This window comes from Platalea leucorodia (assembly GCF_965183815.1).
Source record: "Platalea leucorodia genome assembly, chromosome: 9".
Taxonomy (NCBI): Eukaryota; Metazoa; Chordata; class Aves; order Pelecaniformes; family Threskiornithidae; genus Platalea; species Platalea leucorodia.
The window spans coordinates 41,974,744-42,042,688 of NC_138831.1; the positions used below are offsets into that span (position 1 = coordinate 41,974,744).

General features: G+C 41.8%; 2 protein-coding genes across 2 annotated transcripts; one reads left to right on the forward strand and one right to left on the reverse strand.

Moving 5' to 3' along the window:
• Positions 1 to 41,306: 41,306 nt before the first annotated feature.
• TLNRD1 (talin rod domain containing 1) lies at positions 41,307 to 43,890 on the reverse strand. Its single transcript, XM_082322457.1, has one exon. It carries the CDS (start codon positions 43,159 to 43,161, stop codon positions 42,094 to 42,096), a length of 1,068 nt encoding a protein of 355 aa, XP_082178583.1. The 5' UTR covers positions 43,162 to 43,890; the 3' UTR covers positions 41,307 to 42,093.
• A 10,350-nt stretch (positions 43,891 to 54,240) lies between these two features.
• MESD (mesoderm development LRP chaperone) lies at positions 54,241 to 60,586 on the forward strand. Its single transcript, XM_082322267.1, has 3 exons — positions 54,241 to 54,438; positions 58,745 to 58,977; positions 59,715 to 60,586. Exons 1-3 carry the CDS (start codon positions 54,274 to 54,276, stop codon positions 59,977 to 59,979), a joined length of 663 nt encoding a protein of 220 aa, XP_082178393.1. The 5' UTR covers positions 54,241 to 54,273; the 3' UTR covers positions 59,980 to 60,586.
• Positions 60,587 to 67,945: the final 7,359 nt, after the last annotated feature.

A 67,945-nucleotide genomic window follows, 5' to 3' on the forward strand; every position in this document is an offset into this window, starting at 1 on the left:
GTAGTTAATCAATGGGTGCTCTGAAAATTGTGGTCCTAAGGAAGACTAGAGAACAGGAAAAAAAACCAACCTTGTATTTGAACTGTATTTACCAAGAGATCTCAACCCACTAGTAGGAGGTATATTGAGCAGATGGGTTGGCAGAGACACAAAGACAGCTGGTTTTGTCTGGCGTACAGATGTTTACCTTGGCTGCTTGCAGATTAGCTACTAGATGCCAGGTTTTTGAGGGGGTCACCTTGTTTAAGAAAAAGTGGCTCTTGTCCATTCCTATAGCAAGTTCAGTGAATGAGCCAGAGCAGCTATTTTCACTTCCTCCCTACTCACCTCTTCGACAGAGTCCAAAAACCCCACTCACCTTCTGCCAGAGTTGGATTTAGATGGGAGAGAAAACAGCTTCTGCAGTTATGGTAGTGTGTTTTTGCCTTTTCTCATGGTGGAAAGAGAAGGTGGAGCAAAACCAGACGTTGCTGGCATTCAGTATTCAAACTATTGTTAATGTTTTGTCATTCTTCAGAGAATTCTTTTTGGTTTGTTTTTGATAGGCTGACAAACATTAGCTGAGCTCTGTGTGCCTTTATTTGAAAGAATGTTTTTCAGTAGTTCCAAGATGAGCTAGTACTTGATTGTAAGTATATTGAGATTCCGTGCTGTGAAATTTTTGGGGTTGGTCCAAAAGTTAGACTGCAGAAATAGCTGTATAACATCAGCAAAGCCAGTTTGCTGTTTTCCAAGTTGTAGTGAGCCATAAAGTAAATGTACTTTATGCCCTGGTGATAAATGTCATCTGAGAATCTTCAACAATGGTGTCAGATACACCTGATTAATGAAATACTGTCTACTAGAACACTGAGTGTCAAATGCAGACTTGGTATAAGTAGGTTAAATAATTTGCCCCGAGCATAATATTGTCATTGGTGTACTTTTCTTCTGATGCTAAGTGTGATTGCAGCTAGAATGATCTGAGACTGCTGTTGAAGCCAAAGTTCTCCTGTTGCATTTTTGTCTGGTATTCCAACCTGACTGCCCTGTCAAGAGCAATCAGTTGATTCCTTTTGCAACATCTGTCTTTCCTGTATGGAATCAGATCTGTAAGAGCCTGGGCAACCTCACTTAAATTCAGACATAGATTTCTGACGATAGTAAATGGACAGCAGTCAAATGTTAATCCGGCTTTGTTATCTTTAATCAAGAAATATGAATACATGTAGAATGTAATATTTTGTTCTTGCTCCACAACAAAGGCGGGTTTTCATTACTTTAAGTTATAAACACTCAAAATGCTATTAAAAAGCTCTTTCTAATACTGTGCTTTATGAATGCAAGTTGTGCAGTCAACCTCCTGAACAGTGCATTGAAAATGTAATTCCTACCATCAGGATGCACTTGGTCTGAAGAGCTTGTGGCAAGCATCTGTATTTTGTGTTAAAGAAACCTGTGCGAAGACTCTGAGCTTGTCAACTTAATCTTTTAGCAATAATTTTTGTTGGCATGAGATTGTAGCAGCAGCTATATTCAGTTAACAGGTAGCTCCTAATACATATGTGTGTGTTTGTGTGTGTATGATTACATAAACAAACACAGAAATGAACATTCTGTATATATATATAAAGTTAATTCTCCAGTAAAGTTGCCAGACATTAAAATTTAAAAAAAACCTACTAGACCACAGTGACAGCCACTCTTAAGTACTCTATTTCTATGTGTATGCTTGTTTTTTAAAGGAATTCTTTTTTTTTTTTTTTTTTAGAAAGGAGGAGGTGTCCAATAACTGTAGAAAAAGGAATGGGTTTGTATTTGGGATGAGCAATCCTGTTACACTATTTCCAAGTCTGCTTTAATGCAGCATGTTTTCATTACATTTCAGAGAGATGGCAGAAAAGGAGAAAAAAAAAAAATCAGTGAAAACGCAGACAGAGCCAAGTAAGAGTGAAATAAAAAATGAATCAAGAGAAGCCTGTGTGTAAAGAAGCAAAGTGGGGAAAATGAAAATTTTAATGCAAATAAGTATCTGTGCCAGTGCACTTTTTAGAGACTGCTCTGTTTCAATGGAAGTTCAGTTAGTAGAAAACCAGGGTTATTAAAACTAAGAAAACGGAGTCATTCTTTGAAAGTAATATGAATTTAACTGATGGAAGAAACAGGTCTATGAACTGTAGCAAGTTTTATGAACACTAAATATAGTTTGAGAAGTTTGAACTGCTCTTTTAACTCTTAAATATCTTGGTTTCTACTGTACACTTCTAAATCATGACAGTTCTCCAGTTATGAAATGTGTAACTTAGTGGATTTCTCCTAAAACTGCAATGCTGATTTTTTTTTTTTTTAAAGAGTTCTGCATATTCATATTCCTTCCCACGTGATATGATTGACTAAAACCTTACCACGTAATGATGTGTCTCAAAAACTGTTGTGGCACCTCTTAACCTATTATGCAACCGTCCAGTAGTGTTAGCATATTTAGCAATGACCCATCTGAGGTATTTCAGCATCTGCCTTTAGAACAGGCACGTAGCTGTAAATGAAATACGGTGTTTGGGTTGCATTTTAGACATCCACAATGCTTTGTCTGAATTAATCAATCTGCTTATATGACATGCTTAGTTACAGCCATGTTACTGTTTTTTGTAGGTGTGGTAGGTGTGAAGCTATTAAGCAGAGGCCTATGAATCCAGACCAGTCATTGGAATGCCATATGGAACCTGGATGGAGTGGTAAAGGTATTATTCAAATGTATTGGGTTTTTTTGTGTGGATGTATTGATTTTTGTCTAGTGGGTGACTATTAGAAATGAAATTTGGAAAGTAATACTGTGGGTCTGGACAAATGATCTCCCAAGTGAGCAGTGCTGTTATTAGGACAGTGGCCTGCCTCCAGCCTGAATCTGTACGGGTGCCAGGAGTTAGCAAACCAGGGGCTCAGAAGAATCAAAGGGTAATTGTCATTTGAAAGGCAAGTTGTAAAACGATTGGCACCTTCTTTTCATAGCTGGCACTGGAGACTTATCCCAGTGAAGCCCCTCAGAAGACCGGCACGCTGGAAAATGTACAGCTCTGGGAGAGGGTAAGGAGAACCAGCTTCTCACCACAGTCCAGCACCTTGGAGGAGTTTGCAAGAGTCTATCACAGCCAGAGCTTGTACTCTCAGCCTGAGGTAAATCATGGAAGTTTGCTCCTGAACAGTCATTTTGCTGAGTGCCTCTAAATCGGTTTTTGCAGTCATGCCAGTTAACAAATTGACAGTCAGTCAGCTTAACTTAAAACAGAGAGCGCAAGCTTCACTGTCCTCAATCCTGTGAGGCTGTTCTGGAAGAGATGGTGTCTGCTCCACCCTCCCTCCCTGGGGTGGTGCAGCTCCCCATAGACCCCTAACTGATGGCTGAATGCCACAAGTTACACTTCTGAATGTGTCATTACTGCTGTTTTACTGTAGTGACTGATTTATTATGCAAGTCTGTGGTTGCACTGTAATCAAAAATCCATATGGCTTCAGGGAGACAGGATAGGATAACCAACATTAGCGTAGGGTGGATTTGAACCCCTAGGGTGGATTTGAACCCTTAGGTGTTGAGTTGTCACCAAAAATATCTGGCTTCCCTTTAGTATACTACACGGTAGATTGCCTTCTTATTCTAAGCAAAAAACTGATATTGAATTAAAAGACCTTGTTGTATATTAAAGAAACTTAAAAGACTTAAAAGAGGGGAACAAAAGGGCAGTCATATAGAATGTGATATCTGAAACAAGAGCTAAGTTAAAAAATGATTAGCTGTTTACTAGCCAAAGAAAACAAGCCTCTGTTAGACCTAACCTGCCTACTCTTCTCCTAAGGCTCATATACCAACACATGGGAGCTCTAGGGTGGAAATTTATATTTAATTCTGTTTTACTTGGCAATTGTATTCCTCCAACCTTATTGATTTCAGCATTCAACATTTTAATGCTGCATCTCAATAAAAGATACCTAAGAGCACAGTCAATCAGTCCTGCAAAATAATACAAATATCATTTCCACTTAATGACATGTGGCATTATTCCCAGTGATTGGCCCAGAAGAAAAGGTTCCTTTGCAATATACTTGACCCATGAAGATCTAATTTCATGTCTCCACAACAGATACATGAAAAATGTACCAAATATCAGTCATTAACTGACTGCTGCAACTATAATCTCAGTTCTTGATTTGGAATCCAATCATTAATGAATTTGTGCTAATAACGCATTTTTGTTTTGGCACTTTTTTGGGTAAAGTGACACATGACTTAGTTTTCTTAGAAAATAAGAATGGCCTTACAGCCCATGGGTTCATCTAGTCCAACATCCTGTCTCCAAAAGTGGAGCATTACAGACAAATCTATCATGATTCCTGGATGTGCAAACCAGCAATATCAAAAGCTGGCATAAAATCATTTTGCCATCCAAGGTTGTGGGCCAATGTTAGGCAAATATAGTATTGAGGAAAAAAGATTGACCTTACCAAGAGAGCAGGGGAGCTGACAGAATATCAGGAGGAGCGTATTTTCACCAGTAGGCAGAACTCCCAGCAGCACAGGATCACTAGTTTGTGCCTCATCAGGCAGAAGGATGGCAAGGATGGCAGAAACCACAAGATCATGGCCAATGGGGGAGACAATAAATTGCATGAAGAGTTGAAGCAGCTGGAGAAAATCCAGGAGTGTTGAGAACATTACTACCTCAGGGGCTGTATCACTGAACATCAGTGTGTCAGGTGTTAGCAACAGAGACCTGTTGAAAAAAAGGTATCAGGGAAGAATAAGAACAGAGCAAGAATATATGATACTTCTGCCATGTGCTCTCCTGTGTTTCAGCTATTTTTAGTTCAGGGGGTTTCCTGAACCTGTGGTGGTTTTTCTGTAGAGGAACCTTAAAGGATTTATTTTCCAGGTACTTGTTCATACTTGTCACAAACTCACATAAATTTCTTGCATCCATGATATCCTTTAAAAATGAGTTTCACTATTGCCTGTTGCATGAAGAAAATGTACACTTTTGAACCTGGCTCTTTGTATCTTCATTTGTTTATGCCTGGTTTTACTGTTGAAAAAGACAGCAAACAGTCATTCTTCACCTTACTCCTTTATGTCATTAATGATTTTGCAGCCTTCTCCTCTTTATCCATTCTGAAGAGTCCCAGCCTGCCTAGTAATTTTTTATATGAAAGCTCTTATAAATCTTTAATCATCCTTGTTACCTTTTTCAGAATATTTGCCAGTTCTAACATATCTTTATTAAGATGAGGGGACCAGAACTGCATAGTATTCAGGGTGTGGATGAGTCATGTATTTATACGGGGGGGAAAAGACATTTCTTGTTATGTTCTCTATTCATTCCTGATTCCTCCTTATTAGGCTTTTCTATTTGAATTTATTCTAAGAGATATGTTATTTGAGTGTTTTCAAAAGAAAAAAGTGAGAAAACTGGTGAGTATTTTGGGCCTACTTTGAAAAGCTTGGAGCATAATAAGACTTAGATACACTTATTATCCATGTATTCTTCAGAAACCACATACTTTTCTCTCTGGAGTATATAATTTACTTGGAATCGTGGGTCCAGTTTTCAAACAGGCATCCGTACTTGAATATGTGTATTTCCAAGGTCTGTTCATTGATACATCTTTTAACAAAATGCTTTTCACTTTCAGCTTAGTTGGTTTCTCCCTTAAATAAATGTCATATACATTTTAAACTGCTGGCATTAAATAGAAATGTAATGTAGACTGTAGACATTATGCTTGGGAAATCTGTGTACTGAATATTGGCTAATGTGTGGCTTATGCAGCTCTTTTAAATCCCTCATGTAATGGGAAAAAAAAAAATGGTAAAATTTTCTTTTAACATGTTCATTACATTCCACAGCATGTTTGGGAATAGGAAAACAATATATTATTCTAATCAATTCTATAGGTTTTCTTCCACAATCTCTTCGCTGCTTCTGGGCCCTCTTGGTGAAATCATGTCTGTTACCACTTCCTATGTCTTTTTATGTTCTTTTTTCTTGTCCCTGTTTCTGTCAGACATACCTAATTTTTATCATGTTATTTGCTTAAATTAGATTGTCTTCACTGCAGTCATTTGTTCAGAGCATAAACATTCAAGCTAGGTTTACCTAGTTAGCTTATTTAAGAGTAATAATAGTTTAGAGATGGAGTAAGGAGTTTGTCAGGCTAATTTACTGAATTTCCACAGCAAATCACAGCTTTGACTAGACCTTGACCACCCCTTGGCAAGCCAGTTTAGGACTGGTTAGGGGTATGTCTAGATTATGCTATGAATGTATACTTGGATAGATTTTCTGTAGCTCTTTGAAGGTCTGTTTTACAGAGTTCACTTTTTTTCCAGTTGTGAAAATAGAAGAAAATGATCTAGTATTTACCTTGCTCCTCCACATGCCAAACATCTCAAATTGAAATAATTTCTATATTGTAGTGACTCATTCAGTCAGAGAAACTTAATGTACTTTACTCACATGAATGTTTTAACCATCATAATACTTCTCTGAATTACTTAAGTGTTATTAACCCCATTTAAGAGCTGAAAAACACAGAGATAAAAGAGACTAGAAACGACACTTTCAAAAATGACCTTTAAAAAACATAAGTGCAAATATTCAGGAGCCACTTTTTGAATTTGGATGTTAGTCATTTTGCCAGTGTCACCTAGGAAATTTAGCAATTTTGGCAACGCATCTTCTGAATCTTGCTTTTCAATTTTATTTGCACCTTAAACATATTGTTTCAAAATGAAAATAAATGTATACTTTACTTCACTAACAGTCAGATCTACGAAGAATAAATAATACAATGCTGACTTCATCGTGCTAGTAAGTGCTATGCTCCAGCCGTTTATTTAATAGTGATGTTATTTATAGAAAACTCCTTCATGTGATGTTGTTGCCAGTAACACAGATGTCCCTTGAATGCACTCTATTTTAAATAAAGGTGAAAGGCTAAGGAAAATAGAAAAGAACCCACCTTTAATATTTGAATTCAACAATAACAAGCTGGGTGTGGCCACTCTGAAACCGTGGCTTGTCGGATGCTTGGGAGAAGGGAAGGGTGGGAAAGCTCTCTGCTTACCAGTTCCACAGTCTCGTCAGTAAAAACACGTCTGACACCAGCGATTGTGGCCTGAAAGATACAGTGAGAATGGGTGGTGCTTTCAGTTATTGCAATGAATAAAGTGTCTTGCTAGTACTTGGAATGTAGCCATGGAATAAGCAGTTTTACGGGAGTTAATGTACTTAATGTTTGAGCAGTTGTGAATGAAAACTCAAGAATTGTCACCTGCATGTTTAAAGAAAAAAAGAAAAAAAAAAAAAAGATTACCTTCTCTAGACTGCTTTTTCCCCCCAAGGAGACTCTGAGGCTCTTCACATAAAGCTTATCCTGAAAGCTCCTTCTTCATGTTCAATTTGCTGTACTTAAACTGGACGCTGTGATATTTTCAGTGTTTAAAATGAGACTTAGAGACTGCTATTTACAGAAAATTCTGTCTCTCCCATTTGGCAGTGGTTTGATAGTAAATGAAATTCACACGAATGTGGGTAGGTCAGAGACAGAAAAATGCACATTTTACACATGGATAATCCTCCCTGGAATCACATGAAGTTTTTGTTGTTTGTTTTTTGTTTTTGTTGTTGTTTTGGGGTTTTGTGTTGTTTTGTTGTTTTTTTTTAATTAGAAAGTACCAATCTGAAGTTTTCGTGAACTGAAACCTTAAGGCTTATATAATATGTATTTACCTGAAATCAATTTAATGAAACTAGAGGCATCCTAGCCCTGGAAAAAAAATCACATATACTTCCACCCAGAATAGACTTCCAGTGACCCACAATCACCCAGAAGTCACTCTCCAACATATGAGGTCACCTGGAACAGGCACTTGATTTTTTGAATTCTCCTTTTATTGGGGTTTATTCATTTAGTTCTGATTCAAGAGGAGTTAGAACCTAAGAAAAAATATTAGTGCTGTATAAAATCACAGCCGATGTGCTTGGCTATTCTAGAGGACTCTAGCAAATAACTTCCACTCTGTCTTATCTAGCTATGAAGAGTTTTATTCTGAGAAAGGGGAGTATTTTTCAGAGTGTATAGCATGGTTGAGTGTCTGCCATAAAACAGACTGTTCACTCCTCCAAAAATGATACAAGCAGGTTGTAGAGAGGCTAGTATCTAGACAGATTTTGTCTGGGCTCATTCAGCACATGGAAAAAATATTTCATCTCATTTCTTCACAAGTTGACACCACAAAGCCATTTCATTTATTTTTCCTGACATGTTGTTGTGTTGTTTGATAGTGTATGTAGTCTCCCCTGACTTTGGAACAAGCTGGTAGGATTGAGCAAAACTCTTTCATTTTCAGTTACAAGGAAAAATGAGATCATAAAAGAGAAAGTTAACTACCGAATAATGATTGGGCTCCCTGTACAGCAACATCAAGCACACCTGAAGTAAATGACTTTGTTAAGGCTTGCTAGCCAGATACTATGCAGCTATTTCTGTTGCTTTCTATACCTTGCACAGGTACTACCGAAAAAAAAAAAAGGCCTCCTACAATAAATTCTCACCTAGTCTTGGGCTGTCAACTTGAGAAAGTTACCGATGCTGCTAATGGCACAAATAACACTACTTCCCCATCTGTGTCATCTTCTAATCAAAGCAGGAAAAGATCAAACTGCTTTCCAGAGATAAGCACTAAGAAACTTGCAGGGAAACTAAATATTACAATTTTTTGTTCCTGCAGCTCCCAATAGGGAGGAAAAAAAAAAAGATCTGCAGCCAGCTTAGAGAAGTTTATAGTGGTTCTGGACTGAATGGTGAATGCAGGGGTATAAAACCTATGGAGCATATTGCTATCTCAGACAGGAGCCAGGCTTGAGCAAGAAGAGACCTGTTTCAGAGTTTGATATTAGTTGACCTATGAAGGTAAAAGGAGAACAAGTGGCATTTCAAAGATGTTCAAAAGGTGCAAAAAGCTTGACTTACCACTATTTTTTTTGTCTCTGCGGTTGTCTTCAATCTGGCACCCATGTTAGCAAACCTTTTTTTATCCAGCAAATGTTTGCTTATCAGTTTGTTCAAATTGCTGCATAAGAAAGAGAAAAGAAGTAGAGATACATCTGAACAAAAAAGTAAATCAATGATAGGAGAGTTCAGGAAAAACAATAATGACAGAGGATCCTGATAAAATGAGAGCAGAAAACCTGCAAGCAGAAGCGAGTTCATCATAAATGTGGGACCACCGGGGTTCCCCCTTCCAATGGAGTCTACTCTGAAGGTGTTAGCAATAATTTAAGACTATATCTCTTATTCTTGTCAAGGACTAACTGCAAAGTGATCACAGTTCCCCTGAATTTACTGCTAGAAAATCAAAGGTCTTTTCAAATGTATCTTATCAGAACTGGGACTGCTGCTTGCCTATGACTGACTCAGATGAGTGGCATGGAATTACAGATCTTCTCTTATGTCTTTTATCATCTTTTGTGAACCAAGATGTCTGCAGGTGCCTAGGTATCTGGGCCTCAAAATTAATTTCTACAAATAAGAGTGCCAGTAAAATGTGACCAATTAAATGATCCTAGAAACTTAATGCAAAGGGGAGAGGAGATGGGTAATCTCTGATAACTGAAATCTAAACTATCGTTAATCAACAATGAGTTAGCTGTGAGTCACAGCACATCATGGGTGCAACCGTGGGCCTCAGGACATCTGAGCTTAGTTTCCTGCTCTACCACAGGTTTCACTCTCTGAAGCTGGGCAAGTAATTTAATCACTTTTGGCCGTCTCCAACATGGGGCTGATAATCTCTGACCTTTTGCCCCTGATGTCTCTCCAGACTAAAGGCTCCTAAGAGGTGGCAGTGTGTCACTACAGTGCCTAAGCTCTGTACAGCCTGATTAGACATGGAGCCCCTTGCACACTGTCATCTGGCACAGACCATAACACAGTTCATAAATAATTATGTTTTACAATAGCCCTTTTCTTCAGTTCCCAAGGAGAGAACATAACATATGTGTTAAAGGAACAACTCTCATCTAGTAATATTAAAAATGTTCTGAACTGCTCTCTAATCACCCTAGAAGTCAGATGAATTTGTAAAATCCCTTTCAGCAAGTTAGTGTGATTTTAACATGCGTTCAGGTCTGAGCTTGGAAACACTTCCCCAGAAGAGAGTTGCTTTGAACAACTACGGTGTGAAATGAACTTCTCAAAATGATTGTGGGTCTTTCAGTTTCAGGTTTTGTTCCAGCATTTATAAATGCCTTTTGGCTTGCTAGAGACTTTCTAGCTTGAATTCATAATTTAAGAGGGGAGAAAAAATTCGGCTATTGCAAGTATATTAATGCAAGGTGATTTATTGCATGTGCACTGCAAAATGACAGCAATGACTCTCTGAACTGTCCAAGCACAGGGAGCTGTTTCTGTCAAATACTTATGGTATGACTGGACACATGCTCAAACTAAGATCTTTGTTTAGTAAATATTGAATATTCCCTAGTCCTTTATATCCTGTCGTCATTTCCTTTGTACAGCTTGCAGCTGTAGTTTCAAGCCAATGTACAAAGGTTGTTGGTTAGGCAGAGTTCCATAAGTGTGTTTAACCATGTAACAGAGAGATTTTCTGATGGTTTTTCCTCTCAGCGAAGTTCTTGGAGTTCTGTAGCCTGCATCCAAACTAGCCTACACCAACATCTTCTGTGCATAAGTCGTAATCAGTAGATTCATTCATTATCCATTTAAGAAGTATGAATATCCTGTAATGCACATATACATTTATAAATATATACATATATGTATAAATATATATACAAAAGTAGGGAACTTGGCTGCCATGTAGTCAGTTTGTGGGTTTGGAAAACCACAGGCTCTAGGGTGGAGATAGCCACTGTATTACATTAGCTATTTTCTCACAGTTTGAGAAGCAGCAGCTCAAAACACTGTGGTCCAGGCAGCAAAATACCCAACAGTAAAGCAGTTCCCCCATGTAGGCCCATGTGTCTCACCAGGCCTCTGACAAGAAGCGGGTGGAAGGGGATGTTGGCTAGTTCATGAGTGGCCACAGGGCCCTGTGTGGTGGGCAGGAATGGGAAAAGGGGGAAACTGTGTAGTGGTGAAGCCTTATGATAAGGGATGTACACTGAGCTGTACAAAATGAGTGGAGGGTAGGAGGATTGTTTACCCTGGGTCTTCACAGAACTTGTTCCACAGTAATGCCTATGTATGTGTTGGTTTTCAGTGGAAAGAGGGAAACCAGCAATATTGCAGAGTGTTTTTGTCAGTTTTGCATTGTGGGCAGAGCACAGAGGTTTTGGATTTAAATTTTCCTTTTTTTTTTGGGTCCCAATTAATATTGAAATGGATTTTTTTGTGTGTGGGTTTTTTTTCTGTTATGTTGTCCTCCTCCAGTATGTTTCTGCTCTCTGAGTTGAATGTGCAAGTGATTAACACCAAGCCAGAGTTAATTAATTGAATAGTAAACATCTGTGTTAGGGCTCCTGCCTCTCTCAATTCTCACTCTCTTTTTAATCTCTGCCAGAGGGCTTTGGCTGCGTAAGGCTAGAGGGGAGAGGCGTTTGGATGTTAACATCTCTAAGTTAGGAAATGTATTGAAACTGTGAGCACCACTCAAGTATGCCACTGAACAACTCTTACGAGGTAGCATGATTCAGCTCGGTGGCCTAGAGGTGGAAGGCAAACCATTATTTTCACTTTTTCTGCCTTGTAGAATTTATATGTGCTTCAAAGTCACAGGGTGAAACCTGCAAATTTTGGAAATATTCAAACTCAGCACTTCCTGGGAGTTGTTCTATAAAAGATGCCAGAAAGACCACAGGAAAAACAAACAAACAAACAAACAATAACACCAACAAAACCCCCAAAACTTAGATGCAGTAGAATTCATGCTCAATTCTCTGGAAAGACTCCCAACCTAAGCGTAGCAGTCCTGAAGAGGTAATGTCCAGCAGGCAGCATCCTGTTTTCCACCCCTACCAACTCAGGCTGCTGTGATCCTTCCAGAGATGTTCTTTCCAGTGCTAAGACAATGGAGCAGCACAAGCTTTCACGAATATGGAAGTCTGAAATTGAAATGGTTCTTTTGACAGTGTGGCAGAAGAAAGATGATAAATAACATTATCACACTAAGGGAAGCAATACATTTGCAGCATCCAGGGTATCAAACCAATCATTAGCTCATTCAGTTTCAAATTAACCTTGTTAGATTTTGTAAATGTAAAACCTCTTTTGAAAAATGACTTCAAAACTGAACCTTAATCTAGAGAAATGGCTGGAATTTGACCTCTTTCTAATAGCTTTAATTTTTTCCCTGTTGCTTTAATTCATTATGATGTCGCCAATAAATACAATAATCTGTGTCTTCTGCCAAAATCTTCATAAAATGTTATCTGTCTTCCAGGGGGAGTGGGGAGGGGAGTTCTGTTTGTCTAAAAATGAAGTGAATTAAAAAATAAAATAAAGATTATATAGAACATGTATTTTATGATTAGCCAATCTTAAGGGCCATGTTAAGAATTAAGAATTGTTCTATTGGTCTTTCATGCAAAATGGTTCTTGCCCATTCATTTACACTGCTAATTATCTTGCAGAACTAAAACTGTTTCATGAAGGCTCGGATCCTGGATCACAGCCCGCAGCTTCACAGTCATATCTGCTCGTGGGAATTATAGCACAATATTCCCCCAGGTGCTACAATTGGGTCAGCAGCTCTCCTGGGAGCTCAAGCGTAGACGTGACTCTGTGGGAGTTGGACAGCTTTAGCACTGCTCACAGCAGATGCCATCCAGGGTACAGGAAGAGAATATCTATTTATTTTCTCCAGGCAGATTACGGAGTAGGAGCAGATCTGTATAATGGCTTTTCTGCTCCACAGTTCCCCAAGGCTGTTGCTCAGCTGGAAGCAAGGGCACGTGAGTCAGCAGTCTGTCTCTCTCCTTAAGGTGTCAGTATCCTGTACGCTATTTGGGCAATAAAACTGTAAGATTTTTGCATTCAGCTTCATGATATGTGGTGGTGAACATGCTTCACTGACATTTCCAGAATAAAATGTTGTCAGTGTAGCAAGAAGGGTAGCTCTAACAGCACAGATTTTGGGGAGTACGTTTTTCTTTCATTTAAGACCCTGTAGATTGAGCTCTTTCTGTATTATCTGGCTCTCCCACCTGTTCCAGCTGCACTAGCAAGGCTGTATTTAGTTTGCAAGGTTCAAGGTTAGCCTGAGGTTGGGCTCAGACCATGGTCAAGAAATGTAAACATGTAAAAGGCATGTGATATGAACACACTTGGGAAATGCCATATGGTGTTCTTCCTCCTCCCCATCCTTGCTAGAGAAAGCCCACTGATATTTTTGCAGTGAATCTTCTAGGAGAGAACAGATAAGCACCTAGACAAAACTGCAGCATAGCAAGGCTGAAGCTCAGATGAGAGTTTATGCCTCATCTGAAAGCCTTAATTGGGCAAAGCTTACATGGGACTGGTGTTTGCAGACGTATTGTTTCTGCCTATCTTATGTGAGTCATGAAAAGAAACATCATCTCAGTTCTCTCAGAGATGCATCCAGGCTGCTTTAACCTGTTTATAGTGGCTCTTGGGGTATGTCTGTATTGCGTAGTAGAGATACCTGTTCTGGCTCCAAGCAAGCTTCTCCAGAGCCAGAAGCAATACAGCTGTGTCAGTGGTGCTTTGCATAAGACTAATTATCATGTGCTGATATGTCTGTGTGGCCATGCTCTGGGCTGCACAGCCTTGCTGCCTTGTTCAGGCCCATGGGGGTAATGCTCAAACAGTTCTGCCTTGTGGAGCACAAAGCTTTGCTGTCCTCATGCATTCTTAAGATTTCTTCTAACTTCAGTTTCTGCAAATGCTTCAGCTAATTGTTGCCTTTCATTTCAACAGGAGACAAACTCACATCCTTCCCACCAGAGAAATCAGCCCCTACTGTTGCTGGAAGTGCTGAACTATGGTCATGCAGTGGAAGAGCTGGGGATCTCCCAGTAACTCAGTTTCCGAAAAGAGAGGCTAACATCCTAGTCAGGTATGGTGCAGTGCTCATGTTCTTGCTCTAGAGGTCCTATTCTGAAAGCCCCAAAAGCCCAGCATCACGCAGGATTGCCCTGGAAGGCCCAGCATTTACTGGGAATGGCTGCTCTCAGTCCTTTTCTCCCCAGGTACCCAACTAACCCAGAACTTTCTCCTTTCTGCCTTACCACTTTCCAGACAGCATCTGCTCTGTGTCAATAGTGTGTTGTACAGGCTTCAAAAAGGACAAGAGACAGATGTTTCAAACCTAATAGAAGCACAAATTCATGGAAGGCCTATTTTCTTGTACATTTTCCACTGAATTCAGCTAGGGTTGTATTGCAGTGCCCTATTTCCATAGCCAATTGGCTTATTTAAGTGACTCGGTTCCACAACCAGGCCTCCTGATACAGCATGTGACTGGCTGGAAGGTACCCCACACATATAAATTTTCCTTTGAAGAACTGGGCACCAATCTGTAAATTATAAAAGTTTAAATTTAGTTTGCTATTTTCGATTTGGTTTCTCTTGCCTGAAAATTCCCCTGGTAAAAACAGGGCTTGCTCTTATCTTTTTTCCTGCTTCCTCAAGTGTAGTGGGAACACACAGGCCATTCATTGCTCCCAGCTTTCCCCAGCCCATTTGTGTTGTACCTTTTGCTACCCTGGTGCATGTGGGTAAGTCACAGAGATGACCCATAGCCACCTAAGTCAAGGTTAAAATTTCTGTTTGTAGTTAGACAGTGTCTAAAGTAAAGCTCACCTACCTTTTTCCCTTCATTCCTCTCTCTGCTGCTTTTCTTTTCACACTTCCAGGTACAGCTCTATGAGAAGCCAGTTTCAGTGTTGATGTAGACTTAAACAGTCTGCATTTGGTCTCACTCCCACTCTGCATTTCTACAACTGTGTGTAGGCTTGTGTTAGAAACTGAATCACTGACATGATACAACAGCTCTACAGGTGGGGATGGGGGAAGGAAGAGGGCAGAAACTTGTTAAATTGGCTTCACCAAGTTCTTTTGGAGGATACAGCTTTCTTCTCTCTATGCATGGCTTCCTCTCCCTCTTTATCTTTGCCTACCTGAGCAGTCCCACTTGTCACTTATAGATCATGTTTCTTGTAATCAGCTCTTCACATTCTGTGTGTACAGATATATGTCATATTAACAGAGCGAAGTCTTCAGTCTTTGTCTCGTACACCTTTTCACCAGTACAGACAAAAGTGCACTTGTACTACTGGAGCATGCAGGACTCAGAAAATGAGCAGCACATCAGGTTAAACCAATTACAGTTCTGAGATGTAAGGATGATGTGTTCACGGGGCTTTTCAGGCAAGTGACTTGGCCTCTGACTGCTCATGGGGATGCTGGGTGGTATAACGATAGAATTTTCACATGGCCAGAATTTCATTACATCATTTGTTAGTATATAGAATATCACAAGGGAGTTCTACTTTATTTAACATAGTAACAATGAACAGCTGGCTGCATTACAGTCCTCTGTGTCAGTGAGGATACAGTCAAAATATATTAGTCTAGTTTAAAACATTCAAATTACATTTTTGTAGGTTGGCCAGTATGCACTGTGAATGAGCAAAACAAGGAAAAGACAATTCAATAGTGGAAATAAAATGTCAAACATAATGAGAGCCTGAGCACTACACAGAAGAAATGTTGGCATGAAAGGTGTTAGAGGGATTCAACCTATTTAAGGGGCATAGATTATAAAAGTATCTCGTTTCCAAGACTGCTCTGTTGCCTAACAGGACTTTAAGCCAAGAGTTATATATGATACAATGTTTATATCGCTATTCTGATAAAATTATGATTTTACTTGCCTGAAAATTCCAGTGTTAAAAATGTCAGCTATTAGCTCCTTTTGTGCCTCTGTGAGTTTAGTAGGGCCATTTGATCATTCCCAGCTACTGGCATTGCCTGGTCTATTAGGGTTGTTCTGTACCACCTCTCCTCCCTTCCCCTCCAGCCATATCAGAGAGCATCATTGCTGCTGCAGTGAGGACACCAGACTTCTCTGCCAATTTTGATATGTGTCATATAGAATAGAATAGAATCATAGAATCATAGAATCACAGAATCATAGAATAATGCCAGGTTGGAAGGGACCTCAAGGATCATCTGGTCCAACTGTTCTAGCACAATCTAGACAAGATGGCCCAGCACCACGTCCAGCTGAGTCTTAAACGTGTTCAGCGTAGCGGAGTCAACCACTTCCCTGGGGAGATTATTCCAATGATTGACTGTTCTCATTGTGAAAAATTTTCCTCTCATGTCCAATCGGAATCTCCCTGGGAGTAACTTGTACCCGTTACCCCTTGTCCTCACCATGTGACTCCTTGTAAAAAGGGAGTCTCCATCTTCTTTGTAGCTCCCCTTTAAATTCTGGTACCTGGTGATGGGATCACCTCTAAGCCTCCTTTTCTCAAGGCTGAACAAACCCAGCTCTCTCAGCCTATCCTCATACAGCAGACTTCCCAGACCCTTGGTCATCTTGGTGGCCCTCCTCTGGACCCCTCCAGCCTGTCCACATCTTTTTTGTGTAACGGGGACCAGAACTGTACACAGTATTCCAGGTGTGGCCTGAGAAGCGCCGAGTAGAGAGGGATAATGACTTCTTTATCTCTGCTGGTGATGCCCTTTTTGATGCAACCCAGCATCCTATTGGCCTTCTTGGCCACAGCAGCACCCTGTTCGCTCATACTGAGCTTCCTGTCCACCAGGACCCCCAGGTCCCTTTCCACGGAGCTGCTCTATATAGAGAAGTCTAGAACCATCTGCACACTAGCACTGTGTAATCTGTCACAGAAGCTGGTATGTGCAGTTACGGCCTCTGTAATGGTTAACAGACTATGCCACACTAGCCTCTTCTTTCTCATTCATTCCTGTGTGGCCTTCATCAAGTTTCCTAATTTTTCTGCATCTCAGCTCACCAACTAGAGAATTAGGTTTAAGCATGATTTACTCACATGTTTTGACAGATGGACGGAGTTCTGTGATCTATTCCATAGCAAAATATAAATACTCTGCACAAACGCCCATTCTCATGGGATTTTCAGTGAAGTTTACTGAAGCATACACAGTATTATACAAGTTAATAATAGGAAGAAGGGGACTTACATGTCACTTCTTGCCAGTTTGTGGTATTACCCACAGACCTTTTCAGAGTGCTTTACAAATGTAGTTTTACAGGCTGAAAAGGACATTGTGTTCCCACAGTTGCTGTAAAAGATCTTTCTGTGATATTAAAACATGGGATTGACAGGAAGCTTTCTCTGATGATTGGCCTGTTTTTTTTTTTTTCTTAAGTATGCATGTTTATACCTTGGCATTTGCATTTGCCTAATAGCCAGTAGAATAACACTGTCATTAGCTTTTCTTGCCATTAGGCACAACTAGACGTATTCAGCATGTCCAGTCTTACAGTAGCTGATTTCTTTGGGCATCAGTTGTTTGCATTGCTTTTCTCAGAACATCCTACAGCTCACCTGTTGTTCTGCTTTGCAGACAGATGGCCAGAATGAAGTAAGGGTTTCCAGATTTGGCCTTACAAACCATTGAATGAACAACCAGTGGGGGTTTTGTTAGGCAATTAAATGTAACTTAGTCATACGCAAATGCCTGGATGAAAGGGGGTTCAAAATCAGGAAAGGAAAAAAAGAAAAGCAAGATGCAGCAATAGCCTTGGGGTATCACCTTCAAAGAAGCTTTTCAACAAGATGTCCCAGTTTAAGGTTGAACAATTAGAAAAAGGACAGAATGATATTTTACAGATTTTTTTTTTCTTCAGAAACAGCTTTCTGATCGGCGAAAGACACCAAGAGGGACTCTCCTCAGCCCCAACTGAAGTGAAACAAAATTCATTCTTACAGTTCCTCTGAAACAAATATAAAGAGACTGACATTGTCTCACATTTTACAGTCACTGATGGGGAAAGTGAGGACCGAAGGTGGTAAGTAAGTGTGGGCGCAATCTGCGTAGTGCAGAGATTCTGCTCCTTGGGTCCATAACTGACAAATGTACACCCAGAAATGGACTGGAAAACACAAAATGCAAATGTCCTGCCGACCTTCAGCAAGAAAACCACTTTCCTGCCTTTCAAGCAAGAGATGTTGAAACACAATACTACTATTCTTAAACACAGCTCCTAGTGGAGAGGTGTTAAAATGGTTTATTTAGCTAACACAAACATGACTAGAGTCTGTGTGAAGGAAGGTGCCTACTACCTGGCGCATCCCAGCTGAGGTGGCAGACAATAGGAAATGCATGCGATGCCTGTTAAAGGAGGGAAGAAAACGCTAAGCTGACTCTGCTAGGCCTCTTGATTGGAACGAATGAATTAAGTAAGAGACATAGTATTTCATGTTGGCTTGAACATTTCAAATGACAAACACACAGAGGACGCAAATGTAATAAAAATTTTATTGTCTTCAGAATAATGGAGAGGGAGATTTATTATGGTTTTTGTGTGACAGCAAATGATGTAATTAAGACTGCGCTATAATAACAATTGTGACAAGAGCTATTTTTAAGGTGCTCAAACTCTTTGACAAATTCTCCTTTTAAGCTGTCTTGCTTCCTGCAACAGGTGATAAAAAACAAATCATATTCACAAGCCCTTATTAAGCTTGTTAAAAAAAAAACTCCAGAAAATTAAATAAAACACATACCCTGATTCCAGGTCGCATCATTTAACAAAAATAGGTTAAGAAACACCACGCTAGGGTTCAATGGAAAAAAATAGCTCATATGTAGCAATTTCTATGCCTACTTTGTTTGAATAAAGGATAGCTTAACACATTTTTTGCCTAAAATTATGCATCCTAAATATCGCTAAATGTTCCAGCACTGAAGAGCTAACATGTGCATTGCTTTCTAATTCCCCTTTTAACAATTTAGCATTGCCATTATATTAAGGCTTTGCTGCAGCATATAGCTTAAAAAAGTCAGTCACTCTTCAGTGTTTGCTTAAGTGAATGCTTTGCTATGTAGGGATGAAGTTAAGCACATGCTTAATTGATGTGTTGAGTCAGTGCCTGAGTTTATCTATCATCTGCAGTATTCCTGTAAAATGCAGTGCCACACTGGACGTTTCAGACTGGGGCATTCTGGTGCTCAGCAAGAGCTGATACCAGGAGGGGTCTCATATCTGCTGGGAGGATATGCAGTACTCAGAGCTGTAGTGCTAAATAGCCCGCAAGTAGCACGTTTAATAAACCAGACTATCTTTAGCCTTCGTGTTTTCATTGTAGTTATTTTCCAGACACCAAAAGTTTAGTTTATTTTTTTGAAAGAGACACCACAAGCATAAGCGAGAGGATAACTTTTTATTATTTGTAAATGTTACATGTTTCATTGCTGAAGAGCAGTATCAAAACTTTACACAGGATATCAAATTCAGTGCTGTTAAGGGAAAATGATCCATCTTCCCTATGCAGAAAGCATTACGTCACGAAGGGATGGAAACAAAGAGCTCTGAGGGACTGGGATAGGCAAACTTCCCCCCTTTCACAGGAAATGGGTGAAGCCTTGCTTGAAATTATTATTCAGACGTTTTGTGCTGTGAAGGAAATGTCTCCTGATAGCACAAGCTATTGGTTTCCTGTTGTGAACTAACAGCTTTGGCATAACCAAGAATGGACAGGAAGGGCAAGTGATTGGGGGTCATTTGAAGAACTTGTTTTAATGAAAAGACCAGCCCCAGTAAGCGGGAAGAAATTTGGCCTGAAAAAAATTTGAAATTAAAAGGGGGAGAGGGGAAGAAAGGGGATCAGTTGCCGATTGCTACAGTATCTTTGTGGAAATAAATAACAACAACAACAAAAAAATCCCACACCAAATTTTAGCAGGGTTAGCAGAAAGCGGGGGGACGCTGTTGCTGAGCAGGAAGCATCGCGGGGGGAGAAAGCCCTTTGTATCCTACCTAATTAAGGGCCTGATTCAACAAATATATATCCGGCTTCTACACTGAGGAAAGCAATTTTTGGAACTTTTCACAGATGCGGAATTGTTTTTTGTCAACCAGGACTTTATAACAGAGGCACTTTCAAGTGCTATTTTTCAACCACGGTGTATAAATAGCACTGCCAGCAGGTCCCTGAAACTGCCTTAGCATCGGGCCATCTGACTGCTTGTCTTCTATCCGAAGCAAAGGCAAGCAAAGGGAAAGGCACACACGGCATTTTCCTACCTCAGGCCTTCTTCCCAGCCTATTGTGAGAGCAGAAAGGAGGTGGCTTCCCCTCGTCTTTTCCTGAGGTCTCTGGGGATCTGTGCCACCTTCATGGGCTTGCTAGCGCAGTGCCAGGGCTGCCCTCGCATTTGCCTCGTTCTCTCAGTCATTTTGGCTCTCGCTCCTGAGGGCACTGTACAAAACGGGCCAGGGCCTTACGCCTGGTTGTAGCTCCAGAGGCCATTTAGACCCCTTCTCCTGAAACACAGTAACGATGGCTGCGTTGCAGGGGCCTGCGCCCTCCTTTGCTGGAGGTTGGCAAGGCACGGCAGGGAGCACTCACTGAAGCTACCTACCCTGCTGCAGTGCAGGCGCAGAGTTTCTTACGGGATTTCATTTTCAGGGGGGGAAAAAGTAAATGTAAAAATCTCTCTTTAGTGCTGCAGACTTCTTTTTAAGATGGCGGCGTAAGTTTCATTTTAAGCATTCAAAATGTTGAAACGCTATTTCTAAAATAAATGAAACCTGCTTGGATTTTTGTGTTATGTACTTTCGGCAGCAACCATTTTCACCCTTGCAAAAATTATTCTGATTGTATGGAAATTCAAGTTGTAGAAAACAGCTGCCTATTTCAGAAAACAAAACATGAAAGGAGTCATTTTGTGTTTGCCGATTCTTACACGGCCTCCCTTAAAGTGTTTTTTTATGATGCCAAACCCACAACAGTTTATAAAAATGTGCCTGAATTTGTCTTTGGATTTAATTTAGATAGAATTTTTAAAACCATGTACAACAACATTTCTGCTTTCTACTCTTAAAAAAATACAACCTTCAGTCACATTTGAATCACGCTTTTTTTTTTTAACATCTCCTTTTAAATATTTTTGTTTCCATTTAGGACTGCCAACATTACCATGGAAACCCCCAAAAATAAAGACTTTCCCAGCCTTGTGAGAGCACACCTGCAAGCGCAAGAATTGCCTGTCAAAAGCAACTCTCCTTCATTACTGGTGTCACCTAAGGATATTTTTTTGTGGTCAGTATGAATTGTTATCTTAAAATTTATTGAAAGTATATTCTTAGAATTGATAGAATTTGGAATCTTGCCATGGACCAGTAACAAATGCCTGTTGCTGTCCAATAGTCCTCTCTTTAATATACTATCTCAGTTTCAAAAAAAAAAACCCAACTCTTTACAGACAGTAAAGTTGAGACTGGAAGCCCTGAAATAACACGATGAAATAAGCACTCATCTCAGTGAGACAAAGACATGTAAAATGAAGTCCTAATAAGCTGATTTAATTGAAATCTTTCCACTGCCTTCAGAAGGACTTGGATCAGAATTACAAAGAGAATTGCAAGAATTCATCTGCTGCTTCCTAGTAGAGAGGTGGAGCATATTTACTAGTGAACAATTGGCTACTATGAAACCTGATCTGTTTAGACTTTTCAACATTGCTGATTTTATACATAGACATTCTTTAGTTACAGAATTACATTTTAAGCAGTTTGATCTGAAAGTTTATAATTGCAACCAATTCTGTGCAGTTTTCCAATTAAAAAAAAAAAAAAAAAAGATAATTGCAATGGTTTAACATGTACTTTTTTCCAAGCAGAAGGCAGCTATTGTGGTAGAATTGAATTCAGATAATCTGGCAGTACATAAGAATAATATTTCAAGACAGTGTTCTTAAATTTCTTAAATTATATTAAAAAAACTAAAACTGACAAGATTTTTCCATTTTTTTGGTGCCTGCTCTCTGTTCCTAGCTACATGAATTGTATATTCTGCTTGCTAAATTTCTAAATTTCCAGTATACGAAGGCTTTTGATTTGTGCATCTTTCTGCAGTGTAGTGGCAATTTGACAGCAAGTCTGCATCAGTAATGAGCACCACTGGGAAAAGAGATTTCTTTGTTTGTTTGTTTGTCTTTACTAAGGAAAGACTTTCCATAGATCCCAAACTCAATGAAAAACTGGCCTTTAAATAATGTCAGAAATACACCTTTGTGTTATTAACAATAATACACGAAAATCTTCTACATTTTGTTTTGTTATGTAAGCATACTGAAAAACTTAATTTAAATGCATTCAGGTCTCACCTAGATTTGCTTTTCACCACTGTTTTAATGAGCAAACTCCTTGGCAGAATTGTTTGTCAGCACAGACAAACCTCAGAAATGCTAACTGTAACATCTGCATGGTATGTCTAATACCAAATGATCCTGTTCAAATCAAGAGGACATTTTGGGAAATTAGATGCTATTCCACATGAAGAGGAGTATCAGACCTTGCCTCTCCAGGAATATTAAGAAGAAAAGAAAAGAACAAATTCAGACCTCAAAGTGTTTGCACTACAGAGCTGAGTCTAAAGAGAGACTCATTCAGGCAGAACATAGAAACTGAATGTGACAAATTAGTGTCATGACTGTTCCACCGTCTCAGACTACAATCTCATCAGAATATATATGTTTTGCAGGACCGTAGCTTCCTGTTGTACACGTGAAAAATTTTCACAGAGAAGTCATCTGGTGTTTATGAGAAGAAATCTTCCCAAAAGTGCACAGGTACTATCAGCAGGAACAACGGCCATTCTCATGTGGCCAGCTCACTCCGGCTATTAACAAAATCGCTGTCCTTGTCACAGTGTCACAGTGTTGAAGTACTTTTTGCTGAATTCACCAGCTTTAAGTACAGCACTATCAAAGTTCTGGATGTTTGCAGTCAGTAAGGTTTCTACGTCACAAAAGAAATGTTTTCCCAACAAATGCTGATTCAAATGTTGAACATTCCCACTGCTTCAATTTTCGCTTTAGGCTAAGTAGATGATTATTTTGTGTTGCTATAAGCCATCATACACTCACCGAAGAGGTGGTTGTGTTTCAGTGTTAGGTGGGGAGTATTCCTATGCATGCCTTTGTGCTCAAAATGACCATTTCAAAAGTTTTGTTGCATATGTTCATTGATACCCTTTAAGTCAGATGGGTGTTGCAGATGGGAGTAAAAATTGAATTTCCCTGTGAAGGTGGGTAGGAGCCCTACTGGCAATCAGATTAAACTGCAGAAGGGTTATATGTGTTTTGAGTTCTTCAGTGGCAAATACTGTGGAAACTGCAGATAGATGAAATGCATGGGGGTTATCATGCGGGGTTAATTTTTCAGGAAAGAAGTAAAGAAATTAAATTAATTGTAGTGGAAGTTGTAAACTGGCATAGATTTGAGCTCAGTCATTGTGAAATTATTCCTGTTCCTTTGGCTGTATGCTCTGTGCAAGCTGCAGTTCCTCCTCCTAAAGTGTTAAAATCACTTCTTTTCATTTGTGCGTGCTTTCTGGAACTGATGAGATTAAACCAGCACAATACCGCTTCAGCTCAATAGGGAATGATTGCAACTAAAAAGCATTTATTTATTTGGTGTGATTCATTCCGTAGTATATTTCAGTTCCATAGTAAAGGGAAAGTTTGTTTGTCTTTTAAAGGTTTACTTAAATAGTAGAGGAAGTGAGAACTAGTCCCTGGCACCTTTACTTTGCTAATGCAGCTGACACACACCTCACTTGATAGTGCTGATGTATTGCAAAAGGACATCTAGGACAGTTTTGACTATTCCAGTGTTTGTTGTTACCACATCAAGTTTTTGCCATTGGTTATCAGGATGCTGGCCAGTGTGAGCTAGAAATAATATTGCAATATTAGTATCATAGAACAGGTTACAAATAAAGATAGCGGGTTTTGCTGTAATGTCACTGTCTATTGGTTCTACCTTGGCAGTAGTTTTTTAAATGAGCTAGACACTAAATAGCCACAGTTTTGTCACAAAATAAAGCAGATGCTTTATGGAAAAAGTTGTCTCTTTAAGAGGACTGGTGAATTGTGGAGAGGATAACTTAATATTACGGTAACCACCTGGATTTGACTTTTAACTGTATTAATAAGTAGTGCCACATTAATGGCAACTTTCAGAAAAAGAACTAAAAAATTGTAGCTCTTACAAAGAAGTAAAAGAAGAAATAACAGGAGCGACATTTTCACTATTTCCATCTCTGCTTTTTTGAGCTTAAGCTCTGCCTCTTAATCTCAAGCTAAAAACACATGTTGAAAAGTAGACACTTCATTTTTCTATGTTTATTGCACTACTTTCGCCTGCTTCTTACTCTGAATTTCCTCCATCAAACTGGCTGATGTCAGTGTGAACTAGTGATAACCTGCGATCCCATAACAAACAGCTGCTTCTACTGTTTTTAGTATTATGAGTCAGGACCACTTTCAACCTCCTTGAGTTCTACGTGGAAAGTTGGTTGTTTCCATGCCAGCTGGGAAGAGTCTCCTCACCCAGGTTTGCTTCCGCACCGCAGGAGTCAGGCACTGTTCCTAATGCTGGTCTGAGGAGCAGAGCTGGTCACAAAAAGCTGCAAATTCCATCACAATTATAGCCATAGATTGACTTATGATAAAGGACTTGTGCTCTGTGTGCTCCCATATCGTCTGTGTGACAGTGACTTCAGGCTCCCAACCCTAATGCTCAGTTACTGGGGAGGGGGTTTCTTCCTCAGTCAGCTGGCTAAGGGCTCTTACACTAATGCGTAAGTGTTTTGGCTTTTTTTTTTTTTTTAACTTAGTTCAGGTCAGATCCCTTTATTCTGATCTACATACATGCCAATCATTCCAGGATGGAACTAATAATTGTATTGTAGTAAGAGAGAACAGTTTGTAGGAAGAGAACATACACATAATATTTTTATTAGGCCAATTAATATAATTGGAAAGAACAGGCAGGCTTTTGGGCTCATAGTCCTTTCTCTGGGTCTGAAAAGGAGTGGCAAAATCCAAGCTAGAGACAAGGTTAGGTCCAATTCCTCTTAGTTTAATCTAATTATGTTAGTCAGGCCACTTGAGAGATAAGGGTACTTAGCATGTGCAGAGCAAAGCTCCCTTCCATATTACAGCAATCATATTCTGCTAGGGAAAGTTATGTTGCAAGGCGAGCTACACAAGCCTGTACATCAGTTTTCAGAGAGACCTCCTGGGGTCCTTAATTGCTGACACACATTTAGCTATACTGGCAGCATACATAGCATCTAAGGCCAGCCACATGGAATACAGGATCTGCCGTGTTCAGAAATAACCTGTTTTAACATCACTATGCAATGTTTGCACATAGGGCTCCACTGAACCCGTGGCTTCATCAGTGGCTGTCTAACTGCTGAGGAGGCTGAGTCCTCCTCAGAGACTGAGAGGAGCTCAGTGCCTGTGATATTGGGAGCCCCTTTGGGGCTACTCTGGAGTCTCTCCTTGAGCTGGGTGGGTGGACGAGATTCCAATCAGGCAAATGGATGGATTACCAGTAAGTCTTGTTCAGCCATCTGGATGTACTGCTGCTGCCAGGCTCATTTTTCAGCTTGATGACCGTAATGATTTTGGCAATGGTTGTGGCTGCTCCCATTCATTCTTTTAACAATTTCCATTACTCTGGCCAATTATTTTTGGGGTCCTGGCCTTTTCTTTCAGAGCTATGTGCTTTTATGTTTCAAGATCTCTGAATAGTGGTTTGTACGAGCATGTCCCTTTGTGGCCGCTCCTCATCCTCCTGGAGCAGTTTTACATACAGCACTAGCTTGTGACAAAGTGACTCAGACAATGCTGCTCTAAATAACCTTCCCACAGACAGTGAATAAAAAGAAGACAAGTCTCAGCTCTCCATTTTGCTGGACAGGGCATGCACACTAAGCATACAGTCAGACGGAAAAAATATGAGTTTAGTAGTGTTGTCAGTAGCAGATCCCAGCTGTTCCCTCCGATACAGCACACAGAGGGACTCCCCGTACAGGACTGGTTTCAGCTGCATTTTACTCTATGGTTTTGTCTATCTTTAGTATTTTGTCAGCCCCAACAGGCTGAAACAGGCATCTTCTTGTGTGTTTTAAGCTGAAAGAAAAGTCAGCGAATAAATACCGAGAGAGTCTATACAGGCACCCAGAAACAAAGCTAGCATTATAGGATATGCAATCACTTTTTCTGAAGCGTTGTTAAGTCTTATTCTCTCAGATCCATACGCATTGTCCAGCTCACATCTTAGCCCACTGAGCAAAAAAAGTTCCCAAACGTGCTTGAAATACTAAACTAGTCCCAGGAGGGAAAACCTAAACAAACACTATCCCCCTCGCTGAACACACCCGATCCTTCCCTAATCTAAACAGCCACTGACACTCTTATCACTTTCTGCCAGCAGCTCGAACTGTTTTATTGTTAGAAAGGATGGCTTATACTGCTTGTATAGGTTTTTGCCACCTCTGTACACTGCACGCCTCAGGTACTCAGCCAGCTGTGTGCTGCTGGTTCTTAGAGGGGCTCTGACACACAGAAAGGGATTCCGTATAAAAATGCTGCTGCACTAAGACTAGGTGGTGACTGGTCATTCGGTCACCACCGGGGACTTGTGGTGACTGGTGCCATCCGTTACATCAGGGGCCAAACAGCAGACAGATTTTGGCAGAATGGCTTCTGAATGACATGCTTCCTACTATTAACGTATACTGGTGGTGTACGTATGTACTACAATAAAATAGACCAGGCATCTCTAATCACTATTGCTAACTCACAAAAGTAGAATTGGCTAGTCTTAGATTCTTGATACAAGAGTTCATAATAAGAATCAAAGCTGTACTTGGTGAAAATCATCAGTTACCACCAGAAATAGAAGCATTTCAGATGCCATTTCCTTGAATATATGCTTAATAGTTTCAAATCTTTGAAAACATGTACCAGCTCCTCCCCATCACACAGCTGCACCGACTCCACAGTCTTTGGATTCAGTTCAAATCATGTTTTCAGTATGACAAGAACTTTTGTCGACACTGTAGTTAAGCAACAAGAAGCATGTCAGTAACAAGACAGACAAACAAAAAAACCTTAGCAAGCAGGTAAGGATCTAAAGCTTTAGGAAAGGCTGGGTAAGTTTTCAGCGCAAACAGGCCCATAGCTATAGCCCTGCAGGTTTGCTTAAACTGTACCTGAGATGGCCGCTCCTTGAAACAGGTTTTGTGACACAACCCAGCTTCTCGTTTCCAGGTGGCCCGTGCAGACAGCCTGAATCCAGACTATCTAAAAGTGCCATGTCAGCCCTTACCAGAAAGGCCACAGGATGCCTTGTCTGTCTGGCCTCAAACATATGGTCTCATCACAAGGGCAGATGGGGCGTAGGGAGGTGACGGGGACAGGTAGTGCTCAGAGCCTGCTAGCACTGCAGGATAAGGGTCAGATGCTTGGAGCAAACTCAAGTATGCCAGTTAGCTCATCAGTCCCAAATTTGATCCCTGGACCTGACGGGGAGTTTAATTCAAAGCAGTCATGAAGTTGTTCTTTAGCCTGTACTCATGTCACCGAGCTTCCCTATCCACTGGATCAAGGAAACTCCAAAAAATTACACATCAGGTATGCACAATTTCATAGCAAATGCAAATACACACTTTAAATGTCATATTAATCAGTGGATTGCATTCATAGCATGCTGGCGGCCTACTTAAATACTAGCATTTTCTTTTCTTAAATGCATATGTAATTTATAATGGCCAGCTAACTTCATGAAGTTCTTCGTGCTCCAAGGCTGAAATGCTTGTATGTACATCACTACACCCAAAGACTAATAGTAAAAGAAAATAGGAAAATTCACTCTCTGTAGAGAAGACTTCTCTAGGCTTTAAGGACATATAACTTCCAATTAAAGCTTTACAAAAGGGCTGATACGTGGCATGTGACTAAGGCTCAATACTACCACAATATACGTCTGTCTGATGCGGTGCCTACGGCACTGCTGTAGCATTACAAACATGTATCAGTAAATCCACCTCTGAATGCAGTTCATCTGTCTTGGGAATGAAGTTCACCTCTCACAATACAACATGGTCTTCTAGACAGAAGGAGAAAGAAAAAAACATTTATCATTCCTGTGCCAGGCAGAGTTCAACTTGAAAGAAACCGGATGAAATGTGTATCATTCATCTAAGGAACAAATCCACACTACAGATTTGTCTGAGAGACAACTGAATGCAATCCAAAAAAACTATCCATTTCAGAATGGGAGGCTTGAATTGAGTCCAACCAGAAAATGCATGCCGAGTAGCATCCATTTATTCAGGGCAGTAATGGCTTCTTTTAAAAGCACGTTGCCTTGTTCATTTGTGTTAAACATGGCATATATACCAACAAAAATTCCCATCTTTGCGAATGCAGGCTGTCTGCCAGCTCCACAAAGGGAATTTTTTTTTTTAAATAGCTACTGCGCTAGGGCTGTTGCCTGCAGAGCAGGTTTTATATGTTCAGCCTACTACGATCATCAGGTCTGAGTGCACAGTAAATGGAATTCACAAGCCTTTCCAAGTCACCTCCTGTGTAAAGCCCTGAACAGACAGTCCCAGAAGTGAAGTAAGGAACAACTTCTCTCTCCGCCCCTTTGGGCAGCTCACATACATGCTTTTAGCAGTACCTAAAACAAGAAAAACACCTAGATCCACTTCACTGGGATTGACGGAAACAGAACGGAAACGAGAAACTGATTAAGTGGTGAGCCAGCTTCACATGCAGAGAAACTTCCAACTTTCGTTCCTAATGACTTTTTTTAAAGCCCTTCATTTTTGCTTGTATTCCATTTAAAAAAAAAAAAAAATCTTGGCCCATGAGTTCTCAGTGCCTACACAGATGAAAGCTGTGAGAGGCCTTAAATGACTTCAGCAGGAAACTACTGGGAAGGGGAGTGGTCTGTTTTCTGACAGTCCCATTACACATTTCGAGGAAAAATCTTTTCAAGTACTGCATACGAAAATGAAACAGGATTACAGCACTGCCTCTCTCTTGGAGACAATCGCAACAACACTTCTCCTGCTCCCATGCTGGAGTGGTGCAAAGTAATTCTCTTCTTTTTCCTCTCTCTTATCCACCTCAGGAACTTGGGCTCAGGAATAGAGCTTCAGATTGAAGAAACTTTTAGAATCGATGCATTTAAAGTCTGCTCAAATAGGACCCATGTTTATTTCAGGTAACTTGACGAGCACTTTGTTCTGCAGTTGCATTCATAAATCCATCTGCCATTACCCAAACCCCTCACAAACTGTTTAGTGAGCTCAGGAGTTTTCCACTTAGTAGCGATGACAAAGCACTAGACTACTGCAAAACCCATGACGGAGAAGCTGAGCAATAACAGACGCCAGCCAAATAGATCACTGGGGTGGAAGGTCATCCTTGAACAGTATTTCCATTTTTCCCCTCTTGGTAAATTGCTCTGGGAACAATCCTCTTTTCTAGCATAATGTAATCAAGAATTAGAAAGTCACCACCACTTACACAAAGCTGCAATTCCTGGCCTGACTGGCCGTGTTGGGAATTTTAACTGATGTCTCCACCCAAGCATCATGTGGAACCAATGTAATGGCTAACACAATTCAGAGATTAAAATGGAGTGATGTTGCAGTTCCAGCTGTTTTTCTAAGTCAGTACAAGAGACTTTTTGGAAGCGTTAGAGGAGAAATAGAAACAGAGGTGAGGAATGGCTCCTAGTCTGATGATGTACACTAAGGAATATGTGAGTGACAATGCAAAAAGCAAGACAAAATTAAAGCATCGCTAGACAGTATTACATAGTGCCATGCTCAGGACCAAGACAGCAACAAGAAAGTAACGACTGGTGGGACATACTTCATGGGAAAGAGGTGCATTATTTTTTATCTCTGTTTTTAGAAAAGGCACAGCCCTCTACATATGGAAAGGTGAAGATATGTAACAGCCTAGGGGGAGACAATAAAGCTGTCATTCTGATGAAGAAGAAAGGTTCACTGTAAGTAGACTTGGCCCAAGCGCCCTTAACAGGTACTGTGACTCACAGTGTTCTACAATCCCTTAATTATCAGAGCGCTGCATCTCCCTATGTATCAGCTTAACCCGAGCTAACTCTGGAAGGGCCTTTTTCTTTCCTGAGAACTGACCTATACTTTTTGACCAAACAAGTTTCCACATTCTTCCCTAGTCGTAACATGCAGAAACCCAAAATCACTGGCAAGGCATGATGATGCCAACCATTTACCTTATTACTGAATATATTTCCATGTAGGTCCCTGCTTATAAGCAGAAGTTCTCAGCTAGCTGCTAGTTCTGATGCAGATTTTTAGTGATTTAATAAGCACTTAGTATTTCATAAGTATTTAGTAGTAATGTGGTAGATCTGCTGTCTATCCAGGGCCCCTGTTTAATGGTTAACTGCCTTTCCAGCAGACTCTGTCTTCCCAACGGTACTTATTACTCTTTGAAGGCAAGAAATATACTATTTTGCAGAGAAGCGTGTGGGGAAGAAAGGTCAAGTCTTAGGAAGGAGTCCCCTTTGTGTGTGTTTATACCTGTATACCTCATACCTGCATCTACCACACTTGATCCTTATCTGTCTGAAAGAATCCCTATGGCTACACCATTTATTGAGATCAAGACCAAGTTCATTGTTTTCAGAGTTCATCCATCAAGACTAACGGTACAGGTAGGATGCTAGAGACAGAGAATTTATCCAGTGAAGAGAACCACGATATAAACTCTATAAACTCTATCCCTGCTGAAAACAGGAGCTGATTTGCTACCAGCATCAGTGGGTCATATTTGCACAGGGCACTTGCTGTGTATTTAGAAAATACAAAAAAAAAAAAAAAGCAATGGAAGTATTTGAGAAGAACTAAAGAGAGGTGAGATCACCATAAAAAGCTTCTGGGGCTTTCACCCACAAAAACGGATTTCAAAGGCCGCTTATAAAAAATAAAAATCTGTGTTTCTTTGAAAAATCCCAGATACCCCAACCTCAGGTAATGCAGTTCTTAACTACCATTACAACAACCCCCCTCACAACATGCTAAACCTGTACATCTCTACCATCTGTAGGTAGGACGCACCCTGCAAACTAGATCTAGCTTGGATCATTTTTGCTAAGCATATTCTAAAAGGCTTTAATTCCCAAATGACCTGGTCTGGAAGAGATAATTCTGTACTCTCTGGAATGGTGGTAAAATTAAACAGTTTGAAAATAATATGCTTCAGGCTTGCAAGAGTCCTCAAACTCACCACTATAAATGCAACAGCCTTTAAAATTACTAGGTTGAATTTATCATCAATCTGACTTATGCAAAGCACTAGCTTTTTCCCTTAGAAATAAATTTAATATCGTTTCACTCTATCATTAACCAGGATTATTTAGTTCCAAGAAAGCATTTATATACAGTTGATATGACTGAAGCACATAAACAAGCTGAGGGCTCTTCTAAAATAAAACTGTTGGATGTCAATGCAAATCAACGTAAAAAGGTATTTTAGAGTGCAATAAGCAGTGGAATAACTTAGTTACACAGCATCTAATGAGCAAAAGGGATATTGATTGTTTTGCACTCCACTTCTGAAAAGCAAAACAGAGGCTTTCACTTTGTTTTCTCCCCACTGATAAAAAAACCCTGCTATGTTTTGCCATAAAAATACATTTAAACTGTTATTTTTAGATAGATAGACTACGAACAGAAGCAAAACTTGAAGGAAGGCTTTCATGCATCATGTAGGTTATCAATTTTTTTGGCATCTGAAATTCTTTAAATACTCTCATGAAATTAATATTCTTGAGGAAGAGGGGCTAGTTCAGAGTTATTGGAAGAGAGTTGTCTATATTACAGAATTTTCCTATAGACTTGCTCTGAACATTCTTTATGCTTTGTTCTCTTGACAGGAGTGACTTTCCCTGGACATTAGTGATTCATGTGAACTCCAGATCACTTCAGTGAAACGCAGTCTTACAAGGAAGGACATGCAACATCTCACAGGTCACAGCCTTAAAAAGGATCCAAAACCAGTCAGCAACTGCATCTTCCGTAAGCAAAATCAGTCCATCTTATAAAATCATCTCATAGGGGAGGAAATGTCCAACAGTAATATTAAATGAATATAACAACAAAACCAGGTAAAACTACGGCTACAATAATACTTTGGGGAAAAGCTTTCAAAAAGTATTGTGACTTTTTTTTATCATGATTCTATCAGACAGATTTACTAGTTTTTAAAACTCTGTTTTACTCAAGCTTCTGAGAACCATTGTACATTTGCAAAGCATATTTATCATCCAGGGAAAGTCTTCTACAGCCCACCATTATTTTCAAAGGGAAAGGGAAAAATACAGCAAAGGCTTCAAAGATGCGAGTGAATTATTTCATCCCCTTACAAGTGCAGCATGTGCTCTGTCTTCTGTAATGACACAGTACAGAAAACAAGATGTAATTAATGCAATTCCTTTGCCAAATGAGTAGGATCTTATAAAGAATTGGGACATAATTCTGATTTGAGCTTTCTCGTCTTAAACAAAACCAAACATAATACAGAACATTATAATGTACTAACAGGGTCCTTCAGCAGATTTTTTTTTCCCAATACAAGTGACTGCAAAGTGCTGGGCCTGTAATCAAAAGGATACTCAGTGTCCAAAGCATCAATATTGATGCAGCCAGGCGTTTTGGTGTACTACGGTACAATCATGTAAGTGAACCAAAGAAGAACATTTGGCCTTTTGTTATCTTACGTACCAAGACAGAAAAGCATGCCTTTTCTTCTGTTCTACCCCAATGAACAGATGTGGTTTTAATCACATACAAAACAAAATGCTCACAAGTTTCAGGCTATGACTTTGAAATTTAGGAGTAAAATTATTTTTCAAAGAAAGTGATTTTCATCTAAGTTTGTTGAAAATGTCCATAGAAGGCAGACAGGATAAATCCACCAAGTAGGGTTTTTGTTTGTTTGGGTTTTCTTCTGGTTGGAGAGAAAATTAAGGTAATTTTGATAAACAAAAAACCTGTGGCAAGACAAGAAATTTTAAAAGAAGCATCAGGGTCCAATATAGAAAAGTTATAGTAGATTCATCAATAAATAGATTTTACAGAGCAGTGTAAATCCAGATGCTACCTCTGTTATTGAACTCAAAGTTGCAGACTAACTCACTACACAATGTTAGCAGAACAGTATAGTGAATTAAAAGAGAGCTACAAAATGCCACACAAAACCCAAATGCTACTCTTGGGAAACTGGCACCTAGAGCTGCTACAACTTTAAGCTAGCCACTAGCCTACATCTCATGGTATCCAAGCTCACCCACCACCCCCTCAACTAAAAAACACCTCATAAATACCTAAAGTCAGATTACCCTTTTTTCTGAATAGCATTAGAGCTCTTTGACAAACTGTGTGTGAAACACAGTTCCAGGGAATATGGATTACAGGCAACTCTTCAAGGATTTGAAAGGATGTATGTGGTATTGAGGTAGTTGGAATTTGCATACAGAAAGAACAGGTATGTTTCTAATGAGATCTGGACCTCAATTAGCATGAACTATCTTTACGTATATGGCCTGTATGAGGATAACATGCACAGAGTACAAAGGGATCTCTGTTCCACATCTGGGTGTTGCACCAGGAGCAGAGGGTGGAGAGAGGGAGGTGAAATCTGTGATTCTGATGTGAAGGTAAGATGCATGATGCTGGCATCTGGCAACCATAAGAGACAAATGAGGTAGAGTTGGGCCTCTGGCTGCTTGCCAGCCAGGGCGTATGCAAGGATAACAAGAGCTTTTAACTCATACAGAAAGGTCAGGATGGTAAGAACAGAATTATGGCCCACGTTCGTACTTCAACTGCAAATTTCCTAGCTTTATAGAATTTCAGTAAAACTCTACCCCAACATCCTATAATTAATTTTAAAACCACAGGCATTCAAAGTTCATCACAAATGACCAGGTCCACAAAACACTAGACATACAGCTCCCACTGAAAATCAATGGGGAGTTAAGCCCCTAAATACTCTTATAGTTCTGACAAAGTATTTTAATTTTTTTTTCCTTGAAAACTATAAATTGCGCCCTCACTTTGAAACAAACTTCTCTTGCTCGTAGCTTTTTTCAGTCCTGTATTTCACTGTAACTCTTCATGAGTATTACAACCTGCAGTGCCCTAGCCAGCAGCACGTATCTCTGAAGTTTCAAAGATAGTGCTCGTGTGTCTCTGGAGCTTGTACCACTCACTTCAACAACTGCTCTTCAGCCTGTTCAGATGCTACCAGCTCCATTTACAGGCTGTTGGGACAAACTCCTCTAATATGACAGTCACAAGAGAAGACAAGATGACAGATTCTGAATGAGTTCATGCCTAAAGTCAGTATTAAGGAAATTTCATGCAGATAGGTTTGCTTACATATTTTCTCGCAATGCCTAGGACCAATCTGAGTTTCTATAAAGCAAGTTTTTAATTATGAGCACAGAAACAATAGCTCACTTCAACATGAAAAAGAATACACCCACTATTTTTCCATGCCCTGTAATTTAAAAATAGGTCGACCCATTAGCTTTAAAGCTTTCAAAAATATTAAAACTGAACTATAGGCCTCAATTTCCTTTTTGTTTTTTAAGCCAGACCCAGAGATTGAAAAGTTTCAGACTAATGGCTACTTTAAGATGATAAAAGGGGATAAAGTTTTTGAACTATGAATCTAACATTGCCAGAACAGATTGATTCCATAGTAAATTTTTAAACACAAAGTAAATTTTTAAACATCGACTAAATTTGAAGCATTTAAATACGACCAGAGCATTAACTGCATGCCACTCGTGCTACAGGGCCTATAATTTGTCATGCTGCACATATAGATCTACCTGAATTTTCTCACTTTTTTCCATAGTATGCATGTTTAGAATGCTAACAGGGGGCCAAAATACACCTCAACAGCATGCCTACCAATTCAAGTGACTTCCTATGTTTAATGTGAACCAGACAGAAGCAATACATACTGAAAGAATTTACTAGGAAATAGCATTTTTTTTTTTACTCTGTACTTTAAAAACATAAGCCTGGAGGCCAAAATTACTGTCTTGACCATTTGGCAATTGATGACAACAGAATTATGATTAGTGGGACATTGACTCCCAGTGTTTCCCAAGCACCTTCTGCATGAACTGGAGGAACACCTTGTATACATTGAGTATGAAACAGAAGGTCCCTCAGTTCATCAACGCCACTTAGCAGTTTGCTTGAATTTCATCCAAATGAAGCCTCACAATTGCTAAAATCCAGACAAAGGCCAGCCAGACCTGGCCTGGCTCTGCTGCTGATGCAGACCCTGTGAACTCAACTGACCGAATGGGCTGAAGAGTGAAGCACCCCAAAGGTCAGGGGAATAAAATCAGTTTCAAACCACCCCACGTGGCATCTGTAGGGGCTCCCGGTGCCAATGGTCTGATTTGTAAACAACCTCAGGGCTCCATGCTGGCGATGGAGAACCTGATGTCAAGTCTCTCCTCCTCACTGGCTCACCTAAATGTTCAAAGCAGGGAGGCGAGAGACACAGGAGCTACCGCAGAGACTCTCGGTCATCCGAAGGCTGGTTAAACTAATTCAGGGATACAAGTGGCTCGCAGCAGCCTAGCATACCACTGAACCACACCCTTCAAGTTATTTCCAGCAATCCTAACAGCCACGGCAGTCTAAGACCGTCTTGGGGTTTCCATCTGAAGTCCAGATCCTGTAAGAAACGCTACTGCGGGATTCAGGGCTGTGTTCTATACTTTTCAGGATTCTCTATCCTCAGACTGAAGTTCAGGCTCCTGCTGCCCAAACGATCCTGGAGAAAAACTGTTGGTTTAAAATCCCGGTAGGTAAGTCAAACCCCGCCAAGACCCGACTACTCTGAGGTATCTCATACTTACAGTCACTTCACCTCAAACTAATTTGATTTTAAAGCTCAAGTTAAGCAACTTGTTAGTAATCACTTTTCAAGTATTTATTTATTTTGTTGGGGGAAGAAGGGAGGGAGGAGAGAAGAATCAAGCTATTTAGCTTTCCAAGTATTTAACATAAAACCCAAAAGAGCTCCATCTGGCAACCAGCAGGATTTCTAAATAATCTAAATAGTATCTACATAAGAACCAGGCTGTCTATGGAGTAAGACAACTTCAACTTTTACAGCCACAAGAAGCCTTTATTAACATAAAAGGAAATTATAAAAAATTAAGTTAGAACAGGAACAAGAGTCTGGCAAACTGACAAAAGACCCCAGGAATCTCTGCATTAATCTTGAAATGCTGCTTTTGACTTTGTCGGAATATAGCATCATACACTGTGTGGTTTTAAAAAAAAACAAAACAAAAAACCCCTTAGGTTAAAAGGACTCTAGTACAATAAAAACAGTTCTACGAAAAGATTCAGATTGATGAATATCAATATATAATTCCTCACTTTGCAACACAAGATGACCCCTAACATTTTAACAGTTTGTGGAAAATATTAATATTTAATTACACAGACTTCATTGAGTCATGGATGAGGCCCTTCCATGTCCATAGATATCCATCTTCATTAAGAAAATGGTTCAGAATACTACTGCTAATTATGTTAATGAAACATACCTTTGAACTACTCTTAAATAAAAATTTTTATAATTCATAATTCCCCAAGTAAATAAACACCTCTCAGAGTACATAGTATTTAATTTTCCAAGTTATTCATATGAAGGATCTGGCCTTACACTTCATACCTAGCCTGTATATTTTTTGGCCCGTTTGTGAATGCTCCAAACCTGGTGGTGGTTTGGTGTCCTATGTGAAGTATTTTAATGGTCTTGATGCCCCTGTCAAGTTGCCACTGGGATTTTCTGTCAGTTTCTTGGCAAAAAGTCAAAGAATGAAACCAGTGGGCCCAAAAAAACCCCGTTATGGTGATCCTGGGAGGATAGGGCAGCCTTGAAGCTCTGCATTTTCACTATCCCTGGGCTACAGGAAGAGAATTTCTGTCTTTATCATTGCCCATCTGGCACCTTTCACAGGCAGCAAGAACAAAGAAGTAAAAAGTACTGGTCCCTACCATCTGCTTCTGCTTGTAAAGTCTAGAAAGAGCCTGATAGGGAAGAAAGGAAAAAAATAAAAAAACACCCCTTCATTTCCCACCAAACTGTTCTGGCAGGTACACATTTTTGCCTCTACTTCTTACATATCTTAGGGCAACCCTAGAGGCCCTTGGTTCCCTACAGCAATACAGCTGCTCGACACAGAGCATCCCAAACGCTCCTAGCCCCACATCTTCATTCACAAGTATCTAAGAGACCGGAAAGAAAGGTTGCAGTGTTTGAAATTTGCTGTATTGGATTAGCCTCTGTTTTATCTAGAATAGGAAAATTCCTGTGGGTTTAATAGGAGGTATTACCCTACAGATTTTCTCTGGTTCCACCTCCTTTCCCATCAGCCACATCCCCTCTTGCTGCAAGGCTGCATACTCCATGTGTTGGCTCGACCCCTTCTGTCTCTGACAGAAGTTTGGCCAAAAAGAGCAGATTTTCTGCTACTTTGATCATTTCCTGTGGTAAAAAGTGAAGGGAATTATCTGACCCATGGTCTTTTTTTTCTTAGTTTTGAAAAATAACATGGATTTACATTTGCAAGTTCCCTTAAATAGCGTACTTGCTTTTCAATAGCATTTTGCTGCTAGTTTACTGTTGTCTTACAGAACTTATTTTTTTTAGAATCAGAAAACACATTGCTCCGATCTCAAATTCCGAGACTCAGCTGCTGTATTAAATCAAGAATGAACTTCACTGTGATGAAGCAGCAACCAAGAGGCAATATCAAATTCACAGACAATACAAAAAGTGACTACTTCTTCCCTGTTAAAAAATTCTTACATTTAAAAAATAAGCTTAATTCTCTTTTGGGGGGGATAGTGTTATTTTTGGCTACAAATGTGCACTGCATGATGTGTTTAGAAATAAGTTAACCCTTTTATTAAATGCACTATTAGAGCAGATCTATGACATATGTGATATAAGCACCCTGAAATATTAAGTTTTCTTTTGTGAAAATCACCACGGCTCCAGATCAGAAATCACATCTCATGCTTGTCTAAGCCTATGTTGAAATAGTGACACTACCTGTTGACCTAAATGGTGTAAGCATTTGGGCAACAAGGGCCTAAAGTACGATGCCAAGTGATAATCAGTGACCTTGATGTGGCCTGCAATTGCACCCTGAAAACTAGTCCATTATGTATTTTTTCTGTCCCAGAAAGTACAAAGTAAACGAACAACATAAATATACCTATTGAAATAACATCTTATATCAGAATTAATATTCTATAGGAATACATATCTCCAAATAAATTATCACAATATACATTAAATATTTATAAATGTGACACTACAGCATTTAAAATGTACATATGTTCACACTTAGTAGTGGAACCATACTCTTTCAGTTCAGAATATGCCACAATGTGCATATGTACATATGGACTTTTTCCTGTTGATCATTTACTCAGAGTGCATGAAAACAGTTGTACTTGTTTGCATCAAAAGCCTTTTTTTTTTTTTTTTTTTTTTTTTTTTTTTAACTTTGCTGTGCTAATTATATGAACAGCACGGATTTTGACAGATACTCTCTTGAGCTGAGGCCAGGGAGTGCATAGCTCCCTTTGTGCAAGTTGTAAAGAAAAGGCTGAATATTTTGAAGTGTTAAAATTACTGTTACTTGAAAATGTTACAGTAAGTTACTTTGGTGAATTTACTGTTTGTGTATATATTTTTTTTTAATCAGCCTGTTAACTAAAATCATGGCCTGGCTACATTTCACGTTTTATTTTATAAAACCTCTAAAGCAAAGGGAGATCTAGAGCAGGTTGTTTTCCTTCAGTGTTATAAAAGGAAAAAGAAGATACATACTTATTTATTTATGTATGCATTTACTTCATTTCAAAATATAATCAGAAAGGGGGGAAGAATCTGCAGTATCCTTGTTCAAAACAAAAATTGCACTAAACCGCTTAAAATCTTACCACAACAAAAATTGGCACTATCATCATTAATAATATATTGCTTTTCATATGCAGAGGTAATAAGGAGGCTCTGTGATCCATATAACCTCAATAATGTATAAATGAATCAAAAAGAATCTAATTAGTTCAGCAGCACCAAAAATTATTAAGTAGAAACATCAAAAGAGCCAGCAGGACGCTACTGTTTTTTTGTCAGACATGCTGCAGAGCTGCCCTTCAGAATCCTCTGGTTTATATCTGGAAGCAGGCCTCACAAATGTAGGTCACGGTAACTTAAAAGAACTGGAGCGAAGGGATGCCGCCCTAGTACCTGTACCCTCCCCGAGCAGCACGGCCCCGCAGCCTCCCCAGCCCCATCTCCGCACGTCCCACACGAAGTTCTGCACCAGCTAGGATCTGTGCAGGGGAAGGGTGGAGCCAGTTCCTCACCTCCTGCCTGCAGCCACAGAAGATAGTGCATCCTGAAAGCATTACGTTTGCTACAATCCCTTTTTCCTCCTTCCCCTCAGCACAACTGCGGAAAAGAAGGAAGGGTGGAATGGGACGGTATCTCGGCTTCCACGGAGACATGCTACAAGGGAGGGAGATACAAAGGATAGTTGAGCAGACAACCGCCAACGCTACAGAGGCACAGGACCTCCCTGTAGATGGTCCTGGCCACCTACGAATCCCTCCAGAGTCCTACAGCTGTTCCTGCCATCCAGATGGGAAAACGCACGCATGCACATGCCTCTGAGGAAATACCTGTGGAGGCATCTAAGAAAAAGTTAGAACAGCGTGTGTATATATTTATTTATTTATGAAAAAACAGTGAGAGGACTTTTATAACTACACCGCATAGATGCGGGCATCCGTGCCTCTGCAGCATATATTGCTAGGGTTATACTGCACCCGAGATAACGTAGTGAGACAATCATACCCCAGAGGAATGTAGCTTGGACCGATTTTTCACAAAGAAAAGTCCTAATCATATAATTCACTGAAGTCAGAAAAGTTTCATTTAAAAATAAACAAAACCTAATACTGGGGTCCACTGTACTTAAGGAATTATTTTTTTCTAACCCTGAAGATATGGATACCTAAGCTTAGCTTGTATCCCCTTTGACAGGATGTATTTGTCCACTACCCAGTAATGTTTCACTCCTCTTTGAAATTAAGTAAAAGCATCATGTGCAAGAGAAACAGTAACTCTATAAAAGGAAGACCTTTCACTACTCCGGGACTGTTCCATATCCAAACCCAAAAGGTTTACTTCTTCAAAGGAATAAATAGGACAGTACTTGTACAGTAAAGGTTTAAACCATGGTAACAACATTTTTAAGGTACATTCTCCAATAGCTTTCAAAATTGTTCAATTTACAGACCTATTAAAAAAAAAAACCCAAACAGTTATGCAATGGAGCTGGGCAGACAAACAAAGCCTCCTTGCCAGCAGACCTGCTCTTCTCTTCACCTTTCACGGAACACATAGAAGGCAACAGACCCCACAGGTCCACAAAGACCAGGCTGAAAAAAATCATCGTTGCAGTTATGGGAACTGCTGCAGTATACCCTAAGGTCCACAGTTCCCAAGGAATTCAACTGGAGGTGGACTGGGCCTCAAAAGTTGCTAACTATCCCCGTTATCTGCAACATCAAACTAGAACTACTCTGACAGAAATCTGTGCTGAGGAGCTCCAACACAAACCTCTGAGGAATCAAAGGGCCTGCTCCCGCAAGCCGTCACACTCCTAAGCAGACACTCGGAACAAGCAGGGCTATCCAGCAGGGTAGTTTTTCAAGAAATCCTTAACAAATGAATATGGAAAGTCACAAATTTAACACAGATGGCCCACAACATCTGCAACAGTTAAAATACACAAACTTCTCAAAGATAACACAGAATGCTGATAAAGACAAACAAAGCCAGCCTATGCCCACTGCAGCAGCCGCCAGCACTCTGCAGCCAGAGCGATCCCCATGCAGGCAGCACTGTCCAGCCTTCATCAATACAACTACAGAGTATCTCTGTCAGAGGCGTCCTGAGGAGGAGGGGTGGTATTGCGGGAGGGACAGTATTTAAGAAAATAAAAGGACTGAATTGCAGCCTGTATGCTGCTGTCTAGAGCTAGTTACATTTGTACCACCCATTCCCTGGGGAAAATGACATACAATGCAAACAGGCCTAGTTGTTCAATTATTCAAGTATTAAGAGATTCACAGAAAGACATCTGAGAAACATAACATTTTAATAGATGAAATAAATACTCCAGTACATGCAAGATAAAAACTGACATTGGAAAAAAAAAATTAAAAATCACTTTTGTTATAGTGTAATTTTTTTGTTTGTTTGTTTAAACACTCACAGTAGCTTTTCCCCCAGTTTGGAAATCAACACATGGAAAACATAATCACAACCTCCAGTCCTTCCACTCCTACACACCAAATGCACTTCTAACCTAACACTTGATGCAAAATAAAAAAAAAGTCATACAAAACAAAAACAAACAAAATAGTAGCTACATCCACCATCTATGTGTTGTTGGGTTTTTTCATTTTTTTAAATGAGTGAGAACTGAGGTAACCTTTTTCCTGCACAACCGAACAGTAAAATTTAGAAGGGAAATTTCGGAAGACAAGACAAGACAAACTTTAAAAACCGCACCCAGCGCGATTAAAGCTTTTTTTTTTTTTTTTCCTTTTTTAAGATACCCCCACCTCCCCAAATATAAAAAAAATTTAAACAGTTGTTATTACCATTTGTGTGAAGACCTTGCTGAATAAAGTAAAATTTATCTACAGATACTTGCTTGACTTTTAAGTAAAATAAAAAGAAGCCAAAACTGGCTACCTTTGTTAGTACGTATAGTTTGAAAATGCTGTTCTGCTTCTTCACCACATGAAATCAAACGATTGGGCTCATCCAGGCAAATTCTTTGGTATACAAAAAAGGGGTGAGGAGGTGGGATATTATTTTCCTTTAGCAATGACTGGGATCTAAACAGAAGATGTGGGGGTTAATTCACAGAATTGGAGTTCACTGGCGGTAAAGTCCTGGGTGAAGATCTTTCTCTTAGTGCCTGAGATAACAGGTTGCAACCATCCGAGACGGCGCAAGCTGAGTTCCTCAACCTTTCCCTGTAATCGCTCATTTTGGTGCTACTTTCGGGGTGTTGGGCTATATCCCTGAGGCATTGGGTCAGGAGCACACAAGCAGATACCACACTCATGGCTCCTCCTAGGATGGCAGTTTGCACAGCTTTGCCCTCTGGATTAATGGTGGCAGCTTTACCCAAAAACTGGGGCTCAGTGGCAAAGCCCACCAGAGCATAGACAGACTGCACCAAAGGTCCACTGAACAAGACGCATCGGTTCCTGGTCAGCTCGCTGGGTGAAGTCTTGACCTCCTTGACACAGGCCAAGAGGGCAGAGGCGCTGGTGCTCATACATTTGACACTGAGTTTGAACTGCTCCTTAGCAAATTTATCCTTGGATTTCTCACTGGCCAGCACGCAGGCGTCTGTCAGGAATTTCAAGTTCTTGGACATGTTCTGAGAAACCTCCAGCAGGAGCTGAGGGCTCATATCTGCCAGAGGGGTGGTCTTCAAGACCCCGCAGCCGTGCTCCACCTCATGCCTACATCGGGTCACCTTGTAGCGATCCACCAAGCCAGGCATAGCAGGCTGGGCCCCCGGAGTCTCCACTGCAGCCAGGTAGGCAGCGTGGGCAGAGCATTCGGTCAGGGAGACCACCAGCTCCCCCATCTCCATCAGGCTTTCTCCCACCTCCCCGAAGCGTCCCATATTGAGCTGGCTCTGGACGTCATGGGTCAAGATGGAGAGTCCTTTGGTCCTGGCAATGATCGTGTCCCTGCACTTCTCGAAGGACTCACCGAAGACAGACAGGCTCTCCGTGTTCACCGGCCTGGTCTCGCTCGACAGCAGAAGCAGATCGGCCACCAGTTGCATCTTGATCTTGCAGTGGTCGCAGATAGAGATGAGCTTCTTCCTCTGCAGGGAACTGCTGCTGGGGATGCCGCCGCCAGACACCTCGCTGCTGGACTTGCCAGAGCCACCGCTAGCCATAGCGCCGGGGGGGCACTCGCATGCCGCTCGCTACCCCACTGCCACCGCCTCTGCCACCGCCGCCCGAGCAGTCCCGACTGAGCCCGGCAGGATCGCTCTGCCTTTTCCGCAACATCATTCCATTAATCGCCGCGAGGCAAGAAAAGGCTCTGGGCGCCGGGGCTGCCGCTGCTGCGGGGAGCGAGCTCCGCCGGGGCGCCCGCCCCGCTCCGGCGCCAGCCTTCGCCCCTACGGCGCTCCCGCGGCGGGTCGGCGCTCGCCGGGAGCCCCTGGGCCCCGTTCCGGCATCGTTTACCTAAAAATTTTTTTTTTTTTTTTTTTTTCCTTTTCGCACGTTGGCTTCCCTCCCTTCCACCACCTCCTCCGGCTCCCCGGCTGCGGGATCCTGCGCAAAGTTCCCTTTACGAGACGGAATACCTCAGAGACGCCCGGCAGTCGCACGGAGTTGGGGCAGGGGCGCAGCCCTCCAAGTTGCTACCGCGTCCCCGGCTCCTCTGGTCGGCGAGCGCCAGCCGGGCGCAGCTCGCAAGGGCCGGAGGGGCGGCGGCTGCGCACCATGTGCCGCCCCCGGCGCGCCCGCCGCGGCCCCGCGCCGCCGGCTCGCAGGAAGCGCCGCGGAGGGTGTGGCCCGCCCGCCGCCCCGCGCCGCCACAGCCCCGCCGCGCACCCCGCCGCCGGGCCGGGGCTGGGGGGAGAGGGGGCACCGCGGGGAACCGGGCCGGGGGGGGGGGGGGGGCACGGGGACCGCGGGAGGGGAAGGGAAAAAGAAAAAAGAAAGCGGGGGAAAGAAGAAAAAAAAAAAAAAAAAAAGATCCACCGGATCCGGGTGCTGGGGGCGGGCGGGCGGGATCCGTTCCCCTTCCTTCTGCCGCTGCCTCACTCCTTCCTGCCTCGATCATTCACGCGGCCGCTGCGAGCTCGCTCCCCGCCGCCGCGGTCCATGCCCCTTCGCCCCGGGCCCCGCAGACTCGGCGCCGCCGGCCCCTCCTCGCCCGGCTCCCGCTGTGGCCGCCGCCGCACCAACTTAGGCTCTTCCCGCAAACAAGGGTGGTGGCTCCGGGCTACAGCCGCGGATGCTGCGACCCGCCCGGCCTTGCGCTCCTCCTGCCATGTTTTCTGGCCGAGTCGCCAACTCCCAGGGAAAAAAAAAAAAGCAGAAAAAAAAAAAAGAAAAAAAAAAGATGGGGGGGAGGAAATCTTCTTTTAAATTCCCTTTCTCAGGCTTTCAGACAAACTATTGGGAAGAGGCGGCTGCGGCGGATCTGCCAGCCAGACGCTGCATGGCTCTGAGGGAGGCTCCCCCCTCCCCGTTGCCTTTGCTGTAACCTCACTTAAGCCTATCGAAATCTTTTGTGCGGTGTCACCGCCCTTCGTTTAAATCCTGCCCTCCCCCCGCCGCCCCGCTCCACGCCCGCCGCCGCACGCTCCTCCCAGGCGGAGGGGGCAGCAGCGCCCTGCCGCGGCCGGCACCGCCCGCCCGCCCGGCGGCCGCGGGCCGCGCCGGGCACCAACGGCACCAACGGCACCAACGGCATCAACGGCACCAACGGCCGCCAACGGCCGCCAACGGCCGCCGCGCCCCCTCACAGGCGCGCTGCCCCGCCGGCGTGAGGCGAGCCCCGTCCCCGCCGGGCGGGAGATTAACGAGGGCTGGATGAATAAATAAATGACGGCGTGGGGGTGAGCGCGGGGCGGGCGGGAGAGGCCGGCGGGAGGAGAGTGAGACGGAGCCGGAGAGGGGCAGCCGGATGAGCTCAGCCCGGGGGCGCCGGTGCGGCCGCCGATTGGGCGGGAGCGCGTCGTGCAGTCGGATATCGCAGACGGAGGAGATGCCGCGGGGGGGACCGAGAAGCCGCCCTCCGCCCCCGCCCGCCGGGGCACCGGCGTCCCGGGTGCCGCTGCCCGCGGCCGCCTGCGCCCGCCGGGCCCGCTGCCCCGCGCTGCCCGCCAGGTGAGTCTGACGGTCCGGTCGCAGCGCCCCGGCCCTGTCACCGCCCGGCGGGCTTCCGTGGGGCGGCGCAGGGCAGGGGGCCGGCAGCGGCGGGGCCGCGGCACCGAGCGCCCTGTGCGGGCTGGCAGGCGTCTGGCGGATGGACGCGTTCCCGTTCAGCCGGCGCGGTAGCGGAGCAGAGGCGGTGTCACTGTGGTAACGAGAGCGGGCTTTCCTTCGGCAGCGGGGGTCCGGCTGGCTCCGCTTCGACTTAGTGAAAAAGCCCAACTGCTTGCTAGCCCTAATTGGTGCTGTAAATATGGTATGGGGAATTACTACATCTTTATTTACATAGAAATGTTTCCCTCGGCACTGGTCTTGACCCATTTTTTAAACCAATGAAAACGAATCTGCTATGTGTTGCTCATGTTTCTGTCGTCGTTTTTGAAGACTGGTTACCATTTGTTAGAATTTAGCAGGGAAAATGTAAACCTACTGACACTAACTTTGTGCACGGAAAGCCGCTGCAAAGACTTTCTCCCCTGGCCTGTCTCCATTCTGCAGCACAGCGAGAACTTCATCAGACAATTCTTGTCAAAAGCAAGATGTTACGCTCAGTAAATCTGAGGCATTCAAGTAAATGCCGTTAAACAAGAATAAAATTAAAATTAGTAATTGGGCTGGAACAAGTTATACGAAGACAGGTTTAATGCTGCTGGTATGATTCCAAAGGGAATATATAGTTTGGTAAATGGCAGTGATGAGAATATTGATGTCCCACACATCAGATTCACTGCTGTTCTGCAGCATCTCCATCCCCGTAATCCTAAATAATCAGAGTCCATGTTGAAACCACATCTTACATTTGTTTCCTATTTTGCTGCAGCTTAAGCTGCAGCTAAATAGTAGAGACTTTGCTTTTTAAGTTAGCCTCTTAATGTGAGGCATTTACAATGCATTTAGCAGGCTACAGAAATCCAGAAATACATTTGTCCCAATTCACAGTTAACGTCCTGCTACATTCGTACTACTGCAGGGCTGTAGGTGACCTTGGTACAAATGAAAATTGGAGCAGACTGCTCCCTCGGAGGCCAGATCCAACAATGTCCTGGCACAAGCAAAGCCCATCTAATGGATGGCATACATTTAAAGAGCTTCAGACAAGTTTATTTGTACGCATTCTCACCCATTAGCTAGAGGAGCCTTGGCCTTCTCTGCTGACTTGTAGGGAGAGATGTGAGCAGGATGAATACAGATGTGAACGTGGAGGGCTAACGGGACGTACGCTCTTGGGGGGCAGGGGAAGCCCTTGCTGCAGAGCCAGGCTTGAGGAAAGGGGCAGACACTGGTCTCTGGGTGTGTCAAAAATAATGGCAGTTCTCCACCCACCCCTCCTCACAGAAACAGCGTGAGGGAACTTCTGTTTACTGGAGTCAGATTATAGCAGTTTAAAGGAAGGTCATGATTTGGGCCTAAATAATTTTGGCTTACTGCCAGCAACTCGTTTTCAAAACTATAAATAGGAATGATTTCGGAATACTTTGAAAAATAAAAATCAATAGGCAGCAGAAGCCAGCTGAACTGTATTTCAAAATATTTCCAGGTATGTCCCTAAATGGGGCAGTGAGATATTATGTAGCACGAGGAATGCCTCTCATAAATATTAACCTAGTTTATTTTTAATGAGGGTTGACTACATTTAATTAGGGTTTGAAAGACTTCATTTTAGAAAACGTAGGTCTCACCCCTGGCTAGAAGAGGCATTAAATGACCTAATAATCTTTTCCATTTTTAGATGCTGCTGCCACGATGCTCCGTATGATTTGTGCCGTTCCCCAAGGACAATGCAGAGAGATCCTTGGTTTGGACGGTTCCTGCCGTGGCTCCTCCGCCAGCCTTCCTCCCCGCCGCCCACACCAGAAACACAGCTAGGCCATAACCCATGGCAGTTCCTAGCAGCTGACAGGGCCGCCAAAGCTCTTAGTAACTGCTATAATATACAGCAAATATTATTTGAGCTCCTTTAATCTGTCCACAAGACTGGTCCAGTGCTCCCCAGCCTGAGTATTAGCAAGGGGCAAAACCTGTAATTGTTGCCATGCAGTAGGTGTTGGTCGTGGACAGGCTGTCTCCGAGGCACTCGCCCAATGTCATTTCCCTCCAGTAGTTGCCATGGGTGTTCAGCTCTTCTACATATAAATGTGTGATAAGGAGTGGCCTGACCATTGCTTTTGGTTTGCTGTTTGGAAAAAAAATGTAGAAAATACCACCTTAATTGGTCGTTTTCACCATGGAAGAGGCATTTCTTGGAGCAGCAGCCTGTTAGATCCTTCCTACACGCTGCATTGCTGCTTCGTAAGTACACCTGGCCTGGCTAGGTTCAAGATCACTCGTAGTCTGGGTTTACCATGGTTATTATTTGACCAGCAACACATGGTCTTACTGTACAAGGGAGCCTTGAAGACAGATTCTTTTGGGTCCAGTAATTTGAGTAGAATTGAGGATCAGCTAGTTGCTTGCTTTAAAGGTCCAGTAGATGTGTCTGTGTGGTTTAGGAGGAAACTTGGTGATGTTTGGGGTGGGTATTTCCTTTGTAAATCTTTCGCACATCTCTTTCAAGGAGAATGTGCGCACACCCATTTATTTCATGGCTGCTGAGTCCAAAGGTGACCCGCAGGACTTGGGCAGCTCTGTGAATTGGTGTACAGACTTAGAAGACATGAAAATCAGGTGGCTTTAAAAAGATTTCACTGACAGAGTCTGAATGAAATCACTCTCTGGGGCTCAAAACAGCAGGCATTGTCAGATACAAGGGATTAAAAGGCTTTTTAATGTGGCTTAGTAGTGTACAGAAGATTGGCTTACTTGTATGAGCTGTTCTTTCGTCACATTGATCTTTATTTTGCATTGTGCTTAGTACAACAGAAACTGGAGGCTGAAGTCTTCTTTCCCGAATCATCTGACAGGACTTGGCCCTTTTATTGCTTAGTAAAATGTTTTTTTGTGGAGAAATTGATTTTTGTGGGTGTACCCAGTGTTGAGTAATAGCTGAAGAATACCAAGTTGTAATAATTTTATGAAAACGGTATGTGGCCAGGTTGGTGAGAGGAAGTTACTACATAATGGGTTATACTACTTTTATTACTTTCCTGTATAGATATATCAATCTAACTTAACAGGGAGCTAGCTGATGAAGGAATAAAAGGCAAATCAGTGGTTCCCCTGTGTCAGCTATATGTGACTAAACCCATGAGGTGGTAATTACAAGACGATAGCTCCAATTCCGATGCAGCAGCTGGCTTGTCAGGCTGAGAGCTAAGAATCAGAGGAGGATAAAGCTGGCAGAGACTGATGGAAGAAATAATTTAACACGGGCAGACTTTGCAGAAGAGGCTGGGAGAAGCTGGGCCTTCCTCTCTGCGGCAATGGACTGGTAAGGCATACAGAAGGGAAGGCAAGTGTGTTGACTGGTTTATTGTTTTTAAGATCTATTTTGTCTTAAATGGTTTGGTGCTAAGTAAGTGTTTTGTGGTCAGTACTTAGAGTCATTTACTTCATGAGAGACTAAAACTGTGAGGTCTGGGTCTGTCTGGGGTCTGCAGAGGTAATCATGGTTGATACACTAGGGATGCAACCTGAGAACTGCTCTGTGTGTAGCAAAAAAAGACAGCTAGCAACCTGGAGGAACGGTTAACTGGTCACTTGCGACAGCAAAATGCACACACAGTCACAAGTTTTGTTTTTTCTTCTTTGAAAATGATTTTTTGTATAAGTAATTAGCTTTTAGAATAATAGGTGGGCTTTCACAGGCAGGCCTAACCTTGGTGTTTCGATGTGTTTGTTTTTTTTTTAAATACAGCAGAGATAAAAACACCATCTCAAAAGTAAGAAAAAATTTATTACATAGATGCCAGTAATGTAAATATCTCAGTTATGTCTAAAATACTGGTTATCTCCTGTTGCTCAACTGAAAGATAATACAGTAAAAGTGTTTTTTATTTTGTTGTCCTTTTATTCACAATTTATTGTACTGTTGTTTTCACCACTTACCATATATAATCGATTGGTTGTCCCCTGCTGTTCCCATGGACATTTAATACACTGACGTGGAAAAGAGACATTTTTATGAAGAGGAAACTGCAGCTACAAAACTCCTCTTGCACAGAATTGAAGGCTGTGCCATGTTTTATGTTGATACAGCCAATAATGGCTTTCTGCTTCATGTTCTCATCTACCGTCTACACGTATGGCTATCCATCCCACACCTCGTGTTTTATGAGGCTGGCGCCTAGGAGAGCGTTAGGTGCCCCATAGCGCCTGTGTCCGCTGTCCCGCCCTGGAGCGGGCCAGAAGGGCTGGGTTCGTAGGTCGGTTGGCTTGAAATGCAGAAGCACTCCATGGAAGAGTGATAAATGCTATTGATAAGACTGGTACAGCATAAACAGGAATCCAAGACCTCTCTTCAGACTCTTTGGTCTGGTTCTTGGGGGGTTTTTTTGAGGTCAAAGGAGAACACAGAAGTTTGAACAAAATGTGCAAGGGCCCACCCTTCCTGAATTGTACTTTTGGTGGTATGTTCTGTCCTGCAGCTGTAACGCAAAAGGGCTTGGGTTTTTTCCCCTCCTCTCCTTTTTTTAATATATATCATGAGAGAAATTTAAGAGATGTTTTCATGGGAGTCTTTGATCCTACACTTTTCTCATTGTGCCTGTACGTTCTACGAGGAGAGCTGTTGATCATTACCGGTTTAAGTCTAGCACCTTTAATTCATCAGAAGTTCATGTAACATATTACTTACATTAGATGTAGGTGCCAAAACTGACCTGTAAACCTAAAATTAAATTGGGTCTACAAAATTAATTTCACTTAGATTGTGGAAATTAGACTATAAATGGAATTCCTGTGGGAACTGTGTAAACCTTCTTTGACATTGATTTAATGTAGTTCTTTTCTTAATGGGGTAACTTTAAATTGTGTAACCGGTGCATAGTTTTAACCAGCACAGATTTGTAGCAAATTTTGCAGTAAGATGAATATTAACAGGAACGTTCTGTGGTGTTTCTGAATTTAAGGATTACAGCATATAGCTTTATTGCAGCTGACTAGACAGTCAGGCGTCATACCTCCTCCCCAAACCTGATCAGATAGGTAATGATACAAAGCTAACATGTCATTTGTCAAACATCTCCATTCCGTCAATAACTTTTAATTTATAAAATGCACATGCACAGGATAACATAAATTTAGGGTAAATATTTATTTTGTGGTCAAAACTGAGTTCAGAATCTGAATTTCAAGGTTAGTACCTGCATCGGTATTTCATGTCCAAATCACAATAATTAACCCTTAATTTGGGAGAATTTTGAATTAAAAGACTTAATTTTTCAAATTGGACCCAGGAATTCAAGGTCTGGCTAGCTCTGGAATAAAAATCTGCATTCTCTTAATAGATGGCAAGGGAGTGTGCTTGTTTTATGCATGAAATTGATTCGAGGACTGAAATTGTTCTGAATCATTCAAATGTTTATGCTCTAGATGACAGCATATTTTGCTTGCTTTGCTGCTAGTAACAGTATTGAAAAGCATATTTTCTTTCCTTTCTTGAGATTTAGAAATATTCTTGTTGTTTTTAATGATAAGATGTTCAGGTCTGATTCTTCAAGTTTTTCTCCGAATGTGACTGCATTCAGAGGTCTGAATTAACACGTGCGCTGTTTTTGTATGACAGCTCATGCATTAGATTGTCTCTGCAGGGGAGCATTTAGGGTACTTAAGATAATTTGACCTATGAAAACATTAATTTTGAATGTTTTACTGAAAGTAACTCAGAATATCCTGACATTCTGTAAAATGTATGACAATGCTTTTAAACAGGGTACGAATACTCGGAATGCTGGGTCATCTCAAAACTTGCTTCAAGTTTTCTGGGATCTGTTGCTCAGCAAGTCTTCTGTGTTATTTAACACAGTGTTGTCCTGGTCCTTTACTAAGCTGGTAGGTGCAAAAGCAGTTGGAATGCCTGCCGGGCTGTATAAAGAGCACAGCTGTACACCAGACCTCAATCATTTTAGATATTCAAAGTAATTGCTAAAAGGCTGCCTTTCACAACACTTCATTCATCTGAGCCAGTATTAAACATCCTTTTGTATTAGTAGGGTTCTTAAAATGAATTAATTCTTCCAGACACGGCATGTGTTGATAGCAGGTAGCCCTTGCATGTTCATTCTCTCTTCTGCATGCTTAGGGCAGATCTTCTGACCCTGGTAGCTTAATCTCTTAATTGTCTATGTGTCCTTCCAAGAAGGCGCTGCCCTTTCCTTGATGAGGGCAAGTTCTTTGTTCTTTCCAAGCTTGCATTCCAAGGAATGTCAAGGGACAAGCTTTAAGACCCCACTGTACTGTATGTGCAAAGAAAAGTAAAATGTGACGAATGAGAATCCACCTTAAAATAGAAAACTGCACACAAAAACCCACCTCCAGCAAAGACTTGAGAGAGCTTTTGGCAGCTAAAAATATATGCACATTCTTCTCCTAACTCATAAGAAATAATGGTATGGGGAGTATATTTTGCACAAATATAATACCAAAAATGCAGGTTATATTTAAAAGTAAAGAGAGAATCCCAAACTTCACTAACAGAAATTTAGAACATCCTGAATCCTCTCGTATTACAGCTTGACCCAACCTTACTCAATAATGAAAACAGTTTACATCAACAGGGGGAGGTAGATTTGCCTTTCCGATAAGGCCTAACTTTGTAATTGAAAGTACTACTAATAAAATTTGCGTGTTGCTGAAGTAAAAATGACAGCCTCAGCCTGAGACGCTCCCTGGCATGACTAGACAGGACTTTAAGCTACAAAATAAAGCCTTAAACACCTTACTTTTGCAATCTATAATGAAAGGAGCCATCTATTATCGGATATGTTCTGTATTGCAATCATCATAGTGTTAGCTGCTAGGACTATAAAAACTGTTAAGGAATATGAAAATGCTTAAGCTATAAAAAGCATATTTGTATGATTCTATAGATAGTCTGAAGAAAACACTGTGTGCTTCAATAAAAAGAAAATGCAATTTAATTTGCCCCTGTCAGCGATACGTATTTCTAGCTGCATTGCTTTTGTTTCTTGCATAGGAAAGAAGAACAGCAGAGTACAGAGAGAGGCTGAATCGGTGTTTGTCCTGCAGCTGACTCCGCAATGCACACACTTCGAACAAGTTCTTCCTGGGCACAGACATCTGCCTGAACAGAGACAGTTGCAAGGTCAGAGCCAAGCACGAAAAATATCTCCCTTTCAAATTAAAGCTTTTATATGCATGACAAGGAAATGCATAGCGTTGTTCAGTGCAGTGCTGGATATACTGAATGACTTGTTCACTTACCAAAGGGAATTGGATCACTTTTGAGATCCACATCTGAATGTAGCACCAGATATTAAAGAAATTCAAAGTTGGCTTGGTTTGTTCTAGTAAGAGAAAACAGAATTGAAGAAATATTTCCCAGTAGAAATTAAGTGAAAATATTTTATGCTCTAAGTCCAGCATTCCAAAATTGAATCTTTAGTCTTTATTTTTTTTTCCCAGTGAATGTGCGCATGATCCAGTAATAACAAAAGTTACCAGAAACATATTTTAGTAAAACCTTATTAATCAGGGCAATCTGATATAGTATACCTGATGTTCATTATATTTAATGAGAAATCACTGAGCAAATGTGCTCATTAGTGACTTATTGGACAGCTTTGGAAAGGTACTTGCCTGAGCCCCCGTTTCAGTTACTGTACATTTAACAAGCTCCATGAATAGCTATGGTCTAACTGCTTCCTGTTTCTCAGGCGCGCTGGCAGTACGTCTGAAATGTTATAAAACGATAACCCTCAGGATGGGGTTGCAGACCAGGCTGGTTGTTTATCAGGGTGCTGAAATCTTGGATCCCACATCCTCCTCTGCGGTTTCTCATACTCTGCGTGCACTTGGCAAGCTGCTGCTTCATGTGGCACGTCTCCCTGGCGTTCACAAGCTACGTAGCCCTTCAGTGCCGCATTTCAAAAGTCAGTCCTGGCTTCGCAAAGCCTCCCGCACCCACGCCCCTGCCTACTGACTGCTTTTGTTTTGTCTTTGCGTGCTGCACCCGTAAGGGCGGTGGGCTTCTGGTTCATTATAGGACTATATACAGTCACAGAATTGGGGTTGAAGTGTTCACACTGCAGAATTAGTTCCTCTGCTCTGAACTCCCCCTTCAATGCTTCCACTTGCATGGAAAAGCAGCCTGTTCGCTAAGCAGCCTGCCCACAACTGGTATCTACCGGTAGCAGCTACTGTGGCGCTTCCTTGAAGTCCCAAGTTTGAACTTCTTGGAGCCCAAGCCTAAAAGGCAAAACAGAAGACAGTGCTATTTATAATTAAAACGGCTTCCATGAAGAAAAAATGAAGACTGAAGAGTGAAATAAGGCTATGCAGACGTCAATCTGTCTAATTTGGTTTGTTTTGGATAACGGAAGAGTAGTCTGTACAAAGAAAAAGCCGTATCTTTTAATTTTTTGTGGTGTTCAGATGGTCTGGAGTTTTATTTTAGTAACGAAACAGCTTTATTTTTAAAAGTCTTCTTCTAAAGACCTAATATTGCCGAGATACTAGTTAAAATCAGAAGACTCAGTGCAATGGGCCCAGTTCCTATCACGTAAGATTAATGAATGCAGATACCTGTCACCCTGTTTTAAAAAAAGTAACAAAAAGAAATCGCATAGCTTATATTCCGGGAGCTGGTCCATCATACGTTTTTAAGAAAAACATCCACAATGTCCATTTTTCATTCAATAAACCGGGTCAGGATCTGCAGGGACTACACCCAGCGCGGCCCCCGACGGCAGCAGCCCGGGGCTGGGCGGGAGCCTCCCGGACACCGCGGAGGCGGAGGAGGCGGCGGGAGGAGGGTGCCCGCACCCCCGGCTCGCTCCCGGCGCTCGGGAGCCGCGCAACCCCCCCCCCCCGCCCGGAGCAGCCGCCCAGGGGCCGAGAGGGCGGTTGTTGCCCCCCCATCCCCTAGTCCCTGCCCCCGGTGCCGCCCTGCCGCTGCCCTTCTCCCCTGCCAGCTCCTCCTCCCCGGCCCGGGCCGCCGCTGCCCCCGCCCCTTAAGGCAGCCGGGGCCGCCTTCCCGCGGCGGCGAGGTTCGGGAGAAGATGGCGGCGGCCGGCGGCTGGGCCCTGCTGGGCCTGGCGCTGTGGCTGTGCGCGGCAGCAGGGGCCGGCGAGCCGGAGGGGAAGCGGCGGGCGGGGCCGGCCAAGAAGAAGGACATTCGGGACTACAACGACGCGGACATGGCGCGGCTGCTGGAGCAGTGGGAGGTGCGGGGAGGGGCCGGGGACCCGCGGCGGGGCTGCGCGTCCCAGAGCCCGCAGAGGGGACCCCGCGGCTGCCGCCGGCGCGGGGGCCGCACGGCTGGGGGCGGCCCTGCCGGCTGCTGAGCGGCCGCTCTGCCCGGCCCCGCGGCGCCTCCGCCGGGGGAAGGCGGGAGGTCTGGCGCCCGCAGCCCGGCCGTCGTTCCCCCGGGCCTGGCCGGGGCCTGGCCGGGGCCTGGCCTGGGGCGGGCGGGAGGGATCTCGGGGGCCCGGTGGCGTTAGGGCGGTTGGGCCGGCTCCCTTCCTCTGAGGCTCTGGGTTCGGGGCGGGAGGTTACAAAATGGGGGCGAGTGGGCACAGAAGGGGCTCCTGGGGGAGCTGCCCTCACCCCCGGTGCCCCCAGCCTGCCCTGCTGCCCCCTTCCCTCCTCCCAGCGCCCGACCCCAAACACACGCTGTCGATGCATGCCAGCAGCCTGGTTTGGCTTAAATGTCTGCTGTTTTGGGGTATTGAGGGATATACGTTTTGTGACCGAAGGATGGATAGCAGGAGAAATACTCATTTCCCGTTTACAGACTAGATATGTAGTTGGTTTTTTGGTTTGGTGTTTCCTTCCTTGCCACTCCTCCTGGTAACAACTTCTTCTAATTCCAGCTCTCTCTTGTCTCCATGTATCCCTATCAGCCCGCTGCCTTAACTTTCTTTGACCAGTCCCCATCACTATTTTCTCCATCTGGTTGTCATGCCACTCTTTGGTTCTTTTCACTATTTTTCTCTTCCATCATCTTCTGATAAATGCCAGAGCACTCATCGGTGTCCTTTGTTCTTTCCCATGAGGCTGTTCCCCAGAATGTTTTGCACAAAAACTGGAGGAAATAATGGAGTGAAAACATCCATCTCCTGTAACGCCAGTTACGGCTGTAAGTCAGGGTGCAGAAGGAGGTTTTGTACGTGTAATATAGATGAAGTAACTTCTGTGAGAAGTAAGGATGTCTGCCTTGGACCTGGCTGGCAGGTTATGGACTTGTTCATCCCATGGACTGTTACTATGTCTTTCCTGTTGGGAAGGGAGATTCTTAGAAAACCGAGTTAAAACTTTATTTAAAGTTATGTAAAAAGCTCGGAGTTCACCTTTCCCTTAGTGGTATCAGCCAAGGACCAGGTAGTCCCAGCTGCTAAAAAATCAAGGCTTAAATGATAATATTGGCCAACTTCAACCAAATTTGGCATTGTAGGAAAAATCTTAAACGATGAGCATCTCTGAGTTTGTGACTTAGATGCCTGGATGAAAGGGAGACTCAAGTTAACGCTGTCGTGACTCTTTGGCTGTATGTTGTGTTCCAGCCATGTGGCAGGCAGGGTCAGATGCTGCTCAGGGTTTTTCCTCTTTCGCTGGAGCAGGTCCCTGATCCAGTTCACCATGTGCTGCACAAATGCTTGTGGCCGTGTTGCGTGCAGATGTGGCTGCACAGCTGGGGAGTTGGCTGCTCGGGCTGGCGTTGCCACTGAGGAAACTCGGACACAGCCAGAGCCCTAGAAGAAAAAAGTTACTAAAGCAGGGGCTCAACAATTAACGGTTGTTTGCTCTTCGGGATGGTCGCCTGTATGGCATTTTGCCTGATGGTAGTTAGGACACATAAAGAACATGAAAGATTTGAGGGGGTGGTGGCTGGAGGATAGAGGAGAAGAAAGGGCATGAGTGGACTTGATGGGGTGGGATGAGAAACAAAGGGGCCGTTATGAGTTTGGATAAGAGCAGGAATTATGCTCGGGAATGAGGGGCAGAGGGCACAGATCTGCACAGAATCCAGTGTCGTTACTTTCAACTGAGTGAGATGACTCCTCATATTTTTTTATTTCCCTGGCCATTAGTCTAAAAGCATTGGAGGATGGTGGCTGTAACATCCTTGGGTTCAGCCTTCCCAGGGTGAGCAGCCATCGCTCTGTTCAGGCTCTAGTGCTGCCCTTTGCACCGTGCTGGTGCAACCACGTGCATGGCTGCCTGGTGAACTGGGAGAGTGATCGAGTGGAAAACGAGCATGGGGAAGGGGGAAAAGAGATAGAGGTTGCTTCAGCAGCTCTGTTGCACGACGAGAGCTTGGAGGAAGCCACCTAGGGATTTCCCTCATGGAAGGGGACTCTCCAGTAGCTTTGGGTCCAGAGGAGCTGGAAACAGAACGGAGAATCTCGTCCGGATGTCTTTCTGTTAAAGAAATGTCATATTCTTTAAATAGTTCATTATTGTTATAAGCTCAGGGTTTCTTAGGCTTGACTCTGAGCTAAGATTATTGAATAGACTAAGGAATTGGTTGACATATGTTGCTAATATTTTTAAAAATAAAAATCCAGGGCATTGATGAGAAACGCATGAGAATGGGAGCTGAGGGGAGGAGGAGGAATATATAGTTATTACTGTGTCTATGTAATGCTTTCCCTCTGAAGCCTCATGTTACTGTTTAAATGAATGAATCTGCTAGACATTTCAAAGCAAAAGCTTACGCTTTTCTTCCAGTCTTCTACTTTGTAGATAGCTTTATAAATACAAAACTGCATGATAGTTTGTACAGGATCAAGAAGAGAAGTGTCGTGTAGGGGAGCTTTTGACTGGTTCTTGTAATATTTCTATTTAAACTGTAACAATACAGCTTTATGAACATTTACTTGAATAGTTAAGGGAAAAATAGGTAATATATGTTATTAGATTCTGTTGTCACTAAATCCAAAGTCAATTTCTGTATCGTGTAAGGTGTATTTGGAAACATTTGTTCCTGCCTTTCTCTTTCAAAACTGTGAAGTAAGTTGGTTTTGCACTAGCCAAACTGGCCTAAAATTAGAATTCATTTGCTTTTACATACGGAGAATCGTTTTCATTGAATCGTGTAAGGTTGTGTATTTTCACAGTACTTTACCAATATGAGCATTTTCCAGCTTCCTCTAAAATAGCTATTGTTCCCGCTTAGTGAGGGCAGCGGGACTTTCCTGGGGCTCTCCTTTGCTCCCAGTTCACTTAATGTGGAATTTTCAAAGGCACGTAAACTACTTGAAAGCATGCTTCAGACTTGCAAAATTGAAACAGATACGTAAACAAGGAAAGAAAGGATGAAATCTAAGGCTTCTACAACTTTTATTCTGCAGTAACTAAATTTTAAACACCCTTGCCAGAGAGACAGCAAGTTCTATGTAATGGAGATGTGAAAAGAAGGTCACTCGTGTGAAACCTTAACCTTTAAAGGGTATGGGATGCTCCCTGTGGTGGGATGTTGCAAGAGGATGTTGTTGAGTTTGTGTATCTGCATGTGCAGAGATGAGAAGGTACTGCATACTTAGATTTAAAAATCAAGCTTGGCTCCTGAATATCGTAGATATTACTACAGTTCGTGTTCCTAATGGAGTGATGCATATTTTTGCTAAATGTTTGAAGTCAAAACACCACCTAAAATATCTGCCTTAATTCCTGCTGATTTATTAGTGTTTGGGTGGATGCCAGTATAAGACTTCTGTGTTTTTCCATTCTTTTTTTTTTCTTTTTAATTCTGTGATACAAATACTGTTTAAGAAATCAAGTTCTAGCTCAATGTAAGTTGTCACTATATTCACTCCTCTCTCTGTCGGGAGCTGTTTTAAGGGCAGCAGTTTGAATTCTGCCTTTCCAAATATTTAAATGCCTGTCGACCTCAGCAGAGGCATCAAGAGTGTTCTTTCTGTTTTCTAACAGTGATTTACTCTTGGTGATTATGTTGTCAGAATGTGAGCTGCTCTTCATCTGTGCATTAGAAAAGTCATGAAAACCTTAAGAAAAGTTTTCTTGTGGCATGAGTATTGAAATTCTGAATTCTTGCCTTTTTATTTATTTAAAGACACAAAGCAAGGAAAATTAAATTCTCAAGTGATCGCATGATTCCCAGAAGTGAGTTTTGACCTCTGAAGGCAATATGCAGATGGCCGACTTTTTTTATTTATGTGTGTATGAGGCTTTTTAATGCAACTTTCTCAGTCCATCTTGTATACTTAATCAATTTCTGTGAAACTGAGAAGAAAAAAAAGTGTTATTTTATGAAGTGCCTAGATGGAGTTGTATTCAATTAGCCTTGTGGCTGAAATATTTCTTAGTACATGGTAAAAAGAGATTCTACCTGTCGGTATCAACATGTGCATCATCTTGAGGGCAGGGTTATAAACGGGAAGAGCACTTTTGGTGAAGTATCTTGAGATAAAACTCATGGTTTCTTTTGATTGGAGAATGGGAAGTTTCAAAAAAAACCAGCTTTGTGGAACAGTTGAGTTTAAAGCCTCCGTTTCCTTTTCAAAACAGAAAGATGATGACATTGAAGAGGGGGATCTTCCTGAACACAAGAGGCCTCCAGCACCAATAGATTTCTCAAAAATTGATCCAGGCAAGCCTGAAAGCATCCTGAAGCTGACGAAAAAGGGGAAGACTCTGATGATGTTTGTCACGGTGTCGGGGAATCCCACAGAAAAGGAGACGGAAGAGATTACTAGCTTGTGGCAGGGCAGTCTCTTCAATGCAAACTATGATGTGCAAAGGTAAGCTGTTGTACCCAAGGATAAAGGTCTTGCTTTTACAGAACCGTTGTTTCTTTCTTCCTGAAAATCTTTTCAACTGTTCATCCTGTGCCCTTCCCTGCCTCCATCGTCAGTCACTGTTCCTTTGTTTCTGTATCAGTTTATATATCAATTTGTTTTAAGTCATGCTACAAAAATTCTGGTGTGATGCACAACACAGGTTTTTAACACTTATGCATGATGTATGTATAGCCTAGTTTCTTTCTATCTCATTACGTTTCAGCTATTTATCAGTTTTAGCTGCAGTAGTTTGCCTTTATGTGTTTGATGGAAAACATCACACTTGGAAGACATGTCACCACAAAAGGCTTTTTGTTCCCCTGACTGAAAAATGTGATTTTTCTCTCAGAGAGAGAGGATCATTGTGAAGTAGAGGAATGTTGTGCTCTTGAATTGAGGCTGAGAACGGTTGCAGTAAGTGTATAAAGCAAACTTAATGTCCATTAGTGGGTTTTACATAGTGCCAAATTAGTTCTTAAGTTTTCTCCGTATTCTTACTCCTCCTTGGTTATTTGTAAACTTAATAGAGCTTATTATTACGTGTGCTAGAAAATTTTCTCTTGTCCCCATCCCCAGGCAACATCAACAATACCAAGTTCTTGCTCTTAAATGTATGCCTCTGTTGTGGAGGTGCTCTGAAATAAGCAAAACGTTGTAGCGCTTGAAAGGCATGAAGCTAACTTATATCTTTCCTCTAGGTTTATTGTTGGCTCAAATCGTGCCATCTTTATGCTACGTGATGGCGGTTATGCCTGGGAGATCAAAGACTTTCTGATAAATCAAGAAAGGTGTGCGGATGTTACTCTGGAAGGTCAGGTTTATCCTGGCAAAGGAGCAGAAGAAAGTGAGAAAGTGAAAAACAAAACAAAACCTGAAAAAACAAAGAAGAAAAAGGACGGAGACAAGAAATCTAATAGCATCAAAGAGGACAACCGAGCAACCAAACAGAGAGAGGATCTATGACGGCCGCGTTAACCAGACTGAATACTGCTCTGCTGTTCCTTGAAGGGAAACTAAATTTCCATACAATTCCTGGCTTTATGGGGGGGGAGGAAGGAAGGAAGCAGAGATTACTGAGGTTAAAAGACTTCTATGTTGAAATTCACCAGTTTACTTATTAATGTTGGCTATTTGTTTAGTTACAGGAAAGGTAATGTTTAATACCAGCAATTGACTACTTTAGTTTGTAATTTTTTATGCTTTTGTTGTTGTTTAAAATTAACATACAAATCTGTGTGTCTAACATCACAAGCTCAATTTAAGTGGAAAAGAAGAAATATAGTCTCAGAATACACTGATGTTCATCTGTAGTAGCTGTGTCCATCTTGGGTATGCAAGCTGGTCATTGATTCACAGCTGCTGTTAGGTAGCAGCGTACAGTGCTAAAAGATTCTCTTGGAAGCCAGTGTGCTAGGCTCGGTTGGCAAAACTTCCTAAAATTGCAAAGAATAGTGTTACAGTGGCCAAAGATGCCTGAAATTACAGCGTTTAGGACATGTCTGGTTAGACCTCCTGTTTCTTTAAAATAAGCAAAACCCCTTCTGTCTGTCCCCAGAAATCCACAGAAGTGCTTAGAAGCAGGGTAGAAGCTAGGCAGATATTTGGCTAATGCACTCCAGATCAGTGCAGAAAGGAGATTCTGTACCCATCAGAAGTGATGCTGGGATGCTAACGGAATCACAGTACCTACGTGAGCGGTGTCGGGGCGAAAGGGAAAGTCGGATTCATGCCATTCTGGTTGCTACTGCTGCCAAAGAACTGTGCCTGTGGAAGCAAACGTTATGTATGCCCCATTGTCTTGACAGTGAGCTAGAAGAAATAGCTTCAACTCTGAAATTAACTTGTTTTACTGGTTTAAAGGTTTGTTTAAATCTTTGAAAAAGCACTAGTTACAGTACAGAGTTAAACTTTGAGTTAGACATATTGCTTACTGATGTTTAATAACCAGATTTTTTTTTTTTTTTTTTTGGGTACAGATTCCTGACTGACATGTTTGATTGTAAATGAACATTTGCTTTAAATACTATGAAGCTTGATGTATGGGAGCAAATTTGATTTCTCCTTGAAAGACTTTATATAATTAGGAAGGTTTTATTATTCAGATTGTATTCAGTCAAATGCATCGCTTAGAATTGTTTCCCTTCTGCCTTACTATGTGTTAATGACTAAATGCACCTAGTATGTATGGTCCACATCATTTTCCAGAGGATGAGCACAGTATTAACTGTCTTCATTCGATACTACTAAGATGTTACTTTGACTCTTTATTTAAGGTGCTAAAATCCAAGTGTTTTGGATAACAGGTCCTAACTGAACCATAATGGTTGATCTTGTGGAATACTTCAGTATCAAAAGTGGGAAACTGTGACTTACTGAGTGCTTGTTCTAAAATAAACGGTATCACTAAACTTATTGTTTCACTGAGTAGTAAAACCTTTTAAATAATTATGTATTCAGTTAGGTACTCAGGAGACAGACTAACTCGTCTTTGGTTTCTGTACATAAGGACTAAATGATGTTGATGAAGGTTCCAGGTGATCAGTTTTATTTAATTTTAATTATATTTGTATGAATTGGGGGTTAAAGAAACCTCTGGCCACACTTCATTAAGCAGGCCTGTCTGTCTGAGTGGAAAAATGAAAATCATGTATTTCTTTAGATTTAACTGTATTACTTTCATATTCTACTATTAATCCAAATGTGTAGCAGAGTTGAGTCTCTGTAGATATTTGGATATCGCATTGCATTGGGGAGAGATGTGCAGTCCATTTCTTGTTCCTAACTAATTTATCATTTCGTCAAGTGTTCTTGGTTTACACCTCCCTTTTTTTAAAGAATATTGCTTCTCATCTCAAGAGACGAACAGAGGTCAGATGAAACTATAAATATGAAATATTAATGAGTTGTTTCTTTTTACAACTTAAATCTGTGGTGTAGAGATGACAGTTCAGATTATGATCAGAAATGTGTGGAAATGCAGTTTCTGTAGTTTTCCTTCTGTTAGGAAACATAAACATGATTTCTTTTTTGATCAGACTGGGTTCATCTGAGCTCAATAATTGAGCCATGCAAAACAGTATACAAATAATATAAAAGCAAATTAGCCAAGGAGGAGAAACAATTACCACACTACAGCTATAGCCCAGCTTTTGAGAACAGATACTTTAGTTATTCATAAATCTACATTTACAGCAGGCCGGGTCTCTTCCCTGTATAGTTAAAAGGAGGGGGCAGCTTTGTTGAAATTCAGCCAGCCGATTGACTGGGGTTTTTGTTTGGTTGGTTGGAGTCATTAAGTTGCCTATGCCAAATGCAGGCATGTTTTATGCCACTTAGCTTATTTAAATTTTAAAGTGTTTGGGGTTTTTTTTAGGTTTTTAATAGGAGTAATGACTTGAGCGTTGCTTTTTGATATGAAATACAAAATACTGCCTTTTTTGTCATCCATTTTTCTTCTCCCTTTTTCATGCTTTGCACTCAACAAATAATTAAGTATGCTGGTAAGTATAATGTGGCAGTCTGGAAGGAACTTCACCAGCCAGTCTTTCTCTGGTATCACAGTTCATAACTCTACTCCAAAACAACTTATGTTCCCATTTAAAGCTCCGAAGTCCTTGAGGGGCCAGCACTTGTCCTGGTGCAGTGTTACCTAAGCAGATGTTACTTTGTAATGATTCGAGAGGACTGAACACAGTATCACTTTATATATAAATAAATACCTTCAAAAAGTTACTTAAGGTCATTAATGTTCTATAAGTACCCCAGCAGCTGTTGGACTCCACTTTCTAGGTGGTGTACATTTAAGACTCATCAGACTTCCAATAACAGCTTTTTGGCTCTACATACAGGCAATTCAGGTACAGCTTTTAAAACTAATTTCAACAACTAGGGTGGTGGTGATACCTCTTATTATTTCCTTATTTTTTCAGTACTACACAGAGGTATGTGGAAAATCATCTGCTTTCATGACAGCTAAAATGTCTGCTGCCTTTCTCCACTCAGCTTAGTGGTTTTCTCTGTTCTAGTGCCAGAACGAAGTTTTCTAAGGTATCATTATATTTTTAACGCAGCTGTCCTTCTCGGACAAAACAGTTTGCCAATGGTACTACACAAGATGTGGTTGCACTTTGTGAAAAATTTCCAATGGACAATCAACTTTTTATGTAATAAAATACTGGAACAAATATCTTGGGTTGTTTTGTGGTTTGGTTTTTGTTTTTTTTTTTAAATAATCCTGAAGTATGCTGTGTGCCTTATCCATTTTACTGAAGAAAAAAAAAAATTCAATTGAAATTCCTACCTAGAGGAGTACAAGTGCATCCCCTGCTCCTGAGGGGACTTCATCAAGCAAGCGAGTAGGAAAGCTGACAGTGAAATTGCTAGGACCAGGGCCCAGAAGACCCAAGAGAAGTACCATGGGCAGTAAATGAATGAATGCTGGCAGGTGAATTTATAAAAAAAAAAAAAAAAAAAAAAAAGAGTCCTTATTAACTACTAAGTCTTACTAATTAGGAGATGGCAGGCAGTGTCCATATTCATTTAAAAAAGACAACAAGTGCCTGTGCCATCATTATTACAGTGCTAAGATTTATACGTGATGGTGCAATAAAGTTTCCGGTGACACCACGCCTGTTACCCGTCCTCTCGATCTGCTGCGCCGTCGTTCTCTTCGTACGCATCGTTTGCTAGCAGGGAAGTGCGTGGTTCCCATTTCTTCTGCAGCTTCTCTTCGTTTGTCTTTAGCTTTGTTGCTGCACTTAGTCCTGGGTGAATTACCCATTTTTTAAATTCTATCTTTAAGCCTGTTATGACACACTTAGAAACTATAACAGGATTTCCGATCTTAAGCAGTCAAAGCATTTCTCTTCTCTGAACAGTCAGGTCAGCCTTGACTTCAAAAAGACTACGTTCACGTCACTGTTTCTGAACTCTTTCAATTTTCTCGCGAAAAGGAAATTGTAAATTGAAACACCGTTTTGTTAAGATACAGAACAGCCTACTTTTGTCTGATTTTTGGCCACTGTTCTTGTGGGGTTTGTAGTAAGGCTTGGACATTATTTCCAGTCTTTATCTGTGGCTCATTTCCTTTCCTATTCAAGGAGTACCAGTGTGTGCCTTTTCCAGAGGGTTGGTTTTTTTTTTTTTTTTAATTGCATTGGACATTTATAGAAATTCAAAGAGTCCACGCCTGAATAATGGGGATGCCCCTGTTTTTAGAAATGCCTGTTTCATTGGTACTCTCATGTTTCTCATTCTTAAGATTACCATCCTACTATGTCTGTTGATACACTTTTATTTGATAACTCTTACGCTGGGATAAAATGAACTATTTTTGCACATCACTACTTTCTGTCTTTCATACTGTGCTATTTTAACAGGGACAAAAACCACTGGGTTCAGGTAATACTAAATTGCCAGAAGGTTAGAGCTGCTGGGATTTATGAAGGAAAAACACTCCACTTGAATTTTTTGGTGGTGGCGGTTTTTCTCCTGCAGTAGAGAAGTCGGGCAGCGCGAGGGGGACGGGCGCACCGCCTAGCTCCGGCGGAGGAGCTCTGTGCGGGGTAGTTTCTGATGAGTATTGAAAAGGCTGATGCAATGCGTTACAATCACGCCAGCCTTTGTCCAAAGGCAGCTGGTAAATGCTTTGTTACTTACCTGTGTGATGCTACAGTATTTTCACTGTTGATACCGGTGTCAGCTGGGGATCAATTATCAGTGGCATTGTATCAATGGATTCTGTAATACCAAAAGGAGATCTGTTAACTATCACTTAAATTAACAGTAATAATTGTAATAAAGTATTTTTTTTAAAAAATGGGGATTTTTTTATTATTATTACACAGACATTGTTATTTTGGGAGGGAGAAATGGGTCAGCTAAAGGAGCTTCAGCCTCTTCCCGATTTTACTGGCAAAGGCCAGCAAATATGTGTTCCTGCAGCACGTGGTCTTGGTACGCAGCCTCTGTTAAGAAGAGGACAGTGATAATGTGATAACAGCAGCGTCTTCCCATCTTGTGACGAGCTATAACTCATCCCATTAGGATGCCTTCGGACACTGCCGCTCCGAAACAGCAGCTCAGAGGTGACCTGTGTCAGGGTTCCTAATATTCAGGGGACTCAGTGCCTGCCGAGGCCGCAGTAACAGTCCTGCTGGCAACGGGACATGGAATGAAATGGGGAAAGAGTTTTGATAATTCTCAGAAACAGGAACTTTTTTCTTTCTTATTCCAGAATTATTGTGCCTCTGCTCTGTTGGAGTTGGACGGACTTGGTAGTGATAGGTTAATAGTTGGACTCGATGATCTTAAGGGTCTTTTCCAACCTTAACGATTTCATGATTCTATGATTCTAATTTTTACAGAACAGGGACTAGAATGCTCTAATCCATGAGGTTTCTAACCAAAACCTTTTTTTTTTTTTTTTTTTTTTTGGCTTACAGATTCTTTTGTAAGTTAGTGGTACTTCCAAAAAAACTGTGAGCCTGTCTCTACTGCCTATACCAACCACTGCTTTTAAAGATTATTTTCAGTAGTGTCTACAATTGGCTGGATTTCTGTGTTGGTGAAAGGCCAGCTAATTCTGCGGAGACCACTGACCAGAGCACTGAGCGCTCATGAAATCATTAATATTTAAATCAGTGCAGGTGCCTTCGTTGATGGCAGTGTTACGTGTCGCCAGGCCTCCCTGGGCTTTGGAAAAAGGTGAACAGCAAGGACCCGGCATTTGCTTGCAAGGCGCAAGGCCATTAGCAATGAGACGTAGCTGTGTAGTGAACAGCACCACGAAGTAACCTGGATCTTGCTGTAACTTCAGTAAATTCTTCTTTGTAATGAGAAAGGCTGAGGTATATATGAATAACTGTATTGCAAGGTTAGATTGAAAAAAAAAATCGTGGTTGAGCACTTGCTGAGTCAATAAACACATAAATAAAATAAAGGTTTAATATGTCTATTCATGTGATCAATGCTTATCATTTCCCAGACCCATGGCTGCAATCCATCCTATATGCCTTGTTTTTTAACATGTCCTCAGTGCAGTTTTATTTCACTCAATTTCTTTTGCAAAAAAATAAGTCAGTTTTCATCCCCTCATCTAAAATGAAATCTCACGACTATCCAAAATAGTGCATACTTTAAATTACACAAGACTTTTGTATGAATATTTTATTATTCATCCTGCCGACTGTATCGACAGCCATACCCTACGACTTCTCAACTCTTGATAGTCAGCTGTTGTCTTTCTGGTGCTGTAGAACTCGTTAATGGCTGTGTGAACTTTAGATAATTGCAGTTATAATAGGATGGAGTTGCCAGGGAGCTTAATGGACGTGTAGACATGTAAGTGTTTTGGCAGTTGAGTAGAAGATTTTGAAAAAACTAACTTCCATTTTATCTATAAGCATTTAATGTGGGAGCCAGGTATTTTGTTGTGAATCTAATGAGCTGTGTAACCTAACCCAGGGAAAGGCCACTTTCTATCCTAGCTCCACTCCTCCCCAGCCCCTGCTCCCACAAAGTATCACCATTTAAGCCACATCATCAGGTAACCCTAGTAAGGCCTGAGATATATTTAAGCCACGTTATTATTATTTCCATCAGTAGTGATAAGCCAAGGCAGTCTCACTTCCCGGGATGAGAAAATCAACCTTAGATTTGTAACAGCAAGACAATGCTCAAGAAATACCCAAATGACATCGTGGTACCAGTTGAATACTGGAGGTGGAATACAGAAAAGCAGAAATAAAAGTCAAATCAGCTGCATTAATTTCCTAAGGTGTTGCTACCAACAGACAGACCCTTGGGTTTTAGGTGAGGCACCTGTGCTTTAAGAAATGTTATCCTGTACTACTCATTCAACATTAACACGATAGAGGATGAGATGAGGTTACGGTTGTGCTGGGAATTTCGTCACGATCTCACATTACACCCTTTGCCAAAGGAGGAAAGATGATTCTTATTTGTAAGGGGCTTTCTCCGGAACAATTTCCTCTTGAGCCCTGTCACGGGTTCCTTATCGCAGGCCCCGTACCGTGCCCCGGTACCGCTCCTGACTGCTGAGGTACTCCAGCTGAGACAAACTCAGAAATCACAAATTATCCTATTATTTCCAAAGCGATGGAGCTCTCCCTTGGGTTTTGTTTTTGAAGTGAGCGTACATGCTGGATTCAGCTCCAGGGCTAAGGGATCACCGCAGGGAGGAGCTTCCGAAGGTGTGTTCTGTGAAGAAGACATGCAAGAGGAAGGAAGGGTGTAGCTGCAGTGGTGGTTTTTACACATCCCTCCCCCCTCCTTTGGTCAGAAAGAAGGTGGGGTGACAAAACAGCCTCTGAGCCAGCTGCTGGAATGGCCCTTTGGAGCTGAAAAAGCCTGGACACATCACAGCGGCTTCAGCTTCTGGTGGAGGTGATGGACTGGCTGGTCCGAAGATCTGCATAAAAAGCACTTTGTTGGGGGATCGGGACAAACAGTGTTTCCTATTGTCCAGTGGATTTGGGAGAACTGACGCTCTGTGAAGCAAAGGAGGGAGCATCCCTACATCGTGTAGCTGGGAGCAGAAACTGTGACAGCTCAGTTGCTTGCTGCTCCGAAGAGACTAAATATAAGACTGTGACACTCAGCTGGGAATATTGCTGTCATGCTGGGATAAGAAGGCATTTATGTAAGAGCCCAAATCTCTAAGTTTTTCTTGGTTCATGATTCAACCCATACCCTCTTTTTTCCATTGTCCAAAGCAGCATATAAAAGAAACACCAAACCAACCCCCAGAAAAACCAACAAAACCCCTCCCAAACGCTCTCGCCGCACTTCCCTTTAAAAGGCAGAAGCTTCAGCTAGAAGCGCAAGACTAATTTCTAAAATTTTGCCAGATAAGACACCAACTCACATATTTGAAATTAAGCTTTGCCAAGTGTTTGATGTATAAAAA

Excerpts from the sequence above, each read along its gene's own strand:
- MESD (XM_082322267.1), top strand. The coding sequence starts at position 54,274 with ATGGCGGCGGCCGGCGGCTGGGCCCTGCTGGGCCTGGCGCTGTGGCTG. Across the intron at positions 54,439-58,744 it reads GGCTGCTGGAGCAGTGGGAG|AAAGATGATGACATTGAAGA; the intron begins GTGCGGGGAGGG and ends TTTTCAAAACAG. Across the intron at positions 58,978-59,714 it reads GCAAACTATGATGTGCAAAG|GTTTATTGTTGGCTCAAATC; the intron begins GTAAGCTGTTGT and ends TCTTTCCTCTAG.
- TLNRD1 (XM_082322457.1), bottom strand. The coding sequence starts at position 43,161 with ATGGCTAGCGGTGGCTCTGGCAAGTCCAGCAGCGAGGTGTCTGGCGGC.